This window comes from Babylonia areolata, chromosome 10 (genome assembly GCF_041734735.1).
Source record: "Babylonia areolata isolate BAREFJ2019XMU chromosome 10, ASM4173473v1, whole genome shotgun sequence".
In the NCBI taxonomy this organism is placed as follows: Eukaryota; Metazoa; Mollusca; class Gastropoda; order Neogastropoda; family Buccinidae; genus Babylonia; species Babylonia areolata.
This window is the reverse complement of record NC_134885.1, coordinates 742,867-814,955: the sequence shown is the minus strand read 5'-3', so window position 1 is coordinate 814,955 and position 72,089 is coordinate 742,867. Positions and strand designations below refer to the sequence as shown.

The window sequence follows — 72,089 nt, the reverse complement described above, 5'->3', positions numbered from 1 at the left end:
TAAGGGGGGGGGGCGGTGTACTCTTTTACAACTGGTTAAAAAAATATTTTTAAAAGTCTACAGAGCAAGTGGGGTGTTACAGGTTTTCCGGTGTTTCCTTCCCTTCCATGCCGCTGCCTTCGACGGGTCCCCAGAAAAGTCTGGAAACTTCCTCACTCCCGTTCCCACTCCACACTTCCATCTACCCTTTCCCACCTTCCCCCTGTCCCTCTTGCCGACCAGCCTCAGCCATCGATCTACAAGTGTTCGTTTTCGGCTGTCAGTATGAGTTGAACTCTGGCAGCGGAGCTGAGCAGAACTGACGCTGCAGTTGACTGTAAATTGTATAATTGTGCTGTGGTTAAAGGTTATTTTTTGGGGGGGGTTTGTAATGCCTTGTTTTGTGGCGTTTATTTATATATGTAATTTTGCATGACCACAGTAAAACGAGCTGAACTCTTGTGTCTCCATGTTTGTGTTGTCAGGACGTCAGCTAGTCAGGGAAGGGGTGGGGGTTCATGGGCAACCCCTTACGGGTTGTGACAACAGTCCACATGTAGTTTCCTAGCTCCGTGGTTTCACTGAGACTTGTCCAGCACGGACCTCGCTGTTCGCCACTGATTCCAAATGATTGTACAACAATAACAATGATGATGTTACAGTACTCCTGGAGACATCCTTTTCTTTATACCACCACCATTGTCTTCTGCTGCACAGAGAGCTGCTCTTTGTTTAATGTCCACCTTTTTCTGCAGCATTTTGCAAGGTCTCAAGGCCGACCAAAGTACTGTCAAAGTGTTGGTCAGCAGTCTGCTTCCCTTTGTTGTGTGGTGTTGCTGGGTTGTTCTTTTTGTTTGTTCTGTTGTGTTTTAAAGCAGAAGTGTTGCGCAATTGGATAAATCTGCATGCCTTCACACCACCTTGAAACCAAAAATGAAAAATTCTGAGACTTTCATAAGAGTCCATAAGACACAGGAGACAGTCAAGTTTGATTCTATCAATCATGCCAACTCCCAGGGTGCAAGGGATTGTTGCTCTCTTAATATTGTCACTAACGTCAATGCAAAGTGACCCGATGCCTGGGCGCCTGTACAAATTTAACCATACTCGGAACTCCCATTTACAAATGTTTATGTGCCAGATTTAAAAGGCTTGTCTGTCTATTTAAAAGACTTGTCTGTCCATGTGTGTACATGCATGAAATAAATGTGAATAATATACTTCGTATTTTAAAAACTGTTCAATAGCCTGGTTTTAATCATATGTATGTCTTTAGTTTTAATTCATGTATATTAATTTTCTCTTACTGTGTTTATTTGCGATTATTGTATGTAAGGTTAATTAACATTAACTTAATATTTAAGCAGTTCATGATCTATATGTACACATACTGAATGACTGGAAGTGGTGTGATCGTTACATGGGTATGATTGTGATCATTGTACAAGTAGTTCACATCAACCTGGCATTTCAGCATTTTATGTAGTTTATGTATTCACACTGAGTGACTGATTCTCGTGTATTGGTTGCATAGTATAAACCACACGTGAATTTCTCTCACTGAGATAATAGTTTTCTGTATTCTGCACTGAGAGCTTCAGACATCCATGACCAAATCTTTTCCAGAATGAAGAACCTGGTCCCTTGAGATGGGCTTTCTTGTTCAGGGACTGCTACTCCTTTCCAGCAAACAATATCTGAATACAATGGTTAGTTTTAGTCCTACATTCAGGCGTGTGTCAAGTTTTCAGATGGTGCTAAACCTATCATTTCCTTAACCCACCAGTCACTGTCACAGATTACAGATCTTCAATGTGATACCTGTGTCCACCTGCTGCATGTGTACACACAGGAAGGGAATCAGTGCTGAGGTTTATGGCAGCACGTGCTGGGTTCAGATGACATCTCATGTTTATGGCAGCACCTGCTGGGTTCAGATGACATTTCATGTTTATGGCAGCACATGCTGGGTTCAGATGACATTATTTCATGTTTATGGCAGCACGTGCTGGGTTCAGATGACATCATTTCATGTTTATGGCAGCACGTGCTGGGTTCAGATGACATTTCATGTTTATGGCAGCACATGCTGGGTTCAGATGACATTATTTCATGTTTATGGCAGCACGTGCTGGGTTCAGATGACATTTCATGTTTATGGCAGCACGTGCTGGGTTCAGATAACATCATTTCATGTTTATGGCAGCACGTGCTGGGTTCAGATGACATTTCATGTTTATGGCAGCACGTGCTGGGTTCAGATGACATTTCATGTTTATGGCAGCACCTGCTGGGTTCAGATATCATTTCATGTTTATGGCAGCACGTGCTGGGTTCAGATATTTCATGTTTATGGCAGCACGTGCTGGGTTCAGATGACATCATTTCATGTTTATGGCAGCACGTGCTGGGTTCAGATAACATTTCATGTTTATGGCAGCACGTGCTGGGTTCAGATGACATTTCATGTTTATGGTAGCACGTGCTGGGTTCAGATGACATTTCATGTTTATGGCAGCACCTGCTGGGTTCAGATGACATTTCATGTTTATGGCAGCACCTGCTGGGTTCAGATGACATTTCATGTTTATGGCAGCACCTGCTGGGTTCAGATGACATTTCATGTTTATGGCAGCACCTGCTGGGTTCAGATGACATTTCATGTTTATGGCAGCACCTGCTGGGTTCAGATGACATTTCATGTCTCCAAGTCAATGTGAGTGGACTCAAGATCCTCCACACTGACTGCCCAGATCCTCTCCAAATGTCCACCATCACATGCTACACCGTGATATTTGTCTAATTTCACTTAAAGTGGAAAGCCAATAAATTAAATAAGGAAGATACCAGTGTATTGGAACAAAACGAAAAACAAAGCCTTTTTCAAGAAAGCACAATTGTATCAGTTGCCACTAAAGACATAAGTTTTTACAAAACTGAATGTTCATTCCATACTGGCAGTTCTTGCTCTCTTGTTATTACAATCATCACTGAAACTTGAATCGCTGGAACATGATACATGCATCACTGGAACACCATACTCAACACATGCTCAGTTACACTTTCACAGCTCACACAATCCATCAGAACAAGAGACTGAATAAAACTTTTTATTTCATTTAGAATTCAACTGTTTACGTGCACTACAACACAATTTGGAATACAAAATGAGACATGACTATAGAAACAAAATACGGAGACATGACTATAGAAACGAAACACAAAATGAGACATGACTATAGAAACAAAATACGGAGACATGACTATAGAAACGAAACACAAAATGAGACATGACTATAGAAACAAAACACAAAATAAGGAGACACGACTATAGAAACAAAACGATGAGACACGACTATAGAAACAAAACACAAAATAAGGAGACACGACTATAGAAACAAAACGATGAGACACGACTATAGAAACAAAACGATGAGACACGACTATAGAAACAAAACACAAAATAAGGAGACACGACTATAGAAACAAAACGATGAGACACGACTATAGAAACAAAACGATGAGACACGACTATAGAAACAAAGCAGTGGCAGTCATGCAATGCTGAGTGCTGGGCGTGTCGTGCAATGCCAGGGAGAGACAACCCTTACCCACCTGTCTCCCGCCTCTGGCGCTGGCGTGCAATGCCCAGCCACTCTGCGACTGTGCAATGCCAGACATGGTGCCCCCCTCCCTGCCTTCCTTCCCCCCTGTACTCGCACAGTCACACTTCCCCACCATCACCTCCGCCCTGCATTCAACACGGTCACACTTCCCCATCGTCCTGCATTCAACACAGTCACACTTCCCCACCATCACCTCCGTCCTGCATTCAACACACACTTCCCCATCGTCCTGCATTCAACACGGTCACACTTCCCCATCGTCCTGCATTCAACACAGTCACACTTCCCCACCATCACCTCCGTCCTGCATTCAACACACACTTCCCCATCGTCCTGCATTCAACACGGTCACACTTCCCCATCGTCCTGCATTCAACACAGTCACACTTCCCCATCGTCCTGCATTCAACAGTCACACTTCCCCATCGTCCTGCATTCAACACAGTCACACCTCCCCACCACCATCACCTCCGTCCTGCATTCAACACAGTCACACCTCCCCATCGTCCTGCATTCAACACAGTCACACCTCCCCACCATCATCACCTCCGTCCTGCATTCAACACAGTCACACCTCCCCACCATCATCACCTCCGTCCTGCATTCAACACAGTCACACTTCCCCACCATCATCACCTCCGTCCTGCATTCAACAGTCACACCTCCCCATCGTCCTGCATTCAACACAGTCACACCTCCCCATCGTCCTGCATTCAACACAGTCACACCTCCCCACCATCATCATCACCTCCGTCCTGCATTCAACAGTCACACCTCCCCATCATCCTGCATTCAACACAGTCACACCTCCCCACCATCATCACCTCCGTCCTGCATTCAACACAGTCACACCTCCCCACCATCATCACCTCCGTCCTGCATTCAACACAGTCACACCTCCCCACCATCATCACCTCCGTCCTGCTTAACACAGTCACACCTCCCCATCGTCCTGCATTCAACACAGTCACACCTCCCCACCACCATCACCTCCGTCCTGCATTCAACACAGTCACACCTCCCCACCATCATCACCGCCGTCCTGCATTCAACACAGTCACACCTCCCCACCATCATCACCTCCGTCCTGCATTCAACACAGTCACACCTCCCCACCATCATCACCTCCGTCCTGCATTCAACACAGTCACACCTCCCCACCATCATCACCTCCGTCCTGCATTCAACACAGTCACACCTCCCCACCATCATCACCTCCATCCTGCATTCAACACAGTCACACCTCCCCACCATCACCTCCGTCCTGCATTCAACACAGTCACACCTCCCCACCATCATCACCGCCGTCCTGCATTCAACACAGTCACACTTCCCCACCACCATCACCTCCGTCCTGCATTCAACACAGTCACACCTCCCCACCATCATCACCGCCGTCCTGCATTCAACACAGTCACACCTCCCCATCGTCCTGCATTCAACACAGTCACACCTCCCCACCATCATCATCACCTCCGTCCTGCATTCAACACACAACTGTCACACTGAACAATTGTCAATCACGTTGTTTTACTGTTACAGCAAATATGTTTCAGACAAGAAAATCGGTTAAACACCGATTTTTCTTTTCCCCTTTCTTCAATCTACTCTCCCAAAATCTTCCTAACGATGAACACTAACACCAGTATGTCAAGAATGTGGAACAAAGCCCGACACAACCAAAGTGAACTGAAACGTATCCATGCTTCCCACCCTTTTCAGCCATCAACTCCAAAGCTTTGTGTCAGACTGTCTCCCACTCACTCACACACACACACACAAACACACACACAGCGTTGGAACCTGCAGTGTGTCTACTTCTTGGCGAAGGTGATCTTCATGGCGTTGGAGGGCGTGATCTTGAAGCCCTGCAGAGCTTCCTTGGCAGCACCTGCCTGCACATCTGTCTCAAACTCCACAAAGGCGATGTCGTGACGACCTGGCACCAGTCGCACCTCCTTGAACCCTGGGAACCTGACAGACACACAATGAAGCGTCACTACCCTGTGTGACATCATGTGTAGTGTACTACCCTGTGTGACATCATGTGTAGTGTACTACCCAGTGTGACATCATGTGTAGTGTACTACCCAGTGTGACATCATGTGTAGTGTACTACCCAGTGTGACATCATGTGTAGTGTACTACACAGTTTGACATGTGTACTACCCTGTGTGACATGTGTAGTGTACTACCCTGTGTGACACCATGTGTAGTGTACTACCCTGTGTGACACCATGTGTAGTGTACTACCCTGTGTGACACCATGTGTAGTGTACTACCCTGTGTGACATCATGTGTAGTGTACTACCCTGTGTTACAATTTGTGTACTACCCTGTGTGACATGTGTTCTACCCTGTGTGACATCATGTGTAGTGTACTACCCTGTGTGACAATTTGTGTACTACCCTGTGTGACATCATGTGTAGTGTACTACCCTGTGTGACATGTGTACTACCCTGTGACACCATGTGTAGTGTACTACCCTGTGTGACACCATGTGTAGTGTACTACCCTGTGTGACATCATGTGTAGTGTACTACCCTGTGTTACAATTTGTGTACTACCCTGTGTGACATGTGTACTACCCTGTGTGACATGTGTTCTACCCTGTGTGACATCATGTGTAGTGTACTACCCTGTGTGACGTGTACTACCCTGTGTGACATCATGTGTAGTGTACTACCCTGTGTGACATGTGTAGTGTACTACCCTGTGTGACAATTTGTGTACTACCCTGTGTGACATCATGTGTAGTGTACTACCCTATGTGACATGTGTACTACCCTGTGTGACATCATGTGTAGTGTACTACCATGTGTGACAATTTGTGTACTACCCTATGTGGCATCATGTGTACTACCCTTTGTGACATGTGTACTACCCTTTGTGACATCATGTGTAGTGTACTACCATGTGTGACAATTTGTGTACTACCCTATGTGACATGTGTACTACCCTATGTGACATCATGTGTAGTGTACTACCCTGTGTGACATCATGTGTAGTGTACTACCATGTGTGACAATTGGTGTACTACCATGTGACAATTTGTGTACTACCCTGTGTGACATCATGTGTAGTGTACTACCATGTGTGACAATTGGTGTACTACCATGTGACAATTTGTGTACTACCCTGTGTGACATCATGTGTAGTGTACTACCATGTGTGACAATTGGTGTACTACCATGTGACAATTTGTGTACTACCCTGTGTGACATCATGGCGAAATAGGAATATAACAAATACTCCTTTAAAAAAAAAAAAAAAAAAAAAGCAACTAAACTAACAAAAAACAGATTAATTCACACTCAAGACAGAACAAACCTTGTCCAAACATTTGCTATTTTTATAACAGGTTCTCTCCATGAACTTTAGAACCTTCTTCTGGACATTCACAATTATCCTTAAAACCAAATGCAAAAACCTTGAAAAAACAATAATTCTTTTTTTAAAAAGGAAATCTCAGCAATCTGTTAAGGTAGTGAATATTCCCCATTAATATCAGTTTATAAGCAGTCTTCAAACTGTCAGGAGTCTGAGTGACATGGGAAGCACACAGTCTAACAACCAGATGTGATCACACACACACACACACACACACACGCAATCCTGTACATAACCCCGCATGCACGCACACACAAACATACAAACTTACAAACACAAACAAAAACAAATACATGAACACACACGCACACATGCACACGCACATCCTGTGCATACGCCTGCATGCACACACACACAAACATACACACACTCACACTAACACACACAAAAATACATACATGAACACACACACACACACACACGCACACTGTACATACACATGCAAGCACACACACACAAACATACACACACACACACTCACTCAAAAATACATACACACATGCACACGCACACCCTGCACATACACACGCATACATGCACACACACGCACACAAACAGATACACAAACACCCCTCCACTCATTCACACCGACCCCCCCACACACTCCCCCAGCACCACTGACTGGTTGAAAAGCATGGACAGCATCATCTCGTTGGTCTCCTCGGGCAGGTTGGTGATGAAGAGGATCTGGTTGGGGGGCTGTTCCGGCAGGGCGGGGGCAGCAGCAGCAGCAGGGGGGGCTGCAGCGGCCGCCATGGGGGGAGCGGGGGCCGGCACTGTGGGCGGGGGGCCTGCAACAGGTCATGATACACAGCGTTCTGTCACAGTGGCAACTGTACAACACTAACCCCAGGATTACATGTGTATATGAATGTATGTATACAGGCACACAGAGGCTAACAACACACACACACACATATCTATCTATATATATATAATAGTACACAGAGAGAGAGAGAGAAAGAAAGAGAGTGCTAGAGGGAGAGACAGATAATGGTCAAGTCAACTTGGAATCTTAGGCAATATAACTGTAAACATGGGACATTTGTATTTGTATTTCTCTTTTTATCACAACAGATTCCTCTGTGTGAAATCCGGGCTGCTCTCCCTGGGGAAAGCACATCACTACACTATGGCGCCACCCTTTTTTTTTTCCTGCATGCAGTTTTATATGTTTTTCCTGTCAAAGTGGATTTTGCAAAAAAACAAAAAATGAGAGCCTTCCAACAAAACTGACAATGCACCATTTCTGTACTCCACCTCACCTGACAGGAAGAAGCCAATACCCCCCACCACCCCCACCCCAGAGAGAGCCAAGAGGAGACAGTGACCAGAAGAGCAACGAAGCAGCACACACTCACCTCTGGCCACAGGGGGCTGAGACATCATGGGCTGGACAGCAGGAGGCACAGTGGTCTTGGTGGGACCAGCAGCAGGGGCAGTCCTCAACACAGGGCACACACAATTAGTCTTCCTTCATTATCACTGATATCTATACTCAACACAGGGCACGGATAGTCTTGTTTCATTATCACTGATATCTACGCTCAACATGAGGTACAGTTAATTAGTCTTGTTTCATTATCACTGATATCTATACTCAACACAGGGCACGGATAGTCTTGTTTCATTATCATTGATATCTATACTCAACACAGGGTACAGACAATTAGTCTTGTTTCATTATCACTGATATCTATACTCAACACAAGGCACAGATAATTAGTCTTGTTTCATTATCATTGATATCTATACTCAACACAAGGCACCGATAATTAGTCTGGTTTCATTATCATTGATATCTATACTCAACACAAGGCACGGATAATTAGTCTTGTTTCATTATCATTGATATCTATACTCAACAAAAGGCACAGATAATTAGTCTTGTTTCATTATCATTGATATCTATACTCAACACAGGGCACCGATAATTAGTCTTGTTTCATTATCACTGATATCTATACTCAACACAGGGCACAGATAATTAGTTGTTTCATTATCACTGATATCTATACTCAACACAAGGCACAGATAATTAGTCTTGTTTCATTATCATTGATATCTATACTCAACACAAGGCACAGATAATTAGTCTTGTTTCATTATCACTGATATCTATACTCAACACAAGGCACGGATAATTAGTCTTGTTTCATTATCATTGATATCTATACTCAACACAAGGCACCGATAATTAGTCTTGTTTCATTATCATTGATATCTATACTCAACACAAGGCACGGATAATTAGTCTTGTTTCATTATCATTGATATCTATACTCAACACAAGGCACGGATAATTAGTCTTGTTTCATTATCATTGATATCTATACTCAACACAGGGCACAGATAATTAGTTGTTTCATTATCATTGATATCTATACTCAACACAAGGCACGGATAATTAGTCTTGTTTCATTATCATTGATATCTATACTCAACACAAGGCACCGATAATTAGTCTTGTTTCATTATCATTGATATCTATACTCAACACAGGGCACCGATAATTAGTCTTGTTTCATTATCATTGATATCTATACGCTGCAACTGGAAGTCCTGGATCTTTTTTTCCTTTCTTTTTTTTTCTAAAGCCAGTCGTGGTATTGGTAGCCACAATGCAAAGGAGCAACATCTTTTTTTAAGAAAAAAAGAAAAAGAAATAAAATAAAATAAACAAACACCCAGAAACTGGCACTGCACAATGACCAAGCTTCTTTGCTTCACTGTGTGTGCTGGAAGCTTTGCTCTTCTATCTCCCTCCCTTTTCAAGGAGGATCAGTTCAGAAACCTCAAAAAAACAAAATTTTAAGTTCCCCTAATATTAACGTCTTCATTCTTTATAAAGCATTTGGCTCTGACAATCATTTCTCTCTTCCAACAAGTGCATGCGTATTTCAAAATGTTTGCCTGCATGTACACAGGCACATGTAGTTTGCACTGTGTATGTGCATATGTGGGAGACAGCCTTCAGTGAGCAACTCAGTGGTGGCTGAGTGACCAGTGTGTGTCACTGGATGCTAAGTGACACTGCCGTCTCTCTACACCTGTGAAAACTGTGATATGATCACTTACTTCTTTTTCTTCTTGCGACCATGGTCGTCATCTTGGTCTCTCCTGCGACGCTCCCCTTCAACATATGTGCCCTTCATCTTGGCAATGATGTCTGAGTCTTTCTTGGAAAACTGGATCCTCTGTACATCAACAAATCTTTGCAGTGTTCTTCTGGTACAACAGTACAGGTCAGTTTATTCCTGAAGTCTAAAGAGAATAGATGTTCATTATCAAAATGTTAGAAACAATACCCAGAATGATACTGTTTACTATGTAAGCATATACTGGTCAGTTAACATGAGGAAAAAATGTGTGGCTAAACTTTTTCAAATACTTTAACCCCTAGGCTGCCTGCATGACGAGATAACTCGTCATGGCAAGCATGTATGCTTCGCTGCCTGCATGACGAGATAACTCGTCATCGAAATATTCTGACTTTTCCCTGGTTTGCATTCACTTCCTTGGCAAAAATAGTGGTAGCTTTAGCGTGGGGAATCTCTCTAGATTCTATTCATAGCTAGAAACCCCATCTACGTCATGAAGCAGTCCTTTATTTGAATGTTTTGGTTGGGTCACTGTCCAAGTGTTTGCCTGACTTCTCTCCTCGCTCGCTCAACAAAATGTCGGACTGACGCCGTGCTGAAGACATGCGATCGTGACGAACTAAATCAACCATGATTTCCTTCTTTAGCTGATGCTCAGAAAGAATTGAAGCGTAAATTCGAAGAAGATAGAGATGAACATTTATAGGACGATCTGATAGAAAATAAAGGGAGTAATCAAGAGAGTGGCCAAGATTCGACTGTCAGTGAGTGATGCCAGCTGTACAGATGTTAGCAGACGACAGATGACCGAATTAGCAGCAGAGCGATATTCTTGGCACGCAGCCAACGCGGTCTGATGAGAACTGAATCAAGTGACCATGTGAGAGGGGTGAGGAGGAGGGGAGGGGGGGGGGGGGGTGGAGACTGAGGGGGCGTGGCCTCACATCCATCTTACAACTTGGAGAAGTCACAATGTATTGTGTATCTATCTCTTAAAATATATATATATATTGTGGTTGTTCTAGTATGATTTTGTGTTTGCAGATATCCATTTGTCCAGAAAATATGATGTTTTTGTGCAAATTACCTGACTAATGTTTGTAATGAACAAGTTGAAAATGTGACAAAAAACAAAACACTGATTTCAAAACAACAGCATGTCACTAAAAATATATAAAATGGGAAAACAGCGTGTGTTTTGTATTCTTTATTCATTTCCCTTTCAGAAAATATATACTTTTATGGGTCTTTCTCCAGTAACAAAGAGCACAGAATTTTTTGAAAATTTATACCCGTTTTTTGTGAAAAAACCCTGGCAAATAGATTTCACTTAAATCTTATTTTCCTGGCAGCGAAAGGGTTAAAAATGACAATTGTTCAATGTGTGGCTAAACCATATCAAATACTATAAAAATGACAACTGAGTGGCTAAACCATATCAAATATGATAAAAATGACAACTGAGTGGCTAAACCATATCAAATATGATAAAAATGACAACTGAGTGGCTAAACCATATCAAATATGATAAAAATGACAACTGTGTGGCTAAACCATATCAAATATGATAAAAATGACAACTGAGTGGCTAAACCATATCAAATATGATAAAAATGACAACTGTGTGGCTAAACCATATCAAATATGATAAAAATGACAACTGAGTGGCTAAACCATATCAAATATGATAAAAATGACAAATGTGTGGCTAAACCATATCAAATATGATAAAAATGACAACTGAGTGGCTAAACCATATCAAATATGATAAAAATGACAACTGAGTGGCTAAACCATATCAAATATGATAAAAATGACAACTGTGTGGCTAAACCATATCAAATATGATAAAAATGACAACTGAGTGGCTAAACCATATCAAATATGATAAAAATGACAACTGTGTGGCTAAAACATATCAAATACTATAAAAATAACAATTTTGTGGCTAAACGATATCAAATATTATAAAAATGACAAATGTGTGGCTAAACCATATCAAATACTATAAAAATGACAATTTTCAACACATGGTTTTATTAACATACAAAATCACTTTGATACAGTACAGGTCTTATTTTTGCTTTCTTGATCACAGCACTAAAATAAAAAAGAAAGGTCTCCCTGCCTACCACTGGTCTGTCTGTCTTGATCACAGCACTAAAAATAGTAAAATAAAAAAGGTCTGGCAGCCTACCACTGGTCTGTCTGTCTTGATCACAGCACTAAAAATAGTAAAATAAAAAAGGTCTGGCAGCCTACCTCTGGTCTGTCTGTCTTGATCACAGCACTAAAAATAGTAAATAAAAAAGGTCTGGCAGCCTACCTCTGGTCTGTCTGTCTTGATCACAGCACTAAAAATAGTAAAATAAAAAAGGTCTGGCAGCCTACCTCTGGTTTGTCTGTCTTGATCACAGCACTAAAAATAGTAAAATAAAAAAGGTCTGGCAGCCTACCTCTGGTCTGTCTGTCTTGATCACAGCACTAAAAATAGTAAATAAAAAAGGTCTGGCAGCCTACCTCTGGTCTGTCTGTCTTGATCACAGCACTAAAAATAGTAAATAAAAAAGGTCTGGCAGCCTACCTCTGGTCTGTCTGTCTTGATCACAGCACTAAAAATAGTAAATAAAAAAGGTCTGACAGCCTACCTCTGGTCTGTCTTGATCACAACACTATAACAAAAAAGGTCTGACAGCCTACCTCTGGTCTGTCTGTCTTGATCACAACACTATAACAAAAAAGGTCTGACAGCCTACCTCTGGTCTGTCTGTCTTGATCACAACACCATAACAAAAAAGGTCTGACAGCCTACCTCTGGTTTGTCTGTCTTGATCACAACACTATAACAAAAAAGGTCTGACAGCCTACCTCTGGTTTGTCTGTCTTGATCACAACACTATAACAAAAAAGGTCTGACAGCCTACCTCTGGTCTGTCTTGATCACAACACTATAACAAAAAAGGTCTGACAGCCTACCTCTGGTCTGTCTTGATCACAACACTATAACAAAAAAGGTCTGACAGCCTACCTCTGGTTTGTCTGTCTTGATCACAACACTATAACAAAAAAGGTCTGACAGCCTACCTCTGGTCTGTCTTGATCACAACACTATAACAAAAAAGGTCTGACAGCCTACCTCTGGTCTGTCTGTCTTGATCACAACACTATAACAAAAAAGGTCTGACAGCCTACCTCTGGTTTGTCTGTCTTGATCACAACACTATAACAAAAAAGGTCTGACAGCCTACCTCTGGTCTGTCTGTCTTGATCACAACACCATAACAAAAAAGGTCTGACAGCCTACTTCTGGTCTGTCTGTCTTGATCACAGCACCATAACAAAAAAGGTCTGACAGCCTACCACTGGTCTGTCTGTCTTGATCACAACACCATAACAAAAAAGGTCTGACAGCCTACCACTGGTCTGTCTGTCTTGATCACAACACTACATTTAGTACAATAAAATAAAATAAAAATATATAAAAAAAACAAGTCTGGCAGCCTACCATTGGTTTGTCATAGAAGGGAAACCCTTGCATAGAACGCAAAGCATTGGCTGCAGAGTTGATTTCCTTGAAGATCACAAATGCTTGCCCTCGCATTTTCAGCGTCTTCAGAGCAACAATATCCAAAATCTGCCCAAACTGCGAGAAGATGGCGTACAGAGACTTTTTCAGTTCTGGAAGAGAACAGAAAAATCATAATTCAAATCAATGATAATTTCTTAGAAAATCATTATCACTTGTCACAGGCACACAGACACACACTTACATACAGATGAAAAACAAGCTGTATGTCGCTAAACTATGATCAAGCTAATTTGCTTAGTTTTGTTTTAAGCAGTCTTGAATGAAAGGTACCCAGAAAACAAAACTGTATGAAGACAACGCCAAACATAATGTCTACTGTTTTCAACACATGTATGCCAAAATCTCTTTAATGTCTACTGTTTTCAACACACGTATGCCAAAATCTCTTTATGATTTACTCAACTCTGTGGTATTGATATAATGACTAGTTCAGTTGTTGTTCATCACATGTTCTGAATGTTGAATCAAATACTTATGACTCAAATTCAGTGATAATACTGATATAGTTTGGGTTTTTTTAATACTGATACAGATATGCTAACCTGTTAAACATATACGTCACATACTCTGCCATGCCCTTGTTAGACATATCACGTGAGTTACACATCTCAAACACATGTTGAACATCCACTGAGATCTTTTCTTAAAAAATTTGTAACGAAATGCATTATCTTTAAATAATTAATCTACAAAAAATGTGGATGTATTTCGAGGTCCTTTCTCCACATACAATATTCCACTTACCATCCTTCTTGATTTTTTCATTCAAGTTGTTGATGTAGATAGTGTGGTTTGGCTGCATAGACATCTTGAGCGTTTTGCGTTGATTAACAATATGGTATTAGTCTGAAACATAAAAACAGACATTAACTGATTAAGAAAAATTGTTTCAGTTGCATATAATCCTCAACAGATGGAGAATTGAAACACAAACACAGGAAAGAAAAACAAACAAAACAAAAAATCTGGCAAGGAATTCAACTGGTATCATATAGTGTAATTATTAACAGTGAATGGAATGAAATACTGATCTCCCCACAAGTATATATCTGCATTCCTCAGGGGTTTTTTTGTTAGGGTTTTCTTATTTGTTGTTTGATTGGTTTGCTTTCTAACAAACTGAAAGGAGTACCAGCAAAATCCACACTTCATTACATTCCTAACAAAGATCTATTCAAGCCTTCAAAAGCAATGAGCTTTTATCCACACTTCATTACATTCCTAAAAAAGATCTATTCAAGACTTCAAAAGCAATGAGCTTTTGAGGTTTCAAACCCAGGTAGCTCAGACTTCACCGCTGGACTAAATACATCCGTCGGGAATCCAGTCCATGCCAAGAAGTGACCTTTTCAGTGCCAGACATCTGTGTCTGTATCATGTACATCCGCATGAACCAGTTCTGGCATAATATCACCAATGGCAAGACTTGGAGGTGAGCACCAAAAAAGACAACACCTGAACTGAACTGTTTCAGGGTATCATAGGCCAGAGCAATACAGTAAGTGAAGCGCTCCCAAGGATGAAATCCCAACAGCACAGCCCCAGCTTTCAATTCATTTACTCCTACTTTGGATCAGACCCTCACAACTGTTCTGTGTGAGACAGGAGGCAGTGTTTAAGCTAAAGGCCTCTACTGCCTCAACCTTTACAGTTTCCTTAAAGAGGCTGTTCCAGTCCCATACAGTTCTCGGAACTAAGTTGTTTTTTTCTACATTTCCAACTTACTGAACCCACTGTTAAAACAGCACGAGTTGTTCCTTGTGAACTGTGAGATGATGTTCTGGGACTGCATGCAGCTGCTAATCTGAATCTTGTCTTTTATTGGAGTGATGTAATCCTCTGCGTTAACTACAGGAAAATTCATGACACCAAGGTTTGTGTGTGACTCTACCTGCTGGAGAATGTATCCATTTAGTTTTTGAAAGTGTGATGAGGTGCTGTGCGTACTCAAAATACAGCACTTTTTGGCGTTAACCTCATGCCCAACTCTCTTTCCCGAGATTCCAGTCTCCCTAATCATCCTGCATGATCTGATGGTTTACCTCTGAATTGATTTGTCAGTGAAGTAGGCAGCCATCAGCAAAAAGGTGGACTTGTGTCTTCACAGCTTCTGCTACTGTGGAAGGTCATTTATAAGGCATAGACAAAGGAGGGGTCCCAGCATGGCACCTTGGGGTACACCTGAATTCACCGGGACTTCATTAGACTGTTGGCCTTCAACTACCACCTTCATACGCCCGTGGGTGAGGCAAGTGGTAAGCCAATGGTGCCGATTCCCACTGATGCCAAAGCTACAGTCAATCTCTCTTGGTCAGAAGCTTGGAGTGAGGCACTGTTTCAAAGGCTTTAGAAAAGTCCTGAATGGCCATGTTGGTCTGGATTTTCTGGTCATAATTTTTTCAGAGATCATGGAGTGTGACTACCAACTACATCTCATCTGATGGCATGGTTGGAAAAGATGTTAATTGTTATATAAAATTGCATTCCATTTCCAACAATCCAAGTGCTTCATCAGTTCTTATTGAGGTGGTCGCAGATCATCTGTCTCACCAGCATTCCCTGCAAGGACCTTCAACATATGGTAAAATCGGTCCCTGGATTTAGGATACTAGTACACGTAATGGAAATCATGGGTAATGCGACTATACCGATGGTAATGTCGCATTTTTAGCATCCTGAATTCCTGGACGTGAATTATGGGTTCTGAAGTGGAACGGAATGAATCGCACTTTAGCATCCTAAACTCCTGAGCTCAATTTAGGAAACTAAAGTGTGACTATAATCACCAAATCATCATGCATAAATATTAGTCAACAGACTTAGTAAAGTGATCTGAAGATTAACCTGGAGAGCACGATGAGCCATGATCATGGCTTTCTCTGTGAAGTGCGATGGGCCACGGTCGTGGCTCTGTTTACATAAGGTCCAAAATCGTTCAGCTATACTCAGCAGCCTTCATAAAATTGCCTCATTCTGGTGTTACTACCTCCCTGCTTGTGTTTGCACAAACTCTGACCAAGTTTACAAGTCCAGATCACCGGTTTTTTTGTAAACAAAGAATGACACTGAAGTTGACAAAGCTCAGGAAATGAGTGACCTTGTCACCAGTGATGATTCGTTTGCTGACAGGGATTCTGGCGAAAACAGCTTTGTTATTTTGACACTTGGGCATGCTGGCTTGCTTGTTGTTCATTCGGTTTTGTGTCTCTAGCTACAAAAACTGGGAGGTGGCTGATGGAGGTGGGGAGGAGTGGAAAAGTGGGTTAGGCATGGATCTATTGCAAACTCCTGACCAAATCAAGCTAGAAAACTGGGAATTATTTGGATTTAAAGCATTCTTGCTGCTTTTGAAAGCAACATGAGCTAAAAGAAGCTCCCTGATAACCTCCATCATTCTGATTCCCTCGCATGTTCTAAATCTCGTCTCAAAACTCACCTTTTCTCTCAGCAATAAGTTCAGTTGTGGCAGGTCCACTTCCTTTGCATTAGCTGTGCTTGACTATGTGTGTATACATATGTATGTGTACATAACTACATGCATGTATATGAATGTGTATTGTGTGTGCGTGTGTTTATGTAAGTTTGTGCCTGCCTATGTGTGCGTATGTGTTAGATTAGCTGTTAGATACACATGTATGTTAAAATGTATGTATGCACTATAATGCAGTGTGTGTGTGTGTGTGTGTGTGTGTGTGTGTAGTCACATTCTGGTGTGTGTATGTAACACAGATGTAATGTTTTATGTTAACAAAAGCGTTTTTGTATAGCACCTAGAGCAGATTTCTGGATAGTGTGCTATATAAGTATCAATTATTATTATTATTATTATTATTATTATTAATAAACTGAAAACATTTATTGCTGTTTTTGCTGTGATTGCTTAAAGTATTGTAGATGTGTGCGCTCGTGGCATCGGTGGGCGTCTCAAACAAAGAATACAATACTTATAATTTCATTGTTTCAGTTATATTCATATCATGATTCTGCAGCCAGACATTTTTTTGTCCAGTTTAATGCCAATTTTGCGACTTTGACTCTGTAAAAGATGTGAAAATATCTATAAACATTGTGGTTGACGTTTTTGGAAAATAAGTGTGCAAAATTTGTTGATTATATCCTGTGGAACATCTCCAACTACATACAAGGTACAACCTTTTTCTTACTTTTATCTGATTTTTTATTCACTCTACTTTCCAAAAATGTATAGGTTTGCCTATTTATTCTTACTCATAAGCATACAAATGCCCCAAATCAGAGCACAGGTAACGGAGGCAAACTATCCCTTTGTTTTAAGCATGATTTCTGTATGTATGTTTTATTATATCCAGCACTTTGCTGGTTAGCCACCAATCGGGATACGGCACAGGGCTTAGGCGCCTCTTTGTCTCTTTCTTCAAAGCCATTATTATTTAGCCTGTTTATCGCAACAAACCCAGTCCACCTACAGTGAAGTAAAACACACATGACTAAACATGCAATATAAACAATGCCTCTATTTCTTCACTAATACAATTGATGATAACAATACGTACATTTGACGCACGAAGCACCGGCCGCATGGACTTCTCAAAATACCACTTCCGGAATGCGCGTTCTATCAGTGGTCATTTGTACAGCAACTGTGCGGATGAAAGTTTCCTTGCTCAAAAACTAAAGCTTGAAATTATCAAGTCAATTTAAGTGCGGTCAAATTTATTATCTCCAAAGAGAAACTCACACATGTTCTTGTTGCTCGTGCTCACAATACAAACATTAAAAGATGCATGTGCATCATTGCACTTCTACACCTGCACAACATATTAAACAGATATGGTGATAAAGTCAATGGTATAAAAAAATAATAATAATAAATAAAATTTAAAAAAAAAAAAAAAAAACCTGCAAAACAACACAATAAGGGTTAAGCAAATAAGGCAGAAAAACCTCGAATTTAAAGATTCCATCATATCCTCCCTCTCTCTCTCTATCTTTTATCTCCCCCTTCTCACATGTCAAGTGATTGGCATAAGGACAAGCCCGGAGCTTCCTTTTTGAGGAAGCATTTGGATTTGTTCCGATGAACATCTTATTTACCTGTGTGCTTGCTGAATGGACAGCACAAGCAGCATTGACTTGAAGTTGTGTACCTTGTGTATGGAGAGATTTACCACTCTTTACTGTTTGTTAAGCATTTATTCTCCTAACCTTATCATTCTTTTTGTCGAATCTAATTAATGAATTATCTATTTATTTATTCTATTAGGTTTTTAACTGCTATTTTCTTTACCTAGGATTGGCTCTCATGGCCTGATGATGATGATAATAATAATAATAATAATGAGTATTTATATAGCGCTGAATCTTGTGCAGAGACAAATCTAAGCACTTCCACACCAGTCATTCACACGCATGCATAACTCTAAAACTGATGAAAGTGAAGACAAGGAAGAGGTATGGGAGGGAGGCTATCTTGTGAAGAGGTGGGTTTTAAGGCCAGACTTGAAAGAGCTGAGTGCAGAGACCTGACGAAGCGAAAGAGGAAGTTCATTCCAAATACAAGGTCCACTGAGAGACAGAGAAAGAACGGCGTCCAATAGTAGAGTGTTTGAATTTGGGTGTGCGTAAACAGAGTGGATGCAAAGCCGATCGTAGAGAGCGAGATGGAGTGTAGAGGTGAAGGCAGCCACAAAGATAGGAAGGGGCAGATTTGTGAATACATTTATAACATAGAGTGCTGATCTTATACTTTACTCTGTGTGAGACATGGAGCCAATGGAGATGTTGCAAAATAGGAGTTATGTGCTCAGATCTTTTCTGAGGACGAGTCGGGCAGCAGAGTTTTGTATGCGCTGAAGGGACTGAATGGATGAAGCAGGCAAACCAGACAATAGGGAGTTACAGTAGTGAAGGCGAGAGAGAATGAGAGAAACGACAAGTCTAGATGCTGCGTCGGTGGACAGATATTTCCGAATGGAACTGATACGTGTCTATTGACAGTAGCAGGATTGACATGTCTGACTGATAAATGTTTGCATGGACAGTGTGTTGTCAAGGATAACGTCGAGGTTCCTTACTGAGCTGGAAAAGGGATGGATGTACTGCCAAGTTTGATTTTGTCAGCTGTGATGGAAGAGAGTTTTTGTTTAGTTCCTATGATCATTGCTTCGGTTTTGTCTGCGTTCAATTGTAACTTATTTAGAGTCATCCAGTTTTGAATATCCAGGAAGCATTCAGATGTTTCTTGCAAGAGCGAGGACAATTTTTCAGGGGTATCACTCTTCTGAAGTTGAGTGTCATCAGCATAGGAATGATGACTAACATTGTGGTGGTTGATAATTTCAGTGAGAGGAGCAGTGTACAGTGTGAAGATAACGGGGCCTAAAACAGATCCCTGTGGGACTCCGTGTTTGATTTTATCAGGTTCAGACTGGAAATTATCGACGATGACAGACTGGAATCGATCAGTGAGATAAGATTTGAACCAGTTGAGAACAGTGCCGTTGGTGCCAAATGTAAAATGAAGACGGGAAAGAGGGATTGAATGGTCTATCGTGTCAAAGGCGGCTGACAAGTCGAGAAGAGTGAGCCTCGGAAGGGATTTTTTCCTGAGTAGGACGCTAGCAGTAGATTGTTTAGGATGTGAAGGAGAGTGGTTTTGGTGCTGTGGTCAGCACGATATGCAGACTGAAAAGGGTGAAGGAGATTGTTGAAACAAAGGTGGTTGTTGAGCTGCTTCAGGACAGATTTTTCAAAGGAGTTTGGACAGAAAAGGAAGGTTAGAAACTGGTTGATAATTTTTCAAAATATTTGCATCAATTTTGGGTTTCTTCAGAAGAGGCCGGACGATTGCAGTTTTGAAAGTGAATGGAAACATTCCAGTAAGAAGGGATGAGTTGACAATATTGGTGATTGTGGGGAGAAGCTGTGAGACACACTGGGAAAAGACAGAGGCTGGTATAGGATCAAGTTCACAGGATTTTATTGTCATTTCTTTCATGATTTCATTCACTCCTTTTCCATCAAGGGATTGAAGGAATGGAGAGGAGTGCCGTTGAATTGAGGATCAGGATAAACAGGTTGGAAAGGCATCTGGTCCAAGCTCGTTCGAATATTTTAGACTTTGTCGAAAAAGAAAGAGGAGAAGACATTGGGGAGTTCAGATAAAGTGTAGGCAGAAGGAAGAGGAGTCTTTTTTGCAGTACCAAGAAGATTTGACATGATAGAATAAACAGATCTGGTGGATGAGGCATCGATAACTTGAGAAGAAAAGAAGTTTGTATTCTCTGATGAGATCATATGTTTCACTTTATTTATTTGTTTTCGGAAGATCTGATTGTGGACTTTCAGTTTTGTTGCTCGCCATCGCCTTTCCAACTGGCGACGTTTCCGTTTTGCAAGTCAAATGTCTTGTGTGTACCGTGGGGCGGAAGGCCTATCAGGCAGCATGCAGGTAGTGGGGGTGCATGTTCATCCAGCAGTTCAGAGAGAACATAATGTGTGGAGACGTCGGTACAGGAAGAAATTTTGGAAAGCAGCTTGAGAAGAAAAAGTGTTGATGTTGATGGATTTTAGGTTGCGGCGAGTAACGGATTTTTTGGTTCTGGTAGGTTTTGAAATATTAAGCGAGAATGCAACAGCAAAATGGTCAGTTACAGTCACTGACGCAATCATGGCATCAGAGTCACGTGTGATGAGCCACTCCAACGTATGGCTAGATCTGTGTGTTGGTTCTGTGACGAGCTGAGATAGAGAATGATTGGACAGAGATTGACATAGACGTTTGACATCAGTGGAGGTTTGGTTGTCGAAATGAAAGTTGAAATCTCCGAGTTGAAATCTCCGAGATGATAAGTTTGCCAGAACGAAGGTTGTAGTGATCAAGTAGTGTTCGGAACTCATCGTGAAACAGAGAAGACGTTAGGTTGTTTTTACAACTAGAAGGAGGACGATAGAGACTACAGAAGATGATTGAGTGACTGGGGACATTGAGAATGACTTCGAGCATTTCAAAAGAATCATGTGGAAAGTCGTGGTTATGGGAGAAGGAAAGGGAAGACTCCAAGATGTCTCTGTAGACGATGGCGATGCCATCTCCACGAGACAGTCGAGGAAGTGACTTGTTTTTGTATCAATGATCAGTGCATTGGGTTATGCGAAGATCAGGCATCTGTTCAGTCCATTTTTTAGCAGATGTGGTGGAGCGCGGCCGGTATATGGATCTGTCCGCATCCGCGTTCTGACACCTTACTGGAATTGAAACTGCAGTAGAGAGAGAGATTAACTGATTAATTGATTGAATGATGATTTGACAGGTGCAACAACCAAGTGATTGGGGTGTTGGCCTTTGAGGGTGCTTGGCTTGATCCCTGGTCCAAGCAGGGGGTGAAGTTATGATAGATGTGCTACTGAAAATCTGCAACAAGATCTGGCAAACAGGGGAATGGCCCACACCGTGGACACAATCACTGATCATCACCCTCCCCAAAAAGGGCAATCTCCAGCAGTGTCAAAACTACCGCACCATCAGCCTGATTAGTCATCCCAGCAAAGTCATGTTGAAGATCCTGCTTAACAGACTGAAACCACAAGCAGAAAACATCATTGCTGAAGAACAGGCAGGTTTCAGACCAGGAAGGAGCACAACTGAACAAATCTTCAACTTGAGGTTGCTATGTGAGAGGTACCATCAACACCAACAAGACCTCTACCACGTCTTCATTGATTTTAAGAAGGCATTTGACAGGGTCTGGCATGCAGCTTTGTGGGCTACCATGAATCTGTACAACATCAACGCCAACCTGATCAGACTGATACAGCACCTCTATGACAAAGCCACCAGCGCCGTCTACCTCAACAATAGCATCGGGGACTGGTTCAGAACCACAGTTGGAGTGAGACAAGGCTGTCTACTCTCCCCAACACTCTTCAACATCTTCTTAGAAAGAATAATGGCTGACGCACTGGAAGAGCATGTAGGAACAGTCAGCATAGGCGGCAGAACAATCACAAACCTACGTTTTGCCGACGACATTGATGGACTGGCTGGAAAAGAAGAAGAACTGGCAAGCCTGGTCAAACATCTAGACAAAGCCTCCACATCGTATGGAATGCAAATCAGTGCGGAGAAAACCAAACTGATGACTAACAACACCAACGGCATCAGCATTGACATCAAAGTCAACGACGAAAAGCTTAAAACAGTCCACAGCTTCAAATATCTGGGAGCAATCGTGTCAGATGAAGGATCTAAACCAGAAGTACTCTCGAGAATTGCCCAAACAACAATGGCACTCAACAAGCTGAACACCATCTGGAACAACAAAAACATCGCTCTCAGCTCAAAAATCAGACTGATGCGTTCCCTGGTTATTTCAATATTGCTCTACGCCTGCGAGACTTGGACCCTGACTGCGGACATCGAGAGAAGAATCCAAGCTGTCGAGATGAGATGCTTTCGTAGACTACTTGGCATCTCCTACAGAGACCACATCACTAACACGGAAGTGAAGAACAGAATCAAGCAAAGTATTGGACCCTACGAAGACCTTCTGTCCATAGTGAAAAAACGCAAACTTAGGTGGTATGGACACATCTCCCGATCATCTGGTCTTGCCAAAACGTTCCTGCAAGGCACCGTACAAGGAGGCAGAAGGAGAGGACGGCAGAGGAAGAGATGGGAAGACAACATCCGGGGTTGGACAGGCTTGACGCTCGGTGACGCCCTGAGGAAATCAGAAAACCGTGAAGAGTGGAGAGGGGTGGTGGCCAGGTCAGCAGCGGTGCCCCAACGGTCTGAACCCAGACTACGGGAGAGGTGAAGGTGAAGGTGAAGGTGAAGGCTTGATCCCAGTAACGGTGCCTAATTGATTGACTGATGATTTGACGGGTGAAACAGCCAAGTGATTGGGGCGTTGGACTTTGAGGGTGCCAGTTAATTGGCTTGATCCCAGTAACGGTGCCTCAGTGGTGGGTTGAGGGCGAAGGTCGGCTTTTCCGATCTCTCAGGACGGCAAATGTGCAGACGGAACTGTTGGTGCTTTAGTCCCTTTCGATCGTGTGTATGCACACACAGAAGATCAATTTCACAAAGACCATAATTTATTGCGAGACACAGTCAGTGGAAGCCGCAGACAACAAGACAAGGAAAGAGGTGGGAAGACAATGTCCAGGAGTGGACAGGGATAAATCTGGCGAAATCCCATAAAGCGGCGGACACTGAGAGACTGGTGGAGGAGAATGGTGGCGTTGTCTTCACTGGTGTCCCAACGTGCGGCATCAACTGATGAATATGCACAACTCGGTAAAAGGAGTATAGCTGCCTAAATTTCGGGTGTAAAAACTGCACGTATCTTGACTAAAACCCACTCGTCAGGTACACTGACGTGAATTCACTATACTGGTTTGGAATTTTAGCCCCCCGGCGGCCGAAAGCAGAAAACAACAAATTAAAAAATAAATGACAAAAAGAAGAAGAAGAAAAGAAAAGATAAACGACTGGTTGATTTCAGCCAGTTGAACTTTAAGATTATCATCAAGAGAGCCGGAGAGACAGAGAGAGAGGGGGGAGTGGAGACGGCCCGGCGGAGAGAGAGAGAAAGAGAGAGAGAGAGAGAGAGAGAGAGAGAGAGAGAGAGAGAGACAGACAGACAGACAGACAGACAGACAGACAGACAGACAGACGGCAGACAGACAGACAGAGTTAGGTCCAAAGTCAAGCCGGAATGATGTGACTCCCCCATACCCGCCCTTCTTTAACGCCCACGCCCGTTCTCTCTCTCCACCTCCGTCTACTGAAAAAACAAAACAAAAAAAAACAACAACACACACACAAAAACACAACAAAACAAAACAACTAACCAAACAAACAAAAAACAAAAAAAGTCGAAAAAAGTTGTTAACATTTCCCCAAATCCACGGGAAAAAGGCAAAATATTTGAATATTTATGAGTGTCGTGTTTGTTCTCATCTCCAAAAACACAGCCTGGGTAGTAACTCGCCACTGTGCATATAAGAAGCGTGAAAACGAATCGGTGAAATTTGTATAGCCATTTCAGAAGCAGGTTGAATAAATTTTAAACATTACAAAAAATACCAATATTAATAGATATATAGTTTAGTTTAAGCATTTGGATAAAAAGGCTCTACCAATTTTCGGCATTGTATCAAAAACTATTCTTATTAGCGAAATACCGTCTTTACGATGTCAGTTGCAGACATCTTTGCACACACCAGGGAGGAGGGACGTACTAAGCGAAAATGGTTTGTTGATTTCCCAATTTCCTTTTAATCTATGGAGTGTACTCATTATGAACCTTACTGTTGGATATGTCTACACAAATACTGGCATATTATTTGCTTATCTGTTTAGCGAAGCGAAAAAGAACTATATTTGTTTAAATGGGCTTTTTTTATACACGAGGGAGAAAAAAATACGAACTGAAGGGGTGTCAAGATGACCGAATCATGTGACATAAACATTTGTCATTAGGGATTCATTTCGCAGAACGGATGTCATTGTTCATGGAAAGCGAGTTTTGATAGCACTCGGCCTTGTTTTTCTCCTCTCCTGTCAAATCCTAACAGCAATGGGAAACTATCAGATACTTTGAGTATTGCAACATCGGTTTGTGTGCCCTCTCTAGCGATCCTTGTGTCGGCCTCTTTCTCAGTTTCAGTTTCAGTCTCAGAATCTGAGAAGAAGATTTACTGTCAAGTTTAGTTTTGCTGAATTCCAGTTAGTCATTGTACTTTTGGAAATGATTCACATGAGTTCTGGATAGGTCAGGAAGGGTTTCATTAATCCTTGTCCCACACTTCCTGGAATTCAATAAAAACCACCAGAAAGTGACAGCATCAGTCGTTGAATTTGAAACCATATACCCCACAATCACATAGAGTGAATGATACTTTTGATGGAATGGCAGTGTAATGAGACTGTGATGGAATTGATTTTAGCTTTGTTGCTTTTTTTTGCTTTTGTTTTTTGTATGTGAATTGTGATTATTGAGCATGAGCATTATATATATATTTTTTATCTCTGTATGTTACTTCGTAGTACATTGTCAGACTCCTAGAATCCCAAAACATACAATGATACATCACCATTACATAAGTAGTTAACATTTCCAGTAATTCCATGAAACTGTTCCCTCCTCCCTTCTAAGTGTGTGTGTGTGTGTGTGGCTGTAAGTGATTTTGTGTGTATCACTATCACTGTGTGTGTGCATGCATATGTGTGTGTGTGTATGCGTGCACACACACACATGTGCGAACGTCCAGGTTTTGGCTCTTTTACAGACTGGATTTATTTACTTTTGACTTTACTATTGATTATGGTAGCATACATTATTCATTCAATACATGCAACATTATTTGTGTGTGTGTGCACATGCGTATGCTTTGAGTGTATTCATATAGAATGCATTTATTGATTTAAAATTTTGAAAGTTTAGGACACATGTCCTAGTTAAAGGAAAATCAAGAAGACATGTTGGAAATCTAAAGGACAAAGTGTATTTGTGACTGCCAAGTTTTCCAGAACTGAAATAAATATATTTTTCAAGGTGCCATCTTGCAATTTTTTTTATTTAAATTTGAAAATTTAAAGAATTTCTTTTTTATGGCTTGATCAGTTGGTAGGGACTGGACTTCACATTTGTGATCCAGGCTGCTGTGGACATGATGGTGTGACTATTTGTTTTATCCTAGCGTATTAATAGAGGAGTCTTTGCCCAGAGCACTCAGAAATTGAAAACACCGCCTAATCTTCCCCCTCCCTCTTCCAACACGAGGATTTGAAAAATGTACAAACACTGTGAGCATAACTATTGACTGGAATCAGTAAAAATGATCTCAGCTGTATGTAACTGCATGGATGTGCCTTGTCATACACATTGACTGCTGTGTCTGACTTGGCAAATCATTTGGATGAGGGTCTGATTTGATTGAAAGCATTTTTATTTTTGGTCATTTCAACTTCAAAAGCTATTGGTCCAGCATCTGATGTCCAACATTCAGATGAATCCTTGGAATTTGTATCATAAAATTCATATGTACAATTGTGTGTGTGTGCGCGCGCGTGTTTGTGCGTGCAAGTGCATTCATGTGTGTATATGTATGAATCATGATAAGGCAGTATCAAATTCAAATTGATTTTTATTATATATGAAACTGTAGATGTTTTTGTTATTTATGAAAATAAAATCTGTATTTTACTATTTTTAGATATTTAGTTTGTGAATTTCTGTAAATACTAAAATAGCTCAGCCATGCTACATACATGATTATCCGCCCAGCCAGATTCATACTTGCAGTAAGACATTAATGCTTCGAAATGGTACTAGGTTTTATTTTTTAAGTCAGACATCTTTCTCTTTAGTTAAACAGATTATATTGTACAGACAGTGGTATTTGTCACAAAATACATAATTATATTAACATTAGTGTAACTGTAAGTCTGGGTTATCAGTTAGATATCAAGTTGTGTTTTGTGCTGAAACTGTTACAGTAATAGTGTCAATGAACTGATAAACTGTTCATTATCAGTTGAATTACTTGAAAATGGTGTTGACTTTCATGATTCATTGCAAAGTTGCTATATTGACTTGTGTATGGAGAAATGGAACTGATCTGATTTGTCAACTGTGTTTTTGAACCAGGGCACAGATATCTTCTTCTGGCACACATTTAACTGACCCTCCCACATCCCCGCCCTACTCCCTACTGCTGTCTGATTCAGTGATTGTCATGTCTTTTCCATGTTACTGTTGTACTGTTTAGCCAACTTCGCTGAGTTGCAGACAGTTAGAATTGGGAATGTCCTGATGTTTGCAGAGTTTCTTTGGCTTTGGGCAAAGTGCGGAGGTGGACATTGTGCTAGAAGGGCAGGAGACCCGGAAGACTGCAGAAATCAAAACAGAAGATGGAAAGAAAGAACGCTATTATCTCTACTACGATGGAGAGACAGTGTCGGGAAAGGTGAGACGCAGAGCTCAGGGAACCTGAAAAGTGAACTGTTCTGCTGTCTTTCTTCTTCTTTCTTCTTTTCCCTTGTATGTGAAATAGTCAAATAAGTCATGTCCAACTAGGACCACAGGAGGCAACTGCCGTCCCGACTAGCTGGACTAGAATTTGATGAGTGCGTCTTGCCCAAGTAAATCCCCACTGTCTTGGCCAAGGGGGCTTTAGGACAGTCCGTGTTGGGATAATCCCAAAAGGCCAGCTAGCCCCCAGGGCTGCTGCACTAAGGGCCATTGCAATCTTGCATCTTAGTTTGAGAGTTATAGTCATTCACAAAAGACTAAGCTGGAAATAAATTTCAGTTGCAGCGGAAAAACCATTGATCATACAGCTCTCACTTTGTTGTTGGCCATACTGTAACTTGTAAGCTTATGTCAGCCTCTGAAACAAGCAGAGTGTTGAGCCTGACCCTTTAATCAGTGAGTGTGTCTTCTCTTCCTCATCCCTATAATTTGACAATGAATGTCTGTCTAATACTGTAATGACTAATACTAGTTATTGATTTCAACATATTAAACATAATGGATGTTTTACTCACACAGTCATAGTCATACTGTAATGACTAATACTAGCATGTTAGATGCAGTGAATGTCTTGTTTCCTACAGTAATGACTAATACCAGTAATTGATATCAGCATGTTAGATGCAGTGAATGTCTTGTCTCCTACTGTAATGACTGATACCAGTAATTGATATCAGCATGTTAGATGCAGTGAATGTCTGTCTCATACTGTAATGACTGATACCAGTAACTGATATCAGCATGCTAGATGCAGTGAATGTCTTGTTTCCTACTGTAATGACTGATACCAGTAATTGATATCAGCATGTTAGATGCAGTGAATGTCTGTCTCATACTGTAATGACTGATACCAGTAACTGATATCAGCATGTTAGATGCAGTGAATGTCTTGTTTCCTACTGTAATGACTGATACCAGTAATTGATATCAGCATGTTAGATGCAGTGAATGTCTGTCTCATACTGTAATGACTGATACCAGTAACTGATATCAGCATGTTAGATGCAGTGAATGTGTTGTTTCCTACTGTAATGACTGATACCAGTAACTGATATCAGCATGTTAGATGCAGTGAATGTCTGCCTCATACTGTAATGACTGATACCAGTAATTGATACCAGCATGTTAGATGTAGTGAATGTCTGTCTCATTCTGTAATGAGTGATATCAGTAATTGATATCAGCATGTTAAATGCAGTATGTTAAATGCAGTGAATGTCACTCTGAATGTGTTACAACAGGTGAATGTCACTGAATGTGTTACAACAGGTGAATGTCACTCTGAATGTGTTACAACAGGTGAATACTATCACTCTGAATGTGTTACAACAGGTGAATGTCACTCTGAATGTGTTACAACAGGTGAATAATATCACTCTGAATGTGTTACAACAGGTGAATGTCACTCTGAATGTGTTACAACAGGTGAATAATATCACTCTGAATGTGTTACAACAGGTGAATGTCACTCTGAAAAAGGCTGGAAGCAAGTTGGAACACCAGGGGATCAAAATTGAATTCATCGGTCAGATAGGTAAGTGGCTGGCTTGGGATTCATTGCCTACCTCAGTACCTATCAGTGCATGGTAAGATTCTGATTATGGCAGTTTAGTAAGAAGTGTTGGTAAGATTCTGATTATGGCAGATAGTGTTTAGTAAGAAGTGTTGGTAAGATTCAGATTATGGCAGTTTAGTAAGAAGTGTTGGTAAGATTCTGATTATGGCAGATAGTGTTTAGTAAGAAGTGTTGGTAAGATTCAGATTATGGCAGTTTAGTAAGAAGTGTTGGTAAGATTCTGATTATGGCAGATAGTGTTTAGTAAGAAGTGTTGGTAAGATTCTGATTATGGCAGATAGTGTTTAGTAAGAAGTGTTGGTAAGATTCAGATTATGGCAGTTTAGTAAGAAGTGTTGGTAAGATTCTGATTATGGCAGATAGTGTTTAGTAAGAAGTTTTGGTAAGATTCTGATTATGGCAGTTTAGTAAGAAGTGTTGGTAAGATTCTGATTATGGCAGATAGTGTTTAATAAGAAGTGTTGGTAAGATTCAGATTATGGCAGTTTAGTAAGAAGTGTTGGTAAGATTCAGATTATGGCAGTTTAGTAAGAAGTGTTGGTAAGATTCTGATTATGGCAGATAATGTTTAGTAAGAAGTTTTGGTAAGATTCTGTTTATGGCAGTTTAGTAAGAAGTGTTGGTAAGATTCTGATTATGGCAGATAGTGTTTAGTAAGAAGTGTTGGTAAGATTCTGATTATGGCAGATAGTGTTTAGTAAGAAGTGTTGGTAAGATTCTGATTATGGCAGATAGTGTTTAGTAAGAAGTGTTGGTAAGATTCTGATTATGGTAGATAGTGTTTAGTAAGAAGTGTGGTAAGATTCTGATTATGGCAGATAGTGTTTAGTAAGATTCCACATCAGCTGAAACATGTTTGTATTTGTGAAATCATATTTCTGTCAGGCTTGCACGCCTTGATATTGATATATGATATGATATAAGAGGTACTCCGACGTGGAAGTGCCAATATCAGTCTGGGAAACAGCAGAGTTAGGAGCACAGGTACAGGAGTCATGATGGCTGCCGGAAAAAGAGGGCGATAACCAGCGGGACAAAGGGGAGGTTACCTACTTCCGGGAGGTTATCGGCCGTAGTTTCGTCTGCTCCGCATAGGCGGATAGTAGTTTGCACAGGACAGGAATGTCAGACCCCTGCCGGAGTCTGCACTAGTTGGGTCACAGTAAGTATGTTATTTAAACGTAATTTTAGATAGAAAATTTCCTTTCTTTTGGTATATCATAATGTTAAGTGAATTAGTGTTAATTGTTCACTAAGATATCAAAGCACCTGGAACAATGGAATTCTGTTTCTCTTGGTATCTCACCTTGGACAGACACAAATGCAGTTTTGTGGTATAACATGACAAAGTAGTAAACTTGGTGTTTCTTCCAGATATTTTGATGAAATGAAGGAAAGTTGTCATTTGTAAAGCATAGACATGTGCAGAAGTGTCATCTTGTTTGCGCTTTATCATTTTCTTATAGCTGATTCTAGTTTAAAAATCTGATAGATTATCTGTAATGTTTTTTGTTTGTTTTTCTTGCACCAACTTTTTCAGAGTTATATTATGACCGGGGCAACCACCATGAATTCACATCTTTGGTCAAAGAACTGGCCCGGCCAGGAGAGCTCACTCACAACCAGAGCTATCCCTTTGAGTTTCAACAGGTGGAAAAGCCTTACGAATCCTACACAGGTGCTAACGTACGCTTAAGGTGAGTTCAGATGTCTTCATATTTTTGCTGAATTCTTAGAAACATACTTCATGTATGCTATGTGCCTATTCAGGGTTAAAATACATGTTAAAATCCTGTCAAGATGTTCGGCTTTCACACACATAAACTGAAGCTGTTATGATTTTCATTCTGCTAACATATAAATGTCATGCACAGTACTAGCTGTGAAATAAGCATAATTTTATTATTATTATTATTATTATTAAATGTTTGAAATAACAGTAAATCTGCTTGAAATTGAAGCATGGTCATTTCTCTTCCAGAAAGTGAAAGATAAACAGTTGTCTTTTTCATTTGTCACTGCACAGCGGTATCCCTTTTAGGGATATACAGAGAGTGATTTATGTCCTGTCAGAGATATGAGAGATGGACATTCTTACTGACACAAATATGTACAAAAATATCCAGAACATTATGTACTCACAAAAATGTATACTTGCTTAGTCAGGCTTCTGTGTTAGTACATGTACAATGCAAGCAAATACAATGAAAATATACAAATGCAACCCCCCCAGCCCCCAACCCCCACCCCCACCTCTCTCTCTCTCTTCTGTAGCATGTGATGGTGGGTTTGGTGTGCAGGTATTTTCTGCGTGTTACGATAGTGAAGCGGATATCAGACATGGTGAAGGAGCAGGACATTGTGGTGCACACCCTGTCACAGTACCCAGACATGAACAACAGCATCAAAATGGAAGTGGGCATTGAAGACTGTCTGCACATAGAGTTTGAGTACAACAAATCCAAGTGAGTGGGTTATGCCTTGTTCAGTATTTATCAAAATGACTGTCTACTTGTAGAGTTTTAGAACAAGTTTGATTCAGTGGATAATGCCTTGTCCATCAGTCCATCAGTATTTATTAAAATGACTGTCTACACAGAGTGTGAGTGGATGATGCCGTGTCCATCAGTATTGATCAAAATGACTGTCTACACATAGAGTTTGAGTACAACAGATCTGAGTGAGTGGGTGATGCCGTGTCCATCAGTATTGATCAAAATGACTGTCTACACATAGAGTTTGAGTACAACAGATCTGAGTGAGTGGGTGATGCCGTGTCCATCAGTATTGATCAAAATGACTGTCTACACATAGAGTTTGAGTACAACAGATCTGAGTGAGTGGGTGATGCCGTGTCCATCAGTATTGATCAAAATGACTGCACACAGAGTGTGAGTACAACAGATCTGAGTGAGTGGATGATGCCGTGTCCATCAGTATTGATCAAAATGACTGTCTACACATAGAGTTTGAGTACAACAGATCTGAGTGAGTGGGTGATGCTGTGTCCATCAGTATTGATCAAAATGACTGTCTGCACATAGAGTTTGAGTACAACAGATCTGAGTGAGTGGATGATGCCGTGTCCATCAGTATTGATCAAAATGACTGTCTACACATAGAGTTTGAGTACAACAGATCTGAGTGAGTGGATGATGCCGTGTCCATCAGTATTGATCAAAATGACTGTCTACACATAGAGTTTGAGTACAACAGATCTGAGTGAGTGGATGATGCCGTGTCCATCAGTATTGATCAAAATGACTGTCTACACAGAGTGTGAGTACAACAGATCTGAGTGAGTGGGTGATGCTGTGTCCATCAGTATTGATCAAAATGACTGTCTACACATAGAGTTTGGGTACAACAGATCTGAGTGAGTGGGTGATGCCGTGTCCATCAGTATTGATCAAAATGACTGTCTACACATAGAGTTTGAGTACAACAGATCTGAGTGAGTGGGTGATGCCGTGTCCATCAGTATTGATCAAAATGACTGTCTACACATAGAGTTTGAGTACAACAGATCTGAGTGAGTGGGTGATGCCGTGTCCATCAGTATTGATCAAAATGACTGTCTACACATAGAGTTTGAGTACAACAGATCTGAGTGAGTGGATGATGCTGTGTCCATCAGTATTGATCAAAATGACTGTCTACACATAGAGTTTGAGTACAACAGATCTGAGTGAGTGGGTGATGCCGTGTCCATCAGTATTGATCAAAATGACTGTCTACACATAGAGTTTGAGTACAACAGATCTGAGTGAGTGGATGATGCCGTGTCCATCAGTATTGATCAAAATGACTGTCTGCACAGAGTGTGAGTACAACAGATCTGAGTGAGTGGATGATGCCGTGTCCATCAGTATTGATCAAAATGACTGTCTACACATAGAGTTTGAGTACAACAGATCTGAGTGAGTGGATGATGCCGTGTCCATCAGTATTGATCAAAATGACTGTCTACACATAGAGTTTGAGTACAACAGATCTGAGTGAGTGGGTGATGCCGTGTCCATCAGTATTGATCAAAATGACTGTAAACACATATTTGGGTACAACAGATCCCAGAAAGTAGATTGAGTTACTTATGATTATTTCATTAAGATTACTCTCCACACAGAGTGAAAGTCCAACAAGTTTCAAGTGAGTGAATATCATAGATATTTATTGTTATTTCTGAAAATTACTATCTGTACTCAGAATTCCAAATGAGGTGATGCCTTATGTATTTATTGTCGCTTGTTTAAATGACTGTCTGCGCATAGTTTGGTTTAGCACATTCAAGTCAGTGGATGCCGTATTGATCAGTATAAATTTTATTAGAATGAGTGTCTGCACTTAGATTTTGGGTACAACAAATTCAAGTGACTGGAAAAACTGCAAAAAAGAAGAAAAGACAAAAAAGCCAGCAGGAAAATGATGGCTGACACCAAGAAGGAGGTTTAGTGAGCACTGTTCACACATAGTTTCTCCTCTGAGGGGGTGGATTTCTCTTGGTGTTTCTTTCCGGATCTGCTGTGTCCTTTATTATGCCTTTGGCTGACTTGTGTGCAAACAAAAATGCCTTTGATTTCACTCACAGGCTTTTAGTTGAACAAAGTGAATGGCTGCCTTATTTATCAAACTTCCTTGTCATCAGAAAGAACATGACGGGAAGGAAGTTTTCAACAGTAATACGAAAGAATGTGGTTCGTGTGCTTCTTTACAAATCAGATTAAAAAAAAAATTCATTTACTACAATCAGTGCAGTTTAGTTGCTCATCCATATTTTGTTTGAGTGGTTTGTGTATTATTATTATTATATTGACTTTTTTGTTTGTGTGGTATACTTTGGGGGAAAGTATTACGCACTGTGTGAATGTGATGATATGTGAGGCAGCTTGCAAAAACCGGGCTAAGTCGGAAAAATTGGTTTGCCCGAAAAGAACAAAAGGAGAAACAGGCTCATGAAAAAAAACCCATACATTTGCCTGCTTGTATATTTAGAACAAGAATTATCATGACCATGTGTATGGTTTTAAAAGATTCATAATAAAGGAAACTATAAATTTCTGTATGAAAAAAAGAAGAGAAAATTGATATTTTCTTTCTGTAATCAAATGAAGTCAAGAATGGTGAGTGCAGGAGTGATGTCATGTTATGAGAGAACAGTCAACAGTTCCAGTGAATGTTCAAATGAAAGACAAAGGCTGCATTTGTGTTTGAACAAAAATCATTTCCTGTAATGCTGATGAATCTTTTGAACTTAGGCTTTAGATCCCAGATCAAAATAACATTTACTAACTGCAGTCATTAAGTGTATTGCCACATCATAGGCTGATGGAAGTTGAGAAAAGCCTGGAGTCACATGCATCGAACATTGCAACTTAAGTGACAAATGTGTTCAGCAGTACCAACAGCGTATGCACCTGAAAACATTAAATATACTACAGTTTCAGGCAGTTTTATGCTAAAATACTTACTGACAGCAAAGTTAAGACTTCAAAGATGCAAAATTTGTAAAAATGATGATTTTCATTATTTTGACCCTAATGACATGTTTTTGTGCATAGTTAATAATAGCTGGCTGTGACTTAGCCGGGTTTCCGCATGCTGCGTCACATATGTTGCAGGTTATGTTGATGTATTTCCTAACATAAAGCAAATGAAAGAGCTGTGTACATTATCTGCCACACTTTAATTCACTGCCTCATTGGTGGGACACAGAGTAATGACACATTTGTTGCCATGACTGTGTCCATTGTTTGGGGGACACCCATATTTCTGTACAACCCTCCTCTGGTGTTCTGTCTTCTTTGCCTCTTGGGGACGCTGTAGGTACCATCTTAAGGATGTGATAGTGGGCAAGATTTACTTCCTCTTGGTTCGCATCAAGATTCGCTACATGGAGCTGGCCATTGTTAGGCGGGAGACCACAGGAGCAGGTACTGGTGGAGTTGTACAGTTACACCACAGTCGGGGATTGGAGTTGTGGAGAAAAAACTCAGTTGTTGGTCAGGGAGGGAAATAGACTTGAAGTAAAAACAAAACAAAACAAATATTCATTGCTGGAACTGGAAGTGAGCAACATACTTATCCATAGAATGCTTCTTTTTTTCTTTCTTTTTTTAATATTGTGCAGTCACTAATCAAAGCTCTTACACACCAGTCAGAAGTATAGAGATGATGTGTTACTTTCCATTTAAAACCTGTTAGTAACTCCTACAGAAATGACCTGTTCTGAACCTGCGCATATATGAGACTGCTTCTCAGTTTTAATTGCTTCTGTAATTAGTGGGGGATGAAATACAAGGTGGGTTCATTCCTCCATATCATTCCAAATTGATTGCATGGCAGAAAGATGATTTCTGTTATAAACTAATTGACTGCTTATTTGATCCCACTGAATAGCATAGTACATTTCGTGTACACAGTTGATAATTGCAGTCAAATATGTACCTGACCAGTTACAGTAGGTTCAGTGTAATGGCATATCCATATCAGAGAACATTATTGATAGAAATGCCTCGTTTGGGAGATTCAGAAACAAATTTGACAGAAAGATGACATTATGATCTCCACAGCTCAAATCTTTGTTCATTTTTACTTCTTCTTTGTTGTGGTAGTTTGAGGTTTGTTGTCAGTTTGTGTACCTTGTTTCTTGGCGGTGATTGTGTTCAGGATTCTCCCTTTCTGTGACGGTTTTCATGTTGTCAGTGGATTGGTGCTTTTTTGTTGTTCTTTTTTTTTTTTAGCATTAGCCCTGCAACAGCTGTGGCCATCTCATTTTCTTGTTATGATTTTTTCCCCTGCATGTGTTGCATGATGTTCCGTTGAGGAGTTGACGTTCCTTCTGCAGTGTGTATGATAGACTTGATGTGGCTTTGGTAGATGTTTTGTAATATGAAGGGTGATGATGCGGAGTTGGTGGATGTTTTGTCTTGTGGAGGGTGATGATGTGGAGTTGGTGGATGTTTTGTCTTGTGGAGGGTGATGATGTGGAGTTGGTGGATGTTTTGTCTTGTGGAGGGTGATGATGTGGAGTTGGTGGATGTTTTGTCTTGTGGAGGGTGATGATGTGGAGTTGGTGGATGTTTTGTCTTGTGGAGGGTGATGATGTGGAGTTGGTGGATGTTTTGTCTTGTGAAGGGTGATGATGTGGAGTTGGTGGATGTTTTGTCTTGTGGAGGGTGATGATGTGGAGTTGGTGGATGTTTTGTCTTATGAAGGGTGATGATGTGCAGTTGGTGGATGTTTTGTCTTGTGGAGGGTGATGATGTGGAGTTGGTGGATGTTTTGTCTTATGAAGGGTGATGATGCGGAGTTGGTGGATGTTTTGTCTTGTGGAGGGTGATGATGTGGAGTTGGTGGATGTTTTGTCTTGTGGAGGGTGATGATGTGGAGTTGGTGGATGTTTTGTCTTATGAAGGGTGATGATGTGCAGTTGGTGGATGTTTTGTCTTGTGGAGGGTGATGATGTGGAGTTGGTGGATGTTTTGTCTTATGAAGGGTGACACAGGCCTCAGTGTTGTGTGCATCAGATTGACGTTCAGGATGTGCCTTCATCTTCACTGTCTTTCTTTTGAAAGCTTCTGTTGTTTTTGCCAGTTGTGTGTTAATCATTGTTGTTTGGGGTTGGATTTCAGATCTTTATCATTCTTTCCTCTTTTTTTTCTTCTTTTTCTTTGTGTTATTTTTAAGCTGACATGGCCTTTTGACACTGTGATGAAGACTGTTTTTGTTTTGTTTTTTCTTTTGAGGTTTGAGCCATAAAATTGATGTCTTTAATTTACATTGGATCCAAAGAATGTTGCTGAGAAAACCTGGTTCTCCGTCAGACATGACAGAAATGCAGCCTGGACACTTCTTGAAGTGATAGGCTGTCATTTGGCTGCAAAGGAAAAAAAGGGGAATTTACTCCATGGAAATAGATAAGGGAATTGGCCTTTGCTTTTAGGAATTTGTAACTGTTTAACCGTAGCACTGTTTGGGTTAGTTCCAGATTCAAATTGACTTGCAGAGTTGTTAGATTTTCATTCACCTAATCCATTCTTTTGGACAGATTATCTTTTGTGGGGGCTGATGTTTTAAGTAAAGAAGTATCAGCAGGTATTTCCAGAAAGGGGGTAGGGGGTGGGGTTATGTGGTAAGGACAACAGAAGAAACATTCGCAGCCAGTAACATTTTTAGACTGATTAGAACTGAGTAAAAAGAATGGATTCCCATTGCTTTTAACATGATTTTTTTTTTTTTTTTTTTTTGTAGTCAGTTGTTCTTGATCAAGAATGAAGTTGTTTGTTGCAACAAAATCTGGCAGAATGTGGATTGATTTTGATTGTCTTTTCCCTTCACTCTTGATTGTATTTCCCTCGACTTCTATTTCATTATTGTGAAATAGGTGGTGGTCTTTTTATTTCAGTTCCTGGGGTGTGGTGGTGTTTGGTTTGATTTGATGTTGTGTTGATACAGTCACTGTGCATGCCTAGCTGGATGCATGTTGTGGCGGTGTGTGTGTTGGATGTTGTGTCAGTGTGTTGGATGTTGTGTCAGTGTGTGTGTGGGATGTTGTGTCAGTGTGCTGTGTTGGATGTTGTGTCAGTCAGTGTGCTGTATTGGATGTTGTGTCAGTGTGTGTGTTGGATGTTGTGTCAGTGTGTGTGTTGGATGTTGTGTCAGTGTGCTGTATTGGTGGCTTGCAGGTACCACCTGAAAGATGTGATAGTGGGCAAGATTTACTTCCTGCTGGTGCGCATTAAGATCAAACACATGGAGCTGCAGGTGATAAAACGAGAAACCACCGGTACAGGTACACGCCACTGGGTCCTTGACCTCAACTGACACAAGACACAACACCAACCTCAACGCATGTGTAAAATGATGTGTATCACACACACACACACACACACACACACTCTCTCTCTCTCTCTCCCAAACATACACACACACTTAAAACACACACAAAGTTTGCACACACAAAGTTTGCACACACACACACACACACACACACACACACACACACACACACAGAGATGACATGCAGATTTGCAGATTAACACATGCAGACATGTTGATACAGTATCAGATCAAAAGGTTAAAAAGTTAGATTCTTGAAAACAAAAAGGAAAAGTTGAGTTTCATATACTGTTAAGAAACTTACAAAAAAGTGGAAGAAAAAGGAAAAAGAAATGGGAACACGAACCACCTGAAGAGGAGGAATAAAAGAATGATTGGCAGTGATGAAGACAGTGCTAATGTACTGTGTCTGTTTTCAGTTCTTATTTTGAACCGTATGTTTGAATACCAGTTTGCACTGAAACTCCTGCTACTTGTCCTACATCATGAAAATGACCTTTGAAATGAAGTAAACCAGTTTATAGCAATATATTGTGTCCTACATCATGAAAATTACCTTTGAAATGAAGTAAACCAGTTTATAGCAATGCATTGTGTCCTACATCATGAAAATTACCTTTGAAATGAAGTAAACCAGTTTATAGCAATGCATTGTGTCCTACATCATGAAAATTACCTTTGAAATGAAGTAAACCAGTTTATAGCAATGCATTGTGTCCTACATCATGAAAATTACCTTTGAAATGAAGTAAACCAGTTTATAGCAATGCATTGTGTCCTACATCATGAAAATTACCTTTGAAATGAAGTAAACCAGTTTATAGCAATGCATTGTGTCCTACATCATGAAAATTACCTTTGAAATGAAGTAAACCAGTTTATAGCAATGCATTGTGTCCTACATCATGAAAATTACCTTTGAAATTAAGTAAATCAGTTTATAGCAATACATTGTGTCTTACATCATGAAAATTACCTTTGAAATGAAGTAAATCAGTTTATAGCAATGCATTGTGTCCTACATCATGAAAATTACCTTTGAAATTATGTAAACCAGTTTATAGCAATACATTGTGTCTTACATCATGAAAATGACCTTTGAAATGAAGTAAACCAGTTTATAGCAATACATTGTGTCCTACATCATGAAAATTACCTTTGAAATTAAGTAAATCAGTTTATAGCAATACATTGTGTCTTACATCATGAAAATGACCTTTGAAATGAAGTAAACCAGTTTATAGCAATACATTGTGTCCTACATCATGAAAATGACCTTTGAAATTAAGTAAACCAGTTTATAGCAATTCAATGATTCACTTCATGGTGTGATCTGGATTTTTTAAAAACTGGATGCTAGTTTATAACATGAATTTGTTTTGTTACAATTATAAAATGCTTTGTAATTTTATTTGAATTATAAAAAAAAACAGAAAAAAACAGAATTGAATGATAATCTTACATTGTGTAAATGTTGCCCACCACCTTCCCTTAGCTTCCTCCCCCCCCCCCCTCCTTCGCCCCCCACCCTCAACACAACATACCATCATATGCATTGTTACTTGAGATTTTAAAATAAGCGTGCATTGTGTGTATGCATATTGGTGGTATGTTATTTTCATTAGTCATAGTATCAGAAGTTATGTTGCACATGTATGACTGATATTGGTGTTATGTTTATTTTCAAGTAGTTGTAATATCAGAAGTTATGTTGTACATATACAAATGATATTGGTATTGTATTTATTTTACATAGTCGTAGTATCAGAAGTTATGTTGTACATGTGTGCATGACTTTTGTCTCTTTTACCCTTTTGGTGTTTGGTTTCAGGGTTTACAAGTCAGAACTGACAAAACCTTTTTTTTTTTCTTTTTTAAGAAATTCATACTTTAGTGTCAGTTCTTGAGAAAAAGAAAGGAAAGTAAAGATACTGAATAACTGCAGGGAAATGGTAGAGTAATGATGATGATTAACTGCAGAGAAATGGTAGAGTAATGATGATTAATAACTGCAGAGAAATGGTAGAGTAATGATAACGAATAACTGCAGAGAAATGGTAGAGTAATGATGATGATTAACTGCAGAGAAATGGTAGAATAATGATACTGATTAACTGCAGAGAAATGGTAGAGTAATGATGATGATTAACTGCAGAGAAATGGTGGAGTAATGATACTGAATAACTGCAGAGAAATGGTATAGTAATAATACTGAATAACTGCAGAGAAATGGTAGAGTAATGATACTGATTAACTGCAGAGAAATGGTAGAGTAATGATACTGATTAACTGCAGAGAAATGGTAGAGTAATGATACTGAATAACTGCAGAGAAATGGTATAGTAATAATACTGAATAACTGCAGAGAAATGGTGGAGTAATGATACTGATTAACTGCAGAGAAATGGTATAGTAATAATACTGAATAACTGCAGAGAAATGGTAGAGTAATGATACTGAATAACTGCAGAGAAATGGTAGAATAATGATACTGATTAACTGCAGAGAAATGGTATAGTAATAATACTGAATAACTGCAGAGAAATGGTAGAGTAATGATACTGATTAACTGCAGAGAAATGGTAGAGTAATGATACTGATTAACTGCAGAGAAATGGTAGAGTAATGATACTGATTAACTGCAGAGAAATGGTAGAGTAATGATACTGATTAACTGCAGAGAAATGGTAGAGTAATGATACTGAATAACTGCAGAGAAATGGTAGAGTAATGATACTGATTAACTGGAGAGAAATGGTAGAGTAATGATACTGAATAACTGTAGAGAAATGGTAGAGTAATGATAATGAATAACTACAGAGAAATGGTAATGGTAGAGTAATGATAATGAATAGCTGCAGAGAAATGGTTGTAGACAAGCAATCTGCTTGCACTATGTGTGTGTGTGTGTGTGTGTGAGTGAAGTTTGTGTGTGTAAATGTGTAGTTGAGGGGTGTGCAAGTACAGGAGTACGTTTTGTGTTTGCATGGGTGTTTGTGTGTGTAAGCGTGGTTGATTGATTGTGTATACACTGTGTGCTTATATACTCCGGAAGGATGTCTGAGTTTGAATATGTTTGCAGGAAAGAGAGAGGGTGTATGTTTTCATGTTTAAGATGTGGGTCAATATGAACATTTTTATGTATGCACTCACCTGGTCTATGCCTAAAAGAAGCAGGTATAATTTGATAATGAAGTGATCCTCACCTGGTCTGTGTGTAAAAGAAGCTGGTAAAATTTGATAGTGAAGTGATGGATGAACGTGCAGCAAAGTGACAGAGAGTAACAAGGGGTCTTCAGAAGTGTTTCTGTCTGCTCTAGGTCCCAACACATTCAACGAGAATGAAACGATAGCCAAGTATGAAATCATGGATGGTGCTCCAGTCAGAGGTAAGGCTGAGAATTTTGCTGGGAACGAGTTGTTTGTAGGAGAGATGAGAATTCAGGGCAGTGTCTCAGTCTGTCTGTCTTTCTGCCTGTCTTTACATAATGTCTTGATTCTGTGGGAAAGAAAGATAATAGGGAAGGTTTGCAGACCCACTTTTGTCTGATTTTTGTGGAGATTCCAGTTATTTTTTTTTATCAAGAAACACAGGCACATGCGCGTCTCAATTTCCTGTTTTCTTGATTACCGAAAGGCTAAAATTTTGTTATGGAAATGGCTGTCTAGACGAAAGGATTTTGAATAATTTCAATGACTGTTATTACAAGTTTACAAGATATATTTGATTTTATAATTGCATCCATTATTTGCTTTAGTCTTCTATTTTTACTTTGAGCGTGATTCTTATCACATGTCCTTGAACTGATCCATCTTAAAACTTTACTGAGAAGTTGTTTGAACAAAGGCAGTGCAAATTGGGAAAAGTTAAGAGTGGTGGGCTGCCCATGATGTCAGATGACTTTCTTGTTGCTCTGCAAGTGACGAAAGGTCCCCTACAAAAGCAGGTCTGCAAACCCTCCTTAATGAATTGAAGCTATGCCTTCAGTATGTGTTTTCATATTTATAAAGTTTTAAGTGTCTGTGTATCTTCTTTGAGAAAGGTGTTGGGGTTAAGGTTCACAAAGGAAGGAAACAAGTGACTGCATCAGTTTTTGAAAATTAAAAAGTGATGGCAAGTGCCTTCTTTCCAGAATTAAGATGGGTTTTTTTTATGTATGTGACTATGAGACAGGGTTGATGGTGATAACCTTCTTCAGAACTCCAAATGACTTCATGAAAATGGTTAGCAGGCATAAATGATGAATCCATAGTGATATACGTCTGATCCTATCTCATAGCAGACAGCTTTCAAGCAGTGGCACCAGGCCTGAGGTGTATGATAATGATATAGACTGCCTTCACTAGGTCTGAGGTGTGTGACAATGGTATAGACTGTATTCACTAGGTCTGAGGTGTGTGATAATGATATAGACTGCCTTCACTAGGTCTGAGGTGTGTGACAGTGGTATAGACTGCCTTCAGTAGGTCTGAGGTGTGTGACAATGGTATAGACTGCCTTCACTAGGTCTGAGGTGTGTGACAATGGTATAGACTGCCTTCACTAGGTCTGAGGTGTGTGACAATGGTATAGACTGCCTTCACTAGGTCTGAGGTGTGTGATAATGATATAGACTGCCTTCACTAGGTCTGAGGTGTGTGACAGTGGTATAGACTGCCTTCACTAGGTCTGAGGTGTGTGACAATGGTATAGACTGCCTTCACTAGGTCTGAGGTGTGTGACAATGGTATAGACTGCCTTCACTAGGTCTGAGGTGTGACAATGGTATAGACTGCCTTCACTAGGCCTGAGGTGTGTGACAATGATATAGACTGCCTTCACTAGGTCTGAGGTGTGTAACAATGGTATAGACTGCCTTCACTAGGTCTGAGGTGTGTGACAGTGGTATAGACTGCCTTCACTAGGTCTGAGGTGTGTGATAATGATATAGACTGCCTTCACTAGGTCTGAGGTGTGTGACAATAGTATAGACTGCCTTCACTAGGTCTGAGGTGTGTGACAATGGTATAGACTGCCTTCACTAGGTCTGAGGTGTGTGACAATGATATAGACTGCCTTCACTAGGTTTGAGGTGTGTGACAATGATGTAGAGTGCCTTCACTAGGTCTGAGGTGTGTGACAATGGTATAGACTGCCTTCACTAGGTCTGAGGTGTGTGACAATGATATATAATGCCTTCACTAGGTCTGAGGTGTGTGACAATGATATAGAATGCCTTCACTAGGTCTGAGGTGCGTGACAATGGTATGAACTGCCTTCATCATGTCTGAGGTGTGTGACAATGGTATAGACTGCCTTCACTAGGTCTGAGGTGTGTGACAATGGTATAGATTGCCTTCACTAGGTCTGAGGTGTGTGACAGTGGTATAGAGTGCCTTCATCATGTCTTAGGTGTGTGACAGTGGTATAGAATGCCTTCACTAGGTTTGAGGTGTGTGACAGTGATATAGACTGCCTTCATCATGTCTGAGGTGTGTAACAATGGTATAGACTGCCTTCACTAGGTCTGAGGTGTGTGATAATGATACAGACTGCCTTCACTAGGTCTGAGGTGTGTGACAGTGGTATAGACTGCCTTCAGTAGGTCTGAGGTGTGTGACAATGGTATAGACTGCCTTCACTAGGTCTGAGGTGTGTGACAATGGTATAGACTGCCTTCACTAGGTCTGAGGTGTGTGACAATGGTATAGACTGCCTTCACTAGGCCTGAGGTGTGTGACAATGATATAGACTGCCTTCACTAGGTCTGAGGTGTGTGACAATGGTATAGACTGCCTTCACTAGGTCTGAGGTGTGTGACAATGGTATAGACTGCCTTCACTAGGTCTGAGGTGTGTGACAATGGTATAGACTGCCTTCACTAGGTCTGAGGTGTGTGATAATGATATAGACTGCCTTCACTAGGTCTGAGGTGTGTGACTGAGGTGTGTGATAATGATATAGACTGCCTTCACTAGGTCTGAGGTGTGTGACAATGGTATAGACTGCCTTCACTAGGTCTGAGGTGTGTGACAATAGTATAGACTGCCTTCACTAGGTCTGAGGTGTGTGATAATGATATAGACTGCCTTCACTAGGTCTGAGGTGTGTGACAATGATATAGACTGCCTTCACTAGGTTTGAGGTGTGTGACAATGATGTAGAGTGCCTTCACTAGGTCTGAGGTGTGTGACAATGGTATAGACTGCCTTCACTAGGTCTGAGGTGTGTGACAATGATATAGAATGCCTTCACTAGGTCTGAGGTGTGTGACAATGATATAGAATGCCTTCACTAGGTCTGAGGTGTGTGACAATGATATAGAATGCCTTCACTAGGTCTGAGGTGTGTGACAATGGTATGAACTGCCTTCATCATGTCTGAGGTGTGTGACAATGGTATAGACTGCCTTCAGTAGGTCTGAGGTGTGTGACAATGGTATAGAATGCCTTCACTAGGTCTGAGGTGTGTGACAGTGGTATAGAGTGCCTTCATCATGTCTGAGGTGTGTGACAGTGGTATAGAATGCCTTCACTAGGTTTGAGGTGTGTGACAGTGATATAGACTGCCTTCATCATGTCTGAGGTGTGTGACAATGGTATGAACTGCCTTCATCATGTCTGAGGTGTGTGACAATGGTATAGACTGTATTCACTAGGTCTGAGGTGTGTGACAATGATATAGAATGCCTTCACTAGGTCTGAGGTGTGTGACAATGGTATGGACTGCCTTCACTAGGTCTGAGGTGTGTGACAATGGTATAGAATGCCTTCACTAGGTCTGAGGTGTGTGACAATGGTATAGAGTGCCTTCATCATGTCTGAGGTGTGTGACAATGGTATAGACTGCCTTCAGTAGGTCTGAGGTGTGTGACAATGGTATAGATTACCTTCATCAGGTCTGAGGTGTGTGACAGTGGTATAGACTGCCTTCATCATGTCTGAGATGTGTGACAATGGCGTTGCAGGAGAGTCCATCCCCATTCGTCTGTTCCTGAGCGGCTATGAGCTGACGCCGTCGATGCGTGACATCAACAAGAAGTTCTCGGTCAGGTACTACCTCAACCTGGTGCTGGTGGACGAGGAGGAGAGGAGGTACTTCAAACAGCAGGTGGGTGACGCCCCCCTGGGGGCCTCCAGATGACTGTCAGTGACAAATGATGGAGTGGAATCAGATGACTGTCAGTGATGAATGATGGAGTGGAATCAGATGACTGTCAGTGATGAATGATGGAGTGGAATCAGATGACTGTCAGTGATGAATGATGGAGTGGAATCAGAACACTGTCAGTGATGAATGATGGAGTGGAATCAGAACACTGTCAGTGATGAATGATGGAGTGGAATCAGAACACTGTCAGTGATGAATGATGGAGTGGGATCAGAACACTGTCAGTGATGAATGATGGAGTGGAATCAGATGACTGGCAGTGACAAATGATGGAATGGAATCAGATGACTGTCATTGACAAATGGTGGAGTGGAATCAGAACACTGTCAGTGATGAATGATGGAATGGAATCAGAACACTGTCAGTGATGAATGATGGAATGGAATCAGAACACTGTTAGTGATGAATGATGGAGTGGAATCAGATGACTGTCAGTGATGAATGATGAAGTGGAATCAGATGACTGTTAGTGATGAATGATGGAGTGGAATCAGATGACTGTCAGTGATGAATGATGAAGTGGAATCAGATGACTGTTAGTGACAAATGATGGAGTGGAATCAGATGACTGTTAGTGACAAATGATGGAATGGAATCAGAACACTGTCAGTGATGAATGATGGAGTGGAATCAGATGACTGACAGTGATGAATGATGGAGTGGAATTAGATGACTGTCAGTGATGAATGATGGAGTGGAATTAGATGACTGTTAGTGATGAATGATGGAGTGGAATCAGAACACTGTCAGTGATGAATGATGGAGTGGAATCAGATGACTGTCAGTGATGAATGATGGAGTGGAATCAGAACATTGTCAGTGATGAATGATGGAATGGAATCAGAACACTGTCAATGATGAATGATGGAGTGGAATCAGAACACTGTCAGTGATGAATGATGGAGTGGAATCAGAACACTGTCAGTGATGAATGATGGAATGGAATCAGAACACTGTCAGTGATGAATGATGGAGTGGAATCAGAACACTGCCAGTGATGAATGATGGAATGGAATCAGAACACTGCCAGTGATGAATGATGGAGTGGAATTAGATGACTGTCAGTGATGAATGATGGAGTGGAATTAGATGACTGTCAGTGATGAATGATGGAGTGGAATTAGATGACTGTCAGTGATGAATGATGGAGTGGACTCAGATGACTGACAGTGATGAATGATAGAGTGGACTCAGATGACTGACAATGATGAATGATGGAGTGGACTCAGATGACTGACAGTGATGAATGATGGAGTGGACTCAGATGACTGACAATGATGAATGATGGAGTGGACTCAGATGACTGACAGTGATGAATGATGGAGTGGACTCAGATGACTGACAATGATGAATGATGGAGTGGACTCAGATGACTGACAGTGACACAGATGAGGGCTGTGCAGTGGAGCTGTGTGGGTGGTTGTCCATCTCACCATGTTACCTTTTCCCCTGACTGACAGTGACACAGATGAGGGCTGTGCAGTGGAGCTGTGTGGGGTGTTGTCCATCTCACCATGTTACCTTTTCCCCTGACTGGTAGTGACAAAGATGAGGGCTGTGCAGTGGAGCTGTGTGGGTGGTTGTCCATCTCACCATGTTACCTTTTCCCCTGACTGACAGTGACACAGATGAGGGCTGTGCAGTGGAGCTGTGTGGGGTGTTGTCCATCTCACCATGTTACCTTTTCCCCTGACTGGTAGTGACAAAGATGAGGGCTGTGCAGTGGAGCTGTGTGTGTGGTTGTCCATCTCACCATGTTACCTTTTCCCCTGACTGGCAGTGACAAAGATGAGGGCTGTACAGTGGAGCTGTGTGGGTGGTTGTCCATCTCACCATGTTACCTTTTCCCCTGACTGGTAGTGACAAAGATATGGGCTGTGCAGTGGAGCTGTGTGGGTGGTTGTCCATCTCACCATGTTACCTTTTCCCCTGACTGGCAGTGACAAAGATGAGGGCTGTGCAGTGGAGCTGTGTGGGTGGTTGTCCATCTCACCATGTTACCTTTTCCCCTGACTGGCAGTGACAAAGATGAGGGCTGTGCAGTGGAGCTGTGTGGGTGGTTGTCCATCTCACCATGTTACCTTTTCCCCTGACTGACAGTGACAAAGATGAGGGCTGTGCAGTGGAGCTGTGTGGGTGGTTGTCCATCTCACCATGTTACCTTTTCCCCTGACTGGCAGTGACAAAGATGAGGGCTGTGCAGTGGAGCTGTGTGGTTGTCCATCTCACCATGTTACCTTTTCCCCTGACTGGCAGTGACAAAGATGAGGGCTGTACAGTGGAGCTGTGTGGGTGGTTGTCCATCTCACCATGTTACCTTTTCCCCTGACTGGCAGTGACAAAGATGAGGGCTGTGCAGTGGAGCTGTGTGGGTGGTTGTCCATCTCACCATGTTACCTTTTCCCCTGACTGGCAGTGACAAAGATGAGGGCTGTGCAGTGGAGCTGTGTGGGTGGTTGTCCATCTCACCATGTTACCTTTTCCCCTGACTGACAGTGACAAAGATGAGGGCTGTGCAGTGGAGCTGTGTGTGTGGTTGTCCATCTCACCATGTTACCTTTTCCCCTGACTGACAGTGACAAAGATGAGGGCTGTGCAGTGGAGCTGTGTGGGTGGTTGTCCATCTCACCATGTTACCTTTTCCCTGACTGGTAGTGACAAAGATGAGGGCTGTGCAGTGGAGCTGTGTGGGTGGTTGTCCATCTCACCATGTTACCTTTTCCCCTGACTGGCAGTGACAAAGATGAGGGCTGTGCAGTGGAGCTGTGTGGGTGGTTGTCCATCTCACCATGTTACCTTTTCCCCTGACTGGTAGTGACAAAGATATGGGCTGTGCAGTGGAGCTGTGTGGGTGGTTGTCCATCTCACCATGTTACCTTTTCCCCTGACTGGTAGTGACAAAGATGAGGGCTGTGCAGTGGAGCTGTGCGGGTGGTTGTCCATCTCACCATGTTACCTTTTCCCCTGACTGGTAGTGACAAAGATGAGGGCTGTGCAGTGGAGCTGTGTGGTTGTCCATCTCACCATGTTACCTTTTCCCCTGACTGACAGTGACACAGATGAGGGCTGTGCAGTGGAGCTGTGTGTGTGGTTGTCCATCTCACCATGTTACCTTTTCCCCTGACTGGCAGTGACAAAGATGAGGGCTGTGCAGTGGAGCTGTGTGTGTGGTTGTCCATCTCACCATGTTACCTTTTCCCCTGACTGGCAGTGACAAAGATGAGGGCTGTGCAGTGGAGCTGTGTGAGGTGTTGTCCATCTCACCATGTTACCTTTTCCCCTGACTGACAGTGACAAAGATGAGGGCTGTGCAGTGGAGCTGTGTGGGTGGTTGTCCATCTCACCATGTTACCTTTTCCCTGACTGGTAGTGACAAAGATGAGGGCTGTGCAGTGGAGCTGTGTGGGTGGTTGTCCATCTCACCATGTTACCTTTTCCCCTGACTGGTAGTGACAAAGATATGGGCTGTGCAGTGGAGCTGTGTGGGTGGTTGTCCATCTCACCATGTTACCTTTTCCCCTGACTGGTAGTGACAAAGATGAGGGCTGTGCAGTGGAGCTGTGTGGGTGGTTGTCCATCTCACCATGTTACCTTTTCCCCTGACTGGCAGTGACAAAGATGAGGGCTGTGCAGTGGAGGTGTGTGGGTGGTTGTCCATCTCACCATGTTACCTTTTCCCCTGACTGGTAGTGACAAAGATGAGGGCTGTGCAGTGGAGCTGTGTGGGTGGTTGTCCATCTCACCATGTTACCTTTTCCCCTGACTGGCAGTGACAAAGATGAGGGCTGTGCAGTGGAGCTGTGTGGGGTGTTGTCCATCTCACCATGTTACCTTTTCCCCTGACTGACAGTGACAAAGATGAGGGCTGTGCAGTGGAGCTGTGCGGGTGGTTGTCCATCTCACCATGTTACCTTTTCCCCTGACTGGCAGTGACAAAGATGAGGGCTGTGCAGTGGAGCTGTGTGGGGTGTTGTCCATCTCACCATGTTACCTTTTCCCCTGACTGGTAGTGACAAAGATGAGGGCTGTACAGTGGAGCTGTGTGTGTGGTTGTCCATCTCACCATGTTACCTTTTCCCCTGACTGGCAGTGACAAAGATGAGGGCTGTGCAGTGGAGCTGTGTGGGTGGTTGTCCATCTCACCATGTTACCTTTCCCCTGACTGACAGTGACACAGATGAGGGCTGTGCAGTGGAGCTGTGTGGGTGGTTGTCCATCTCACCATGTTACCTTTTCCCCTGACTGGCAGTGACAAAGATGAGGGCTGTGCAGTGGAGCTGTGTGGGGTGTTGTCCATCTCACCATGTTACCTTTTCCCCTGACTGACAGTGACAAAGATGAGGGCTGTGCAGTGGAGCTGTGTGGGTGGTTGTCCATCTCACCATGTTACCTTTTCCCCTGACTGGCAGTGACAAAGATGAGGGCTGTGCAGTGGAGCTGTGTGGGTGGTTGTCCATCTCACCATGTTACCTTTTCCCCTGACTGGCAGTGACAAAGATGAGGGCTGTGCAGTGGAGCTGTGTGGGTGGTTGTCCATCTCACCATGTTACCTTTTCCCCTGACTGGTAGTGACAAAGATGAGGGCTGTACAGTGGAGCTGTGTGGGTGGTTGTCCATCTCACCATGTTACCTTTTCCCCTGACTGACAGTGACAAAGATGAGGGCTGTACAGTGGAGCTGTGTGGGTGGTTGTCCATCTCACCATGTTACCTTTTCCCCTGACTGGCAGTGACAAAGATGAGGGCTGTGCAGTGGAGCTGTGTGGGTGGTTGTCCATCTCACCATGTTACCTTTTCCCCTGATGCAGGAGATCATAATCTTCCGCAAGGCGGACAAGCAGAGGAAGAACTACCAGCAGGCATTACAGCACCACCACCCCGTCAACCCCCCAACTGCCGCCTCCTCCCCCCCTTCCCAACCTGCCAAGGACAGCCAGGACAGTCCCCAGAACTGCACCGAGGAGGAGGAGGGGGACAACTGAACCCCCCCCCCCCACCCCCCCCTTCCTTCTTGTCACTGAAGAAGCGTGATTGTGATCAGTGGGTGTGAGTTGTGTGGGAGTGTTAGGAGTTGAGGACAATCCAGCGAATGAGAGATTGGGATGTTGGGTGTTTGAGAGCGAGCATGTGTGTGTTGAACATAACCGAGTCACAGACGCAGAATATTTGTGATGGTGAAAAGGTACAGGTGTGTGAGTGTGTGTCTGTGTGTATTTCATGCCTGAGTGTGATGATAATGTTGAAGTTAATATTGAAAAGTGACGATTTTCCTGTCATTAAAGAGAAGATTGATTTGATTTTAGCAGGCAAGGAGAAGGCTGCTTGTTGAGTAAAAAGGAGGATGTAAAAGACGGAAAGGGAGGTTGTCTGCTGAGTTAAAGAGTTGCCCTGTGCAGTTTGCTTGTGTTGGATGGCCTTGAGTTTAGGTTACAGCGGATTGTTAGGAAACATGTCAATTGTAAAAAGTAAACCTTCAGGTAGTAGCAAAAACAAAAAACAACACTAAGTTGCATTAAATGATTTGAGCAGATTTTTCTCTTTTGTTCATAATGTTTTTATCTGTGGAAACTTGATGAAATACATTGCTTACTGTTTCTGAATGTGAACAGGATTGGTCTGTTCTGGCAAACTCACAGCAAAACAAAATAGATACCTGACAGATCAAATGATAAAGCCTTTATGCTTTTGTGTAGGAAATGTAAGATGAGACGTTTTCTAAAAATGTGGTGGAAAAGGGAGAGTGCAGCCAAATTGTCTTCTTTTTTTTTCTCTTCCATTTAAAAAGAAAAAAGAAAAACAAAGCGAGCTTTTCTGCTGCCTTTTTTCAAATCCATGTTTGTCAAACTCCCACCTCCCCCATTATTCAGCATAACACCACCTCCACCCCTGCCTGCCTCCCCCCCCCCCCCCGACTTCTGGCACCTGAAGTACTCATCGTTCTACAGTTTTATCCATTTTTTGGGTGTTTCTTTTTTTCCATCTGAAATCAGCCATTGTTTCTTTTTTTTCTTCTTTTTTTTTTCAATGCCATGTTGCTAAACCATTTATTTTATGGGAGTTGTGAAATCTTGTAGTTTGTTGTATTGTGTGTATTCATGTATGTGTATTTGTGTGTGTGTGTGTGTGTTTGTGTGTGTGTGTGTGTGTATGTGTGTGGTAAAACTGTACAAATATGCATGCAGGTTCAGCAGTTAAAACACATCTTCACAGCCAGTGTAATTTGGTGCACAGTCCATGAACCACTGACATTGATTGATAAAAAAAGAAGTGTATTGGCAGAAAGGAGAGGACACAGTTATCTATTTCTGTGGTTTATGGTTGAAGGGGAAGTATTTGCATGGTTATAACTTCTTACTCCTTCAAGAACTACGTTGACTTTAGAACGTTGTTGACTGCTAGGACTGGTGTGTTAGAGGAGTCAGAGCACAGATTGATATGTGACTTAGTTAAAAGGACTGGTGTGTTAGATGAGGCATGGATGGATATGTGACTTAGTTAAAAGGACTGGTGTGTTAAATGAGGCATGGATGGATATGTGACTTAGTTAAAAGGGCTGGTGTGTTAGATGAGGCATGGATGGATATGTGACTTAGTTAAAAGGGCTGGTGTGTTAGATGAGGCATGGATTGATATGTGACTTAGTTAAAAGGACTGGTGTGTTAAATGAGGCATGGATTGATATGTGACTTAGTTAAAAGGGCTGGTGTGTTAGATGAGGCATGGATTGATATGTGACTTAGTTAAAAGGGCTGGTGTGTTAGATGAGGCATGGATGGATATGTGACTTAGTTAAAAGGACTGGTGTGTTAGATGAGGCATGGATTGATATGTGACTTAGTTAAAAGGGCTGGTGTGTTAGATGAGGCATGGATGGATATGTGACTTAGTTAAAAGGACTGGTGTGTTAGATGAGGCATGGATGGATATGTGACTTAGTTAAAAGGACTGGTGTGTTAGATGAGGCATGGATTGATATGTGACTTAGTTAAAAGGGCTGGTGTGTTAGATGAGGCATGGATGGATATGTGACTTAGTTAAAAGGGCTGGTGTGTTAGATGAGGCATGGATTGATATGTGACTTAGTTAAAAGGACTGATGTGTTAAATGAGGCATGGATGGATATGTGACTTAGTTAAAAGGACTGATGTGTTAAATGAGGCATGGATTGATATGTGACTTAGTTAAAAGGACTGGTGTGTTAGATGAGGCATGGATTGATATGTGACTTAGTTAAAAGGACTGATGTGTTAAATGAGGCATGGATTGATATGTGACTTAGTTAAAAGGACTGGTGTGTTAGATGAGGCATGGATGGATATGTGACTTAGTTAAAAGGACTGGTGTGTTAAATGAGGCATGGATGGATATGTGACTTAGTTAAAAGGACTGGTGTGTTAGATGAGGCATGGATTGATATGTGACTTAGTTAAAAGGACTGGTGTGTTAGATGAGGCATGGATGGATATGTGACTTAGTTAAAAGGACTAATGTGTTAAATGAGGCATGGATGGATATGTGACTTAGTTAAAAGGACTGGTGTGTTAGATGAGGCATGGATGGATATGTGACTTAGTTAAAAGGACTGGTGTGTTAGATGAGGCATGGATGGATATGTGACTTAGTTAAAAGGGCTGGTGTGTTAGATGAGGCATGGATGGATATGTGACTTAGTTAAAAGGACTGGTGTGTTAGATGAGGCATGGATGGATATATAGATATATACTCGTTACACCATGGACACAGTGTCCTGACTGATGTGAGAGGAGGTATGGGTTGATAAAAAAGAGAGATAAAAAAAAGAGAGATACTTGTCACACCATGGACACAGTGTCCTGATTGATGTGAGAGAGGAGGTATGGGTTGATAAAAAAGAGAGATAAAAAAAAAAGAGAGATACTTGTCACACCATGGACACAGTGTCCTGACTGATGTGAGAGAGGAGGTATGGGTTGATAAAAAAGAGAGATAAAAAAAAAGAGAGATACTTGTCACACCATGGACACAGTGTCCTGACTGATGTGAGAGAGGAGGTATGGGTTGATAAAAAAGAGAGATAAAAAAAGAGAGAGATACTTGTCACACCATGGACACAGTGTCCTGACTGATGTGAGAGAGGAGGTATGGGTTGATAAAAAAGAGAGATAAAAAAAAAGAGAGATACTTGTCACACCATGGACACAGTGTCCTGATTGATGTGAGAGGAGGTATGGGTTGATAAAAAAGAGAGATAAAAAAAAAGAGATACTTGTCACACCATGGACACAATGTCCTGACTGATGTGAGAGGAGGTATGGGTTGATAAAAAAAAAAAGAAGAGAGATACTTGTCACACCATGGACACAATGTCCTGATTGATGTGAGAGGAGGTATGGGTTGATAGAAAAAAAGAGAGAGATACTTGTCACACCATGGACACAATGTCCTGACTGATGTGAGAGGAGGTATGGGTTGATAAAAAAAAGAGATACTTGTCACACCATGGACACAATGTCCTGGCTGATGTGAGAGGAGGTATGGGTTGATAAAAAAAAGAGATACTTGTCACACCATGGACACAATGTCCTGGCTGATGTGAGAGGAGGTATGGGTTGATAAAAAAAAAAAAAAGAGAGATGACTCACATTTGATTTAAATGCAGTCACTAAATAATCATGTGTACATCATCTATTTAGACACTTAAAAAAAAAAATCTTTTCACTTTACGATTAGCTGACTGTAAATTCTATTGTGTGAAGTTAATGAAGGAAAGTATTTTGACTGAACATGCATTTTGGCTAAAATGTATGGTGAAAATACTGATTTCTAGTTTGACACAAGTGTGCACAAGGTGTGTTGTGGTCAGATGTGTTCTTTTTTTCTTCTTCATTTTTTTTTCTAAGTTAGTAGGCTTCATGAGTTGGGGAATGTGTTTGTCAGATGTGTGGGTTTTTTTTGTGTTGTTGTTTTTGTTGCTGTTTAAAGTTAGCAGGCTTCATGAGTTGGGGAATGTGTTTGTCAGATGTGTGGTTTTTTTTTGTGTTGTTGTTTTTGTTGCTGTTTAAAGTTAGCAGGCTTCATGAGTTGGGGAATGTGTTTGTCAGATGTGTGGGTTTTTTTTGTGTTGTTGTTTTTGTTGCTGTTTAAAGTTAGCAGGCTTCATGAATTGGGGAATGTGTTTGTCAGATGTGTGGGTTTTTTTTGTTGTTGTTGTTTTTGTTGCTGTTTAAAGTTAGTAGGCTTCATGAGTTGGGGAATGTGTTTGTCAGATGTGTGGGGTTTTTTTTTGTGTTGTTGTTTTTGTTGCTGTTTAAAGTTAGTAGGCTTCATGAGTTGGGGAATGTGTTTGTCAGATGTGTGGGGTTTTTTTTGTTGTTTTTGTTGCTGTTTAAAGTTAGTAGGCTTCATGAGTTGGGGAATGTGTTTGTTGTTGTTGTTTTTGTTGCTGTTGTTGTTGTTGTGTTTTTTGACATAAGGCTTCAGGAGTTGAATAATGTGTTTGATAGATCCATATGTGTGGTTTTTTTTGTTTTTGTTTTTTTTGGGGGGGTGGGGGGGTGTGTGTGTGGGGTTAATGTCAGCAGGCTACATGAGATGGGGGATTCCTTCTACATGTTCCTTCCATGTACATGGAGTGTTCAGCGTGTTTCCCTGTGGAAGTGATGGGCTGGCTGTGGAAGTGATGGGCTGGCTGTGTGGTCCCTGTGGAAGTGATGGGCTGGCTGTGTGGTCCCTGTGGAAGTGATGGGCTGGCTGTGTGGTCCCTGTGGAAGTGATGGGCTGGCTGTGTGGTCCCTGTGGAGTGATGGGCTGGCTGTGTGGTCCCTGTGGAAGTGATGGGCTGGCTGTGTGGTCCCTGTGGAAGTGATGGGAAGTGATGGGCTGGCTGTGTGGTCCCTGTGGAAGTGATGGGCTGGCTGTGTGGTCCCTGTGGAAGTGATGGGAAGTGATGGGCTGGCTGTGTGGTCCCTGTGGAGTGATGGGAAGTGATGGGCTGGCTGTGTGGTCCCTGTGGAAGTGATGGGAAGTGATGGGCTGGCTGTGTGGTCCCTGTGGAGTGATGGGAAGTGATGGGCTGGCTGTGTGGTCCCTGTGGAGTGATGGGCTGGCTGTGTGGTCCCTGTGGAGTGATGGGCTGGCTGTGTGGTCCCTGTGGAAGTGATGGGCTGGCTGTGTGGTCCCTGTGGAGTGATGGGCTGGCTGTGTGGTCCCTGTGGAAGTGATGGGCTGGCTGTGTGGTCCCTGTGGAAGTGATGGGCTGGCTGTGTGGTCCCTGTGGAGTGATGGGAAGTGATGGGCTGGCTGTGTGGTCCCTGTGGAGTGATGGGCTGGCTGTGTGGTCCCTGTGGAAGTGATGGGCTGGCTGTGTGGTCCCTGTGGAGTGATGGGAAGTGATGGGCTGGCTGTGTGGTCCCTGTGGAGTGATGGGCTGGCTGTGTGGTCCCTGTGGAGTGATGGGCTGGCTGTGTGGTCCCTGTGGAAGTGATGGGCTGGCTGTGTGGTCCCTGTGGAAGTGATGGGAAGTGATGGGCTGGCTGTGTGGTCTCTGTGGAAGTGATGGGCTGGCTGTGTGGTCCCTGTGGAGTGATGGGCTGGCTGTGTGGTCCCTGTGGAGTGATGGGCTGGCTGTGTGGTCCCTGTGGAGTGATGGGAAGTGATGGGCTGGCTGTGTGGTCCCTGTGGAAGTGATGGGCTGGCTGTGTGGTCCCTGTGGAAGTGATGGGCTGGCTGTGTGGTCCCTGTGGAAGTGATGGGCTGGCTGTGTGGTCCCCGCTGCCTCCATGTTCATTCCTTTCTTCTTTGTTTTTTCTGGTGACAATGGCACACCATCCATGATGCTGTTGGGGTTTTTGGGTGACAATTCTCAATTATTCATAGATCCATAATGCAAGTTATCATGGCTTTTTGGGGGGTGACATTGATTTACAGATCAGGAATGGTCATTATGAAAAGTGTAGTTGAAAGTTTCAAAGTCATGAACTTTTTTACATATCAGATCTTTGCCAGTAATTGACATGTGTATGTAAATGTTGGTAATTCATCATGGGCATAATCTGCTGCATGAATTTCTAGATCACTCACCCCCCAACTCCCTCCTTTTTTTAAAACACCTGTGTATGGAGCACAGGTGTACATGGTTTGAATGTTTGTGAACACATAACACAGGCTCACACAACAGATCAGAAGTACATTGGTGGGCACACATACATGTAATGATCAGTGACCCAACATACATGTAATGATCAGTGACCCAACAAACACATTTCAAAGTACAGAAGCGTCTGTGCCCGTTAAAGGGAAGTTGGTTTTTTTGTTGTTTGTTAATTCGTGTGTGGTTGCTGTTTTATGTATTGAGGAAGCCATGCTTCATCGTTGCTTTTAGACCTCACTACCTGAAAGATGTAGACTCTGTGTTAGCTACACTGCTAGCATACCTGTACTTAATCTGACACACCCATCATTTGCACTCTAAAAGCCCATCTTTTTTTTTTTTCTTTTTTTTTTCTGTCCCATCATTTGCAGAGTTTCAGTGACATTACTCCCACCCTGCTCACTCAGAAACACCCATGCACAGCCACACCGAGGTTTGTCCGTCACAGTCCTAGTGCTGGCAGTCCAGACTTTGTTTCCCTTTTTCATTTATTTTGCTAAGATAGAAATAGAAAAAGCTACCATGCGTAATGTCATTGTAAGCACGAAGCATTTATGATTATCAGTCAGTTTTATTTTTCATGAAGTTGTACCAAGTTAGAACGTAAATGTCCTTCATGAAGTGTGGAATGTGACACTTTAAATAAAGATTTTTTTGTTGTTTTTTTTATTCAGCACCCCATTACCGTTTTCAGCATCCAACTTGATAAATGCTGAATTTATACTGATCATAGGCAGGGTTTGTTCTCTGGTCCATGTGTGTTGTGTGTGTGTGTTGTGTGTGTGTGTTTTGTCTTTTTTTTTTTTTTAGGTTTAAAAAAAGAGAGGTCAAAACAAAGACACAATTTCTGATGATGGATGTGAATGCAGCAGCCAGTGGATTTGAATTCAGATGTTTGCTGGTGTTTGGAATATAATGTCTATGCTTCATGTACACTGATTTCATAAAGCACTGTAGTGTCCATGTTGTGTTTGACAGAGAAAAAAACAACAAAAAATCATGTGAAGTTTGCTCAAATAATCCTCTCCTAAAGTCTGGACCTTTGAAAAATGTTTATTTAGTGTGCCATGATGGAAATAATCCACCGTATGGACACATTGTGTCATTTTCAGTCTTTGCCTTTATTCTATTTTCACTTTCATTCAGGCTTTTAAAATGGCTTGGAGATGTGAATAAAATGTATTCTTCTCCTCGCAGCCATCAGAGTAGTGCATGAACTAGCTTTGTTTTTTGTGTTAAAATGGTGTGTAACTTAGAAATCTGTAACTTAGAACTTCTGGTTTTCTTGTGGCTATGTAAACAGTAGACATTATCCAGATTAAAGAATAAACCTGAGGTGGCAAACCTTGCATGTTGTTCAGTGAAAATAGTGTAACTTCAGAAAATGCCTTTCAAGCTCATTTTCCTTTATCACTTGATCACTTTATGATTTGTTTCAGACTAGAATGATCCATTTAGTAGAGATGCATTTGAAAAGATTTTATTTGATTAAATTGTTTATGTCTGTATACATGAGAGCGCTGCTTTTCTAAGATCCTTAATTTCTCCAGTGTGTGTGGGGGTGTGGGTATATGCGCATTTGAATGATCCACATTGTAAAACCATGTTTTTTTTATATATGTCGAGTAAACCCATGGTTTTCTGCATTACTTGTGAAAATCAAACTGATGAAAAGTGAATATAGCAGATGTAAAGGGGATCACAAGGCCTGCATTTTTCATACGTCATCCCTTTCCTTTTTTCCCTCCATTCATCCTGGCTGGTCATACCCTTCCCCTCCCTGCAATTTCTTTTAGTGCATTTTTTTCCTTCTTTTTTGTTTTTTTTAAGAAGGGTGGTTATGTTTATTCTGTTGACAAGTTGTCTTCAAGGTGTGCTTGTAAATAAGACAGAAAGTGGTTGGCTAGTGGTATCACTGTGAAGGAATGTTGGTCACTTTGGTGTTTGGATGAAGGTGGTTTTGGAGGGAATTCCAGTGTAATCTTTTTCTGCAGCTTGTTCGGAGATGTTCGGAGATTCCATGCCAGTAGAACGTTGGTGTGATGGGTGGGTAGAGATTTGTGTTTAAATGGGTTTGAATGTTTCATTTGGTTGGGCAGTGCTGATAGGGCCCTGGTGGTCAGCTGGATGATAAGTCACAATATCAAGTGGTGGGTGGGGAAGGGTGTGTGTGTAGTCATTTTTCCACTCTAAGGATTTTCAGATGCTTAATCAAATAGTGCGTGTGAATTACAGTTTTCTTTCTTTCTTTTCTTTTTCTTTTTTTAATTTTTTAATATATTTTTTTGATAATCTTGTTTCGTTCTGAGGGAATTGGTGTAATTCTTGTTTCATTCAGACAAGTGAGAAATACTCAGGGCTGATAGCCTTTTTGTGGATGTTAGAGACATCTTAGTTTTCCCCCCGCTCTCTTGTGGAGGATAGAAAAATGGGTTCATGTTAGACATGCTGTGTTTGCCAACCACTGGCATGTTAGACATACTGTGTATTTGCGAAGTACTAGAGGATGTCACTGGTGATATTTTATCTGGACTTGAATTGCCATCCTGTTTCCCCCAGTGGGGATGCCAGGGCTCTTTGTGTCCAGATAGTGGCTCCACCTTCTGAAGATTCTGTGCAAGAAATTTCCTCTTTGCTGTCACTGTCCTTGCTTCTGACTATTCTTTTCTGCCTGTTGGTCCATTGAGCTGTATTTGTTTCCAGAAAGTCTGGATTGTATTGGTCTTTCTGTGGGCACTTGTACTGTCTGGTTTTCATTTTGGCCCAATTGGCAAGTTTTGATTTTGTATGCCTGATATTATATACTATTTTATTGTGTATGTTTCTTTTCATTGTTTAAAAATGTTATCTTCTGAGGCATGTCTTAGTTTTATGGATGTGCATGAGTGTGGCTGTACTGGTTTTCTCTTTCCAGGTGTTGACTTCAGTTTTTTTCAGGTTCTACCTGACAAGGCCTTGTGTGATTGGCTGGGCTATAACAACAGATAAAGATGCTGTTCTGTTTTCCAGTGAAACCAGTTCTTGAACTCCTGTGCCCCTCCACCACCTCCCCAGTTCCAGTTGGTGCCAAGCCAGTGTGGTTTTGTTTGTTTTTTTGCTATAACAATTTTACTTCACCTGCAGGGGCATAGTGACCCAACTGTGTATCTGTGTCAGTGCTTCTCTAGTCCCTGTCACTCCTTCCTTTCTGTCCTTTAAATCCATACTGTTTGTATCATTTTCTTTCTATTCTTTAAATCCATACTGTTTGTATCATTTTCTTTCTGTCCTTTAAATCCATACTGTTTGTATCATTTTCAGCCCATGACTTTCGTTTTTTGCCACCCATTATGTGTCCTGTTTACCCTGTGATTCTGATGAATGTCTCTGGAAGGTGTGATACACTTATTTCATGTGGCTGTCAGTGCCCAGTGGGTGTTTGCTTGGTGCTGTCTGTGGCCACTTCTTTTTAGCGTCTTGTGTCCATAGATTGTCAGTGAGGAAGAACAAGATGTTTGTCTTATCCACCTCATTTTCATGCAGATAATGCTGTGTTGTTTTTTTACATCAAATTTTGTTGTTTTTATTGTTTTCATAAGCTACTGCTTTTTGTATGCCAGGTCTTGTCAGTTGTTCTCCATATGAATCAGAAACCATCATTTGTAGAGGAGGGGTAATGAATTGGAAAAAATTTCTTTCATAGACGACAATCTTGGCTTTTTCTTTCATGTTGTTCCATTTGTAAGTGACTTGGTTTCAAAGTTTGTTATTCTGTGGCCGAGACAGATTGTTGTTTTTACACAGAAAGCAGCTGTTTTGATTCCTGTATTGTTGTATTGGTTGTACCAGGCAGACTGCAACAGAATTGTTTCAAGAGTGTGCAGCCATCACAAAACATAATGGATAATAAATCAAAACATTGCGTATGTTGTCACTGTGCTCAATTTGATGTCATACTTGAAAAGTCAACAATTACATTGGCTGGACAAAGCAGATCCATACTACCTGCTGACTCGTCGAGAGGAGGTAGCCATTTTCAGGCTCAGGACAGGCCACAACTGCCTGAAACACCACCTATACACGAAACTTTGTATCGGCGACACAGAGCAGTGCCCCTGCAGAACAGGCAGCCAGACAACAGAACATCTGCTGCAGTCCTGCCCGCTCCACCAAGCGCTCCAAGAGAAAACCTGGCCCGACCCAATCCCAGCGGCCCGGAAGTTCTACAGAGGACTGGAGGACCTGCAACGTACTGCCGTCTTCGTTGAGGAGACGGGGGAATCCATCTGATAAATCACGAACGAGACAACAGTGGCTGGTCTCTATTTACAAATAACCATATTAGAATGGATGAATTAGGGATTGTGAAAATTAACAGAACTCACCCAGTCAGCATTCAGTTTTCTGTTGGCATTAGTTTGTGTTTATCTGTCGATAAAATGCCTGTTGGCCCTAACCTGCAGCCTGGCTTGCGGTCATGTTCAGTACTACAGCTTCCTCCTTTGAGCTGGTCCATTGGGAAAATGCTGCATGTTGGACTGACATCGTTTTCCATTTGTGCTAGTACTGTGGGAAAATGCGGTGTGTTTGATGATAGTAGTTCTGTTATTTTGTGTATTTTATGTAGATCAGGCACTATGTATACACCATGCATGCAATAGTTAGAAACTTTTCTGTAGGTTTATTTCCCATTATTAAACTTCTTTGCAAAAGTGTTAATTTCTTATGAAATGTGCACACACATGCCCACCATTTTTTTTCTTCAATTGTCCCCAGCATTTTTGAGTGGAACTGTGTAATGTGGTTGGCTTGGCAAGAATTGTATGACCTTTGTTTTTGGACAAATTGTGTACATTTATTTGAGAAGTGAAAGGGCAGGTATTGATGAGAAAGTGATACTTGCAGCAGTCAGTTTGGGGGTAGTGTGGTGTGTGAAAACTACTGTTAAAAGTCAGCATTTTCTTCCCACCTTAATAATTATGCCCAAGTCATGGAATTGTGGGGCAAATGTTGTGAGGCTGAAACTGGGAAAGCATATGAGGTTCGGATGGTTTTCGGGGCTCTAAAAGGGGTTTGGATTTTGATTTTCTGGGAAGGGGTTGGGACAAAGATGGGGGTATCTTTTCTGTCATGGTATGTTTGACATTCCACAGATGTAATGGAATGCTGATGTGTGTTTGAATATCCATTTATGCCCACTGTTTATATTGCAGGCATGCATGTGCATGAGCGATTTTCAAAAAAATGCAAGTTTTGGTGCGCAAGCAAAGGTGTAGTAATTTTTGTAATTATAATGCTAATATGAACCAAGTGGAATGTATGCAGTGCAATGATAATGAAATTATTGATTCTTAGGTCACCAATATCCTGTGTATAAATTAAGTCTTGTGATTATTTCAGAATAAAGTTATGTCATACTGTGAACTGAGGGTTTGGTTATGGGATGGATGGGTAGTCCTTTAAATTTGCAGTTTGTGTGGTTTCTAATTTGTGCATCAGTGTGTAAGAAGCTGTATTGGACAGCCTGCTCTGTGGGCTGGACAGTAAGCAACAATGTGAAATGAGAAAATCTGATAACGGGGTTCCTTCAAGGTGTTCCAGGCCTTCTCCAAAGCCATCAAGATCCAGAACTTTGCATTGAAGCAAATAACTTCCTTTCTACCCTCCCCCAGCACACAGGAATACCTGAAAACTACATTGGTTGACTGCATGCATGCACACACATTCCTAAAAATTTCCAGAGGGGGAAAGCCTAAGGCTATGTTCACGCTAAACGAGTCCGTTGCCGTCAGCCCGACACAGAAACGCACAGCCAGTTGGTGCCAGCTATAAACAGTAAGGCGCTCTCCAGATTGAAGAAATGAATATTGGGATTCATGCCACTAGTATCACTCCGAGTTCCATCCCTTGGACCACCCATCTGTCCACACGACAAAAATGTGGCTGAATGCCATTGTGAACGCTCTTCATCAGTGTACATAGCTGGAAACCGCAAAATGTGTGCCCCATTCTCAGCCAGTCGCTGGCTGGGCCTAGTTTGGTTATCGGCTGTAGCTACTTTCGTTTTCTCTGCATAGGCGGATAGTAGTTTGCACAGGACAGGAATGTCAGACCCCTGCCGGAGTCTGCACTAGTGGGTCACATTAAAGTATGTGTAATTAAATTAAGATTCTTCTGCTTTGAAACCATTAAGATGTATTTAACCTCAGTGTATGAAACATACATAACCTGCTGACCTGTGAAATATGAGATTTCCGAGTTCTGGGTCAAGGGAAATGGCCAGCATATACATAAATTGAGTAGAGTTGTGTCAAGACAGTGTGGTGTAGATGTGTTCTGCATTGCACATATGAATACTTTGTGAACACTGCACTCACACAACCATGGTCACCCACGGAGGCCTGCCACTGCATTTCCATAAAAAAACCCAACCAACTTTGACATGTACAACACAATGGCACACTGCACAGCACGTCAGATAATGCTGAAATGTCTGTATGCTTGTGTGCATCCATGCGCGTCCTAAAGAATGTTCTATTTTCTTTACAGACTGGTGCGTGACGTCATATTTTCTTTACAGACTGGTGTGTGACGTGTCATATTTTCTTTACAGACAGGTGTGTGACAATTTAAAGCAAGGTATTGTTCAATCTCAGAAACATTGGTTTCTACACATCCACAATGTACTGAGAGGGCTATGTTCCTTCACACAAACCATGGTACACCATCAATGTGCTGCATGTACAACCTTTTGCAGGACATACAAGAATGGTTAAGTCTCGCCAACTTAAGGGCACAACAGCCCTGGATTGCAGTTCCATCTTTCGCTACCGAGTTAAAAAAAAAAAAAAGTCAGTACAGTATGTGTAATTCTGAAGTTCTACCAAGCACAAGGGCTACCTTGGGGGTGAAGTGGAACACACCAAGTGCAAGCAGATCACACAATATTGCAGGAGTACAATGTTGCTCATACAAGCAACACAACCCCCCCAAATATCATTTGGGTAAAGAGTTTGTGGGGGCCTGCCAATTAAAGATCAGAATTGTGAGTGCCAAATAGTTTTACATTATGTAATGATGCACACTTCAAGAAATGTTTCAAAACGAGGGACACACCCAATACAGAATCCATCAACCCGACAAATGTTCACTTCAACATCATATATACATGGAAAGACAGTGTTTTTTTTTTTTTAAACGTTTATTTTTTGAACACGTTTCTTTCTTCTTTCATGATGCTGCCATTCTTCACTCCTGAAAACAGAAAAGACACAATATTAATCATTTAGTGGGCTTTTCAGAAAGATCAAACACATGAACTAAGCATGCTTAATGGTGTAAACTCCAAACAGCAACAGCTAACAAGATAGTATGACCATCATCTCCATGTTGTATGCAGAAATAAGTTTGACCATCACCTCCATGTTGTATGCAGAAATAAAGAACAGGTTTAAAAGAATGTGTGTATGTGCACACATGCACACAGCACAAGTGTTTCTGTGCGTGCAAGCCAAGTTGAGTGGCAGGGACAGCTACCCTCAGTTGGACAAATTACCTCTGGGATCTCGATATCTCCCGAGTCAATCCTCTCAATGACGGTGTGAGGGTTGTTCTTGTCCACAGTGCAGCCAACGGACTGGGCAGTTCCTGCACACAGTCAGTGGTAATCACATTACATAACACAACAGCCAGCCATACCACTCCACACAAATCATACCATGCAGACGGAACCAGAAGCCATGTCAGCCTGGCAGCCATGAAAAGGCAAATGAGAACCTTCGTTCTGTGCAAACTACTACCCGCCTATGTTGAGAAAATGAAAGTAGCTACAGCTGATAACCTCCCGAAGTAGGTTACCCCCCCCTTTGCATCCCTGACTAGCGCCCTCTTTTTCTGGCAGCCATCTTGACTCCTGCTCCTGTGCTCTGCATACGGCTTAGTTTTTTCCTAGTATTTTCTGTGTGTCTATTGATTCCTTGACACTCTCGTTTTGCGTCCAATGATGAATCACAACAGGTCACAAAACTACTTGGCCTGATCGGGCGATCAAGCTAAAATTAAGGCGCGATCAAAATCAACCGGCAGACACAGTGAATACTTTTAAAAATCGTGTTGACACTTACTTTCAAACATTAAAATACAAAACTCATTTAATTATTCTTTAATTAGATTATTAGATTACAAAAGTCTCTCTATACATTTATGGGGGCTCTCACTTCCCTCCACAGGACAGTATGGCTGCTGCCCACTCTACTGTCTGAAACCGTTTACTCAAATTTGTATATAAACCTATTTTACTTTCTCCCAAGTTCCCAGTGCTGTAAGTTGTTTTTATTTTAAAATCTTTTTAAACCAGTAGAGTGCCTGAAAAACATCAACTGATGTCCTACAAAAAGTATTGCCATAGTGCCTATAAGACGTCCACTGACGTCCTGCGTATGTTCGATTTTTCCTTCATTGGAGTTTGGTTCAATTTACATAGACTCTGAACAGTTAGTTTGATGTGTCTGGATTATAAAAATACTATTTAAATGAACTTAATCAGGTAGAAGGCCTCTTTCTGCTCAATAACAATTTGCTAACTAACCACGTGATATGCGCGTGGAAAAGGGGGTTGCATCATGTGCAAAAACAGGGCATTGAAAACTGTCCAGTAAAGTCAGTCAGCAGATTTACACAATTCTGAAAGCTCTGCTTGTGATTATGGACAACTTTCGCAATGGAGAAGGATCTCTCTTGTCAGATGATTGGTTTGAAAACGAAGGTGATTGACAATGACAGTTATGAAACTAACAGCCCATTTTATGGCAATTCAGTCCGTCCATCCAATCAGATGAACAACTGGCTTTGACTGACAGAATTTGTGGAGTCAGTGCTGGAAGAAGGGAAGGAGATGAGTGATGGACGGGCGCAATAGCCGAATGGTTAAAGCGTTGGACTTTCAATCTGAGGGTCCCGGGTTTGAATCTCGGTAACGGTGCCTGGTGGGTAAAGGGTGGAGATTTTTCTGATCTCTCAGATCAACATATGTGCAGACCTGCTAGTGCCTGAACCCCCTTCGTGTGTATACGCAAGCAGAAGATCAAATACGCATGTTAAAGATCCTGTAAATCCATGTCAGCATTCGGTGGGTTATGGAAACAAGAACATACCCAGCATGCACACCCCTGAAAATGGAGTATGGCTGCCTACATGACGGGGTAAAAACAGTCATACATGTAAAATCCCACTCGTGCACATACAAGTGAATGTGGGAATTGCAGGGCATGAACACAGAAGAAGTTTGAAGAGGTGGCAAGCTGGATGCACAGCAGACAATTTAATCAGCCCATGTGCAACTTGAAAGGAGTGAATGTCATCAAAGAACTTCACCCTCTCACTTGCAAACGCTCTTTGCTGTCAAAAAGCTTGCCAGTTCAGTTTCTGGGACTGTGATTGACCTTTCACTTTGACTAAACTCACTTTTGTCATTATTGGGACAGTGATTTACTTACATGTCTGCAAGAGCTGTGATTTGTTTTCATAAACTTATAGCCTGTAATTTCTTCTACCGGTATAATCTGACAATAGGCTTGCTATTTCTAGCTGTATTGTTTTTCATTATGGATGTCATTATGTAGAGATGGAAACCGACTTTTTTACTGCACAAAAATTATTAGCTTGACTTTACATGCCAGAACAGTTATCTATAATCAACCTAATGGGGGAAAAAAGCCCAGAAACATAATCTACACTCATTTTCTTTCACAAAAATGTTTACTTTCTTTCTGTATCGCCCATGGCTTTTGTGCCAGAATTTTTTGTGATTTATTATCCCCGAATCCTCAAAATTCCCTGGAAGGAAGGTAGGCCTAACTGCAAGTTTGTGCACCACCCAACTTCACAGGCTTCTCACCACACATTTAACAAGTTAACGTCTGCTTTGACCACATTCTGATACCTTAACGAAAGGAAATTTCAGGCAAATGTTATTCCTGGTTATTTCCACCCTCTTTCTTCTCTTTGCGCACCACTGCTGACACAAACATGCTCTCGCAATCCTAAAATCAAAGGAAGCCTGTAGTGGGACTTGAATTTTAAACAAAGTTTTAAATAGTTGATTTGATTAGATATGTTGAATGGATTGTGCATTGCCAGGTCTGGGAGAATCTAAGAAAGCATGGTGACAGATCAGAACGTCAGTTCCAACAGGAATCTCCAAAATAGTGTTGTTTGTAATTTGACCATGTGGTATTTTGACACGAGTCTATTTGCAACTCATCAAAGGAAATTTTCTATCTAAAATTACGTTTAAATAACATACTTACCGTGACCCAACTAGTGCAGACTCCGGCAGGGGTCTGACATTCCTGTCCTGTGCAAACTACTATCCGCCTATGCGGAGAAAATGAGAGAACTACGGCCGATAACCTCCCGGAAGTAGGTAACGTCCCCTTTGTCCCCCTGGTTATCGCCCTCTTTTTCCCGCAGCCATCTCGACACCTGTTCCTGTGCACTTCATACGGCTAAGTTTTTCGCATTCAACACTGATTTAATAGTTTTAAAATCTTATCATCATGTGCAATGATAAAAGAGAAATGTGGTGAAAGAGTCACAGGTGAAGGAGAGGTGTGGACATACCCAGAATCTCCTTGACAGTCCCCGCCAGGTTCTTGGACATGCTACGTGGCCGCATGGTGCGGGCAATCTTCATGATGTCGTCCATCGACAGGTTGCCACTGTGCTTCACTGCACACACACACACACATTACCACTGTGCTTCACTGCACACATACACATTACCACTGTGCTTCACTGCACACATACACACACACATTACCACTGTGCTTCACTGCACACATACACACACATTACCACTGTGCTTCACTGCACACACACACATTACCACTGTGCTTCACTGCACACACACACACAATTACCACTGTGCTTCACTGCACAAATACACACACATTACCACTGTGCTTCACTGCACACACATTACCACTGTGCTTCACTGCACACACACACACATTACCACTGTGCTTCACTGCACACACACACATTACCACTGTGCTTCACTGAACAAATACACACACATTACCACTGTGCTTCACTGCACACACATACATTACCACTGTGCTTCACTGCACACAAACATTACCACTGTGCTTCATTGCACACATACACACACATTACCACTGTGCTTCACTGCACACACATACATTACCACTGTGCTTCACTGCACACAAACATTACCACTGTGCTTCATTGCACACATACACACACATTACCACTGTGCTTCACTGCACACACACATTACCACTGTGCTTCACTGCACACACACATTACCACTGTGCTTCACTGCACACATACATTATCACTGTGCTTCACAGCACACACACATTACCACTGTGCTTCACTGCACACACACACCACTCAGAGACAACGACAACACAAGGAAGACACACACACATGGAACAGCAAACACAACACCAGGAACACACACACCAGCCTCATGGCAATTATCACCAGGAACATTTACACCATTTAAAGCCAAAAATACTTTAATGAAACCTGTGAAATCTTTGTTAAAACGGTCACAGTGTCTGTCTAAAGTAATGCTGTGATATCTTGAGAAATAATATCCCCCCCACACCCCCTTTACTATTTTCATCCAAAGGACCACCAAAAGTACTCCAGGATCAGCAGAATATGTGCTGCACTGCTGTGCACGGTCAACTGAAAGTCAAGAGTGATTTACCTTTATAACTGAGAGAAACATTTGCTCTGACAGACAGACACAGGATGATCTCATATCGATCACCAAACCCTGCAGTAACTGTAACACTCACCATTTTTGACCTTTTTGCGGTCACGGGGTGGCTCCTTGAGGGCGCGGATGATGAGGGAGGCAGCGCTGGGCACCACCTCCACGCGGGCCTGACGGTTCTGAACCACCAGCTTAACTGTGATCTTCAGCCCCTTCCACTCCGACGTTGTCTTGGCAATGTCATCACCGATCTTCTTGGGTGACTGCATGGGACAAAGCATTTTTTCTGGTTAATGCATGCCATCCTATCATGTTTGAAAGAGGGAAAAGAACATGTCATTAACCCACTCTATGGCACGGGCCGATTAGATCGGCCCTATTCGTGCAGCCAGACTGGCTGGGCCTATCAGATCGGCCTTATTTTGCATTGGTGCTTGCTATATAACTGCAGGCCAACAATGGCTGAAACATCGTCTGTGATTGGCTGAGAGTGTCTACTTTCACTTTCTAGAGGCTGCCTCGACCAATGAAATTTTTTTTTTTAGTAGAATTACTTCGGAAAACCAACTACTTCCCGAGTCGGAGAAAATGGCAGACGAAAATATTCGAGGCGAGCGACTTGGCGTGTTTGAGCTATTCCATTGCGAAAATAACAATGAAAACAGCGACAATGACTCCGACTCTGACATTGACAATGCTTCAGGCAATGATAGTGATAGCAGTTTTGGTGAGGGGGAGGATGATAGTGGGGAAAACATCGATAGAGTAGTGGCAAGTGGCGATTGTGTTCGCGATCGGCCATTGGAAACTTCGACTGACACTTGGGTCACTGTTGAAGCTCCAGAAAATGATAATCGCGATCTTTTCGAGTTTTCATCAAGGAATCCCGGCCCAAGTAATGCCCCTCCAAGAAACTCTGACCCCATTGAGTATTTTTCTTTAGTTTTTGATGATAACATGTTCACCCACATCGTTCGTGAAACCAACAAGTATGCTCGTTGGTTTCTCAGAAGTGAGCAACTTGTGCAGTGGATGGCCGAACACCCACAGTCTAGATTCAAGTTCTGGCCAGGGGATGGGGTGACAGTTGCTGATATGAAGAAATTTCTTGGCTTGAATTTGAACATGGGTTTGATAAAAAAAGAACAAAGTGGCCTCTTACTGGGCGTCTGCGAAGCCTTCTCAGAGAACGCCCTTCTTCGGGGAGGTCATGTCACAGAGGTTTTTCCTGCTGCTGACCCGCATGTTTCATCTGAATGACCCAGAGAATGAGAAGAGGAGAGATGAGGAGGGGTTTGATCCATGGTACAAGGTGCGCCCCGTGCTGGACAGGCTGAATGCTGCCTTCAAGACACTACTCACCATCTCAACAAGTGTCGATTGATGAGAGCCTGATCGGCATGAAAAACCGCTGCTGTTTCATCCAGTACATGCCCAACAAGAGACACGCGTGGTTTGGTATCAAGAAATTCCAGCTGTGTGCCACCAATGGATATGTGCTGCATGTGGAGCTGTACACAGGGAAGGACTTTGATGTGGAGAGGGATGAGGGCATGGCGCATGGTGTGGTGATGAAGCTGATGGAGGTCAGCGGCCTACTGAACAAAGGACACCACCTCTTCACCGACAACTTCTACACCAAGCCCCGACTGGCAGATGCCCTCATGGAGAAGAAGACCTTCCTCACAGGCACAGTGAGGGCCAACTCCAAAGGTTTTTCCAAAACTGTAGCCCAAGCCAAGCTGAATGTTGGTGAGGCAATCTATGCTCGGCAGGGAGACAAGCTCGCATGTGCCTTCCGTGAAAAGAAGCACAAGAAAGACCCTGTGCGGATGCTTAGCACCTACCACAAGGCAGAAAACCTGACAAAGATCATCAAGAACAAGCAAAAGACAAAACCAGGCATGATCTTTGACTACAACACTCACATGGGGGGAGGGGGGGGGGGGGGGGGGGGGGGGGGTGTCAGCGATAAGAAAATTTACCATGTGGCGGCCGAACGAGCAACCCACCGCTACTGGGTGAAGATCTTTCGAAACCTACTGGACATGGCCATCCTCAATGCCCATGAACTGTATCTCCTGAACACAGAGACAAACTCATGGACAAGGAGGACTTTGTGATCTGTGTCCTTGAGAGTCTGTGTGGTGTGCAAGATCTCCCGCAGCCAGCTGCTCAGCCACAGCCGCTTGTCCCTGTCCACCGCCTGGTCCTGCTGCCCGGCAAGGAGAGAGACTGTGTGGTCCGCAGTGACAGACATGGAGGGGGCAGGAAGAGGTCTAGGCACTGGTGCCCTGGCTGTGATGTGGGATGCCATGAAAAGTGTGAAGCCAGGCTGGAGCACTACAGGAGGACGGCACAGCGTGGGCGGAAACGGGCAAGGGAACCGGAGGAGGGGGGGGATGCCCCAGATCAGCAGTAATGCTTCAAAGCACTCCAGGGGATTCTCAGGCCATGGGATGGGATGTTAGGTTAGTGGTTTTATACTAAAACTAAAAGTAACAATGTTCCATAACAAAAACACTCACTCACAAAGCATGGTCTTCTTTCTCTTTATTTCAATGTGCGCACAAAAATGTACAGGGTTACCTTCTTATAAGAGCTATTACTAACATACTAATTACATTTTTGTTGGCATGTTTGTAATTTTCTGAAAGCTAACATATTTTTCTGCATGTTTTTCTTGGTTTGCTTTTATTTTGTTGCTTTGTTTGGCTGGAAATGAGCTGGTCCCCTAGGCGCAATCTGTTACAAAATAATCATATGGCGGCCTTTTTGAGTCATGTGACCAGCTCAATGAAATTATGAACACAAAATATTTATAATTAGAAAGGGCAATCTATGACCTTCAAATTGGTATATAACATATAGGCATAATATCAAATGATATATCCATGAATATTACATTTCTAACCATTACTGCTTTTGGCTAAAAGTCCCTGCCACACTGTAAATTTAGTATGCCATAGAGTGGGTTAAACATACTGTCAAAGTAAAATACTGCCACCAATGACAATAGACTGCGTACACTGGTATGTTCCAACTTCCTACATGCATGCGAGACATGAACCCTCACGGTGGAATAGACCAATCGACAGTCCCGTGCTGACATGACTTACAGAGGTGCGTCACATGATCTGTGCTCTCAAAGTTGATTGAATCTCAAAAATTTTTTTTTAGCAACAAGGCAATTGAGAGAGGAAGAAGGTGCAAAACAGAAGGCTTCTTTCTTTGACTTTTGCTTCATTTTATTATTATTATTATTTTTTTTTCCTGCTGACATCAGTTTAAGTAAGAATTCTACGCTGGTATGACCACGTAACAAGATCCAATGGCATTGCTGTAACAATCCTCCAACACCAAGGAACTGTTGAAGGAGGGAGAAAGAGGGGAAGACAGAAAAACGACCGACTGACAACATTGCAGAATGGATAGGAAAATCATTTACAGAGACCCAGGCTTTGACACACAACCGACCAACTTGGAGGGATCTGGTGAACAGTCTGGTGTGGTGCCCCAGTTACTCTTCACAGAGTTGAGGAAGATGAATGATTATTAACTTTGAAATGCTTTTTCTCAAATTGAACAAAACATAATTACAGTTGAAGCTGAGGTAGAAGAATGATAAACTTTGAAAAGCTTTTTCTCAAACTGAACAAAACACTTATTTAAATGTACAAAACTAAATGGTAATATAATAACAATAATAATAAATGCAGGTTTATATAGCACAGTACCCCGATCTCAGATGGGGGGCTCACCTTGTTTTGCAATAAATCATACAAATTTAATACTGATGTAAAAATATGTACAAAATCAACATGTCTCACATGACATTGCCCAATGGATAATATATAAATTTTATAATACAATAAATCATTTCACACTCAGTGCAAACAGGACAGTTTCTTCACTGACTGGCAATCGTAACTCATGCAAAACATTGTTTTGTAACAGCAGTGC

General features: G+C 41.8%; 3 protein-coding genes across 4 annotated transcripts in view; 1 reads left to right on the top strand and 2 right to left on the bottom strand.

Moving 5' to 3' along the window:
• Nucleotides 1–5,116: 5,116 nt before the first annotated feature.
• Nucleotides 5,117–18,278, bottom strand: LOC143286683 (U1 small nuclear ribonucleoprotein A-like). The gene is made up of 7 exons (XM_076594339.1): nucleotides 18,219–18,278; nucleotides 14,431–14,532; nucleotides 13,603–13,775; nucleotides 10,075–10,193; nucleotides 8,358–8,440; nucleotides 7,619–7,787; nucleotides 5,117–5,579 (listed from the first exon to the last, which is right to left on the bottom strand). The coding sequence occupies exons 2-7, from the start codon at nucleotides 14,492–14,494 to the stop codon at nucleotides 5,420–5,422; spliced, it is 768 nt and encodes a 255-aa protein (XP_076450454.1). The 5' UTR covers nucleotides 14,495–14,532; nucleotides 18,219–18,278; the 3' UTR covers nucleotides 5,117–5,419.
• A 6,596-nt stretch (nucleotides 18,279–24,874) lies between these two features.
• Nucleotides 24,875–53,584, top strand: LOC143286680 (vacuolar protein sorting-associated protein 26B-like). 2 transcript variants are annotated; one of them, XM_076594336.1, is made up of 9 exons: nucleotides 24,875–24,924; nucleotides 27,499–27,642; nucleotides 29,166–29,241; nucleotides 30,824–30,980; nucleotides 31,584–31,748; nucleotides 37,968–38,074; nucleotides 41,442–41,510; nucleotides 45,069–45,211; nucleotides 50,079–53,584. In XM_076594336.1, the coding sequence occupies exons 1-9, from the start codon at nucleotides 24,922–24,924 to the stop codon at nucleotides 50,250–50,252; spliced, it is 1,038 nt and encodes a 345-aa protein (XP_076450451.1). In that variant the 5' UTR covers nucleotides 24,875–24,921; the 3' UTR covers nucleotides 50,253–53,584. The 2 variants fall into 2 exon arrangements, with proteins under 2 accessions (XP_076450451.1, XP_076450452.1); XM_076594337.1 differs by lacking the exon at nucleotides 37,968–38,074 and adding an exon at nucleotides 35,107–35,213.
• Nucleotides 53,585–63,559: 9,975 nt separating this feature from the next.
• The window catches only part of LOC143286681 (large ribosomal subunit protein uL11-like), a 9,675-nt gene continuing 1,145 nt past the window's right edge, over nucleotides 63,560–72,089 (bottom strand). Inside the window, exons 3-6 of the mRNA XM_076594338.1 lie at nucleotides 68,209–68,389; nucleotides 66,998–67,105; nucleotides 63,933–64,024; nucleotides 63,560–63,631 (exon numbers count right to left, since the gene is read on the bottom strand). Of these exons, the coding sequence (XP_076450453.1) occupies nucleotides 63,626–63,631; nucleotides 63,933–64,024; nucleotides 66,998–67,105; nucleotides 68,209–68,389 (387 nt within the window). The 3' untranslated portion in view covers nucleotides 63,560–63,625. The remainder of the gene's footprint in view (nucleotides 63,632–63,932; nucleotides 64,025–66,997; nucleotides 67,106–68,208; nucleotides 68,390–72,089) is intronic.

Excerpts from the sequence above, each read along its gene's own strand:
- LOC143286683 (XM_076594339.1), bottom strand. The coding sequence starts at position 14,494 with ATGTCTATGCAGCCAAACCACACTATCTACATCAACAACTTGAATGAA. Across the intron at positions 8,441-10,074 it reads GGTCGCAAGAAGAAAAAGAA|GACTGCCCCTGCTGCTGGTC; the intron begins GTAAGTGATCAT and ends CCCTGTGTTGAG. Across the intron at positions 5,580-7,618 it reads CTGTCCATGCTTTTCAACCA|GTTCCCAGGGTTCAAGGAGG; the intron begins GTCAGTGGTGCT and ends TGTGTCTGTCAG.
- LOC143286680 (XM_076594336.1), top strand. Across the intron at positions 29,242-30,823 it reads TGAATTCATCGGTCAGATAG|AGTTATATTATGACCGGGGC; the intron begins GTAAGTGGCTGG and ends CAACTTTTTCAG. Across the intron at positions 31,749-37,967 it reads TTTGAGTACAACAAATCCAA|GTACCACCTGAAAGATGTGA; the intron begins GTGAGTGGGTTA and ends GGTGGCTTGCAG.